This window comes from Zingiber officinale, chromosome 8A (genome assembly GCF_018446385.1).
Source record: "Zingiber officinale cultivar Zhangliang chromosome 8A, Zo_v1.1, whole genome shotgun sequence".
NCBI classification, from domain to species: Eukaryota; Viridiplantae; Streptophyta; class Magnoliopsida; order Zingiberales; family Zingiberaceae; genus Zingiber; species Zingiber officinale.
The window spans coordinates 47,576,716-47,648,346 of NC_056000.1; the positions used below are offsets into that span (position 1 = coordinate 47,576,716).

At 39.6% G+C, this 71,631-nt stretch overlaps 5 protein-coding genes and 1 non-coding gene across 11 annotated transcripts; 4 read left to right on the forward strand and 2 right to left on the reverse strand.

The window, feature by feature from the left end:
* The first annotated feature begins 561 nt into the window (after positions 1 to 561).
* On the forward strand, positions 562 to 1,560 carry LOC122010771 (agamous-like MADS-box protein AGL29). The gene is made up of 2 exons (XM_042567251.1): positions 562 to 597; positions 1,234 to 1,560. Exons 1-2 carry the CDS (start codon positions 562 to 564, stop codon positions 1,558 to 1,560), a joined length of 363 nt encoding a protein of 120 aa, XP_042423185.1.
* A 695-nt stretch (positions 1,561 to 2,255) lies between these two features.
* On the forward strand, positions 2,256 to 4,071 carry LOC122010772 (agamous-like MADS-box protein AGL61). The gene is made up of 2 exons (XM_042567252.1): positions 2,256 to 2,277; positions 3,440 to 4,071. Exons 1-2 carry the CDS (start codon positions 2,256 to 2,258, stop codon positions 4,069 to 4,071), a joined length of 654 nt encoding a protein of 217 aa, XP_042423186.1.
* A 1,385-nt stretch (positions 4,072 to 5,456) lies between these two features.
* TRNAE-CUC lies at positions 5,457 to 5,529 on the reverse strand. The gene has a single exon. It is a non-coding gene; the product is annotated as a tRNA-Glu (tRNA).
* Positions 5,530 to 5,896: 367 nt separating this feature from the next.
* Positions 5,897 to 16,581, forward strand: LOC122008875. 5 transcript variants are annotated; one of them, XM_042564773.1, is made up of 4 exons: positions 5,897 to 6,118; positions 15,810 to 15,881; positions 16,088 to 16,169; positions 16,264 to 16,581. In XM_042564773.1, the coding sequence occupies exons 1-3, from the start codon at positions 5,936 to 5,938 to the stop codon at positions 16,121 to 16,123; spliced, it is 291 nt and encodes a 96-aa protein (XP_042420707.1). In that variant the 5' UTR covers positions 5,897 to 5,935; the 3' UTR covers positions 16,124 to 16,169; positions 16,264 to 16,581. The 5 variants fall into 5 exon arrangements, 4 of the variants coding, with proteins under 4 accessions (XP_042420707.1, XP_042420706.1, XP_042420708.1 ...); XM_042564772.1 differs by having other exon boundaries at positions 16,280 to 16,581; XR_006119417.1 differs by lacking the exon at positions 15,810 to 15,881 and having other exon boundaries at positions 16,280 to 16,581.
* A 15,330-nt stretch (positions 16,582 to 31,911) lies between these two features.
* LOC122010775 (zinc finger protein ZAT2-like) lies at positions 31,912 to 32,913 on the forward strand. The gene has a single exon (XM_042567253.1). It carries the CDS (start codon positions 31,912 to 31,914, stop codon positions 32,911 to 32,913), a length of 1,002 nt encoding a protein of 333 aa, XP_042423187.1.
* Positions 32,914 to 35,361: 2,448 nt separating this feature from the next.
* On the reverse strand, positions 35,362 to 39,328 carry LOC122008877 (ADP,ATP carrier protein 1, mitochondrial-like). 2 transcript variants are annotated; one of them, XM_042564776.1, is made up of 4 exons: positions 39,245 to 39,328; positions 37,170 to 37,664; positions 36,441 to 36,812; positions 35,362 to 35,939 (listed from the first exon to the last, which is right to left on the reverse strand). In XM_042564776.1, exons 2-4 carry the CDS (start codon positions 37,644 to 37,646, stop codon positions 35,643 to 35,645), a joined length of 1,146 nt encoding a protein of 381 aa, XP_042420710.1. In that variant the 5' UTR covers positions 37,647 to 37,664; positions 39,245 to 39,328; the 3' UTR covers positions 35,362 to 35,642. The 2 variants fall into 2 exon arrangements, with proteins under 2 accessions (XP_042420710.1, XP_042420709.1); XM_042564775.1 differs by having other exon boundaries at positions 37,170 to 37,677; positions 39,245 to 39,313.
* Positions 39,329 to 71,631: the final 32,303 nt, after the last annotated feature.

Here is a 71,631-nt window from a genome sequence, read left to right on the forward strand (position 1 = left end):
AGTTTTCTGACAAACACATACCGAGGTATGGGTTGCAGATACGTAGGCGCCTCGGTGGATGTGCAGGAGCTCTTTCACCGCTCTATATAAAGAGCCTCATACTTCGCCGGAGGTACGCGTTCAAGACCTTTGGAGCTACTTCTTCCGCCACCTGCTTACCTGACTTGAGTGTCGGAGGGTCGCCGCCGGGAACCCCTTCCCGGCCCGACTTCTGTGCAGGTTCGCCGGAGCTTCGTGCCACCAGTCGAAGATCTACGTCAGCAGTCGAAGAGCACCCCGTGCCCAGCGTCCGTTGATTCAGCATACGGACAGGATCAATTATTAAATAAAAAAATAAAGTCAGCGATTGATTAAAAAAAAAAATTAAGATTCGTTTTAATTATATATGCGAAATTAGATTGAGAATAGAGAACGACATGAATTTTGAAAGATTTTTTTTAAAGTTTAAGTGAAAATTAAATTTCTGATAAAATAAAATAAAATAACCGATTCCTAATTAATTAGGAATGACCGGTGATAAATTCAAAAAATGATAAAATAAAATAAAATAACTAATTAGGAATGACAGTTGATTGGAAAGCGGCGCTTGAAAAAATGGTAAATTAGAGAAAAATTTTCAATAATGTTAACTTGGCATGTAATCCTTATATCCAAAAAATTTTGTTTTCACTCCCTGTATGTAAAATATTACTTGTTTCAACTCTCTCATACAAATATTGTTACCTAAATTGTCCTTCAGATTTTTCTTCTTAAAGTCCAAAATTGAATCCAAAATTACTTAAATAAATCCAAAATTGAATACAAAAAGTCCAAAAACGAGTATAATTCTTCTTAAAGTCAGCACTTTATATTAAAATCGAGTATATTTCCTATTAAAATTGTTTCTCTTATTTTTTAGGTATAAAAAAAATCTAAAAACAAGTATAATTCCTATTAAATTCAGCACTTTATACTAGAATCCAGCACTCTATTTTCTATCGAAATTAACTCTCATAATTTTCGGTACAAATAGTTTAAAAATGAGTATAATTCCTATTAAATTCAGCACATTAAACTAAAATAGAGTATATTTTGAGGTGAAAAAAAAAATCATACTTAATTTGATAGAAAATATACTAGATTCTAAGTCAATATACTTAATTTAAGAGGATTTATACTGATTTTAGACTTTTTGTACCTAAAAATATCATGGACAATTAGGTAAATATGTTTGACTGGGGAGTGAAAACAAAGATTTTCATAGATGGGGACTCCAAGCGACGTGCCGGTGTGTTCAAGAAGGCCAGCGAGCTCTCTGTTCTCTGCGGCAACGAGATCGCTGTCCTCGCCTTCTCGCCCAACGACAAGCCCTTCTCCTATAGCCACCCCTCCATCGAGTCCATCTTGGAACTGTTTTTCGGCGGTAGTGCCGACGCTGCACCTACTACCCCGCCAAGGCACCCTCTCTCCGCCGTGCTGGTTCAGGCGCTCGCCCGTCAGGAGAAGGAGCTGAGGGAGCGGCTCGAGGCAGGGAGGAGGAGGAAGGCGGCGCTCGAGGAGGCGCTGTGGGGGCCGCAGTGAGGCCCGGTGGACGACCTGTTGGGCACTGATGTGGAGGAGCTCGGGCTGTCGGAGCTCGATCTGCTGCAAAGCGCGCTGGAGTGGGTGTGAGCGGAGGCGGTGAGCAGGGCGAGGCAACTAGCCGTAGAGGCTTCACCGGCGCTGACCGAGGAGGCGAGCAGCGAGGGCTTTGCCTTCTCTTTTGCTCTTGTCACAGTTCCTGCGCCTAGTGGATTTTAGGGTTGATCCGGCGTCGATGCACCTCTTCCCTTCCCGTATTAGGTGACAGTTGGAAAATGAATCGAATGAATTCAATCTTCCTTCTTAATTTTCTTTTCTCTCTAAAATTACCAACTTTATTAACGGATTTTCTTTTATACTAAAAAAAATGTGAATTTGTATGGTTAGATTAATGTGGTGTGGTGTTTAGGAGAGAATCTCCGTTCATTTTTCATTTTATTAAGTAGCCACTAAATTTGGAGATCAGATTGGTCTTTTTTTTAGGTTTTTTTAAGAGAGGATGGTCTGGCTGTTGCGATTTCTTTTTAGCTTCACATTCCTAACTAGGTTATAATTTGAATTGTAATAAACGGCGGAGATTGTTGGCGGTGGATAAGTAGCTGGACTAGTTGACGACGAACAGGGTTGTCTCAGGTAGTCCATCCAACCCAAACTATAACATTGATGAAAGGTCACCCCAACCAATCATGGTAATCATGACCACAATACAATATGACCGTAATTATATTGTGACTAGAGGATCTTGCTCCTAAATTTGATTCTAAATTGAGTTTGAGTAGAAATGTACCATCCAATATGACTTATTTCGTTCCCTCAACTAGTTAAATCATATCGCTAATCATAAATAGCATGGATCGATAAGACATTTCGATACGGATCAAATGATCCAAGCAAATTAGAAGGGGTAAAAGGAAAACGGCACTTGAAATGGATGGGTCAAAATGCAATTAATCTTAGATAGAACTTATAATATAGCAAACAAATGGAACTTTTTGATAATAAATGGGTCCCTACTTACTTGGTCAAAATGCAATTCACTAACTTTTTACATTTTGTCTTTATCTTTTAGCTTCAAAAAACAAAAACAAAAAGTATACAGTTTGCTCAATCGTTAAATACTCAAGTTTAGAGTCCCAAATTGATAAAAAAAAAATTAAAAATGGAATATGTATTAAAAACAAAAGAAAATATTTTGAGGTGGTAAAATATGAAACTAAAAAAAACAATCAATATAAAATTATAATTTTTTTTATTATTGAAAATATTAATTAATTAATATGGGAATGTTATATTTAAAAATAAAATAACCAATTGTATGGAAAATAAAATACCCGATTATATTTATTATTGAAAATAAAATAACCGGAATGACGGATGTAGGGGTGTCAATTCGGGTGGGTTGGATCGGGTTGAGTTTTTTTTTTTTTTAACCCAACCCGAACCCGAGTTCAACCCAAAACACATAAACCGGAACCCGAACCCGACCCATATAACCCGAAAATTTGATTCAAAACGACTTTTTAAGGCTATTTTCCCTATAATTCTTTACTTTTATCTCAATACTCCATCATTATCATACAAATATACAAAAAAACATCTAAATTTTTAAAATAAAATTTGATTTAACCCCAAAAAAATCCATAAAACCCTATATTTAAGTCAACCCGGGTCAACCCGGGTCAACCCGAACCCGACCCGAAAATTTTTTACTCTCCAACCTGAACCCGACCCGAACCCGAAAATGCCCAACCCAAACCTGATTTTTTTCGGATCGATTCGGGTTGGATCGTCGGGTTGGGTTCATTTTTGACACCCCTAGACGGATGTGATAAAATAAAATAAAATAACCGTTAGGAATATACTCTCTATATATACACAGATGCTTCGCCGGCGATTGAAAAAAAAAAAGTGACGGGTGGGAATACGACCACAGAGTCAGAGGATCGAGATGAAAGCTATCCAGAAGGAGGCGGCGCGGCAGGTGAGGCGGCGCGGCAGGTGTGCTTCTCCAAGCGGCGTGCCGGCGTGTTCAAGAAGGCCAGCGAGCTCTCTGTTCTCTGCGGCGCCGAGATCGCTGTCCTCGCCAGCGGCAAGCCCTTCTCCTACGGCCACCCCTCCGTCGAGTCAATCTTGGAACGGTTTTTCGGTGGCAGTGCCGACGCCGCGCCTGCTACCCCGCCGCGGCACCCTCTCTCCGGCGTGCTGGTTCAGACGCTCGGCCGCCAGGAGAAGGAGCTGAGGGAGCGGCTCGAGGAAGGGAGGAGGAGGAAGGCGGCGCTCGAGGAGGCGCTGCGGGGGCCGCAGTGGGGCCCGGTGGGCGACCTGTTGGGCGCTGATGTGGAGGAGCTCGGGCCGCCGGAGCTCGACCTGCTGCAGAGCGCGCTGGAGTGGGTGCGAGCGGAGGCGGTGAGCAGGGCGAGGCAACTGGCCGTAGAGGCTTTACCGGCGCCGACCGGGGAGGCGAGCGGCGAGGGCTTTGCCTTCTCTTCTGCCCCTCCTGGTGGATTTTAGGGTTAGATCCGGCGCGATGGCACCCCTTCCCGTATTAGGGTTCTTGATGTCAGTTTTTATTTTAGGAAAAGGCAAACTGTTTAAAGGAAATTTCCCAGGCCACTTTGACTGAAAAGTATTGAAATATTTCGTCTTTTCATTGTCATGCAGATACCATATGTTGTGATTGATACAAACCGTGTAAATACCTCTAGTAAGAACCATATCGATTTTTATCCCCTAGTAGTTTATTCATTTTAAAATGCAACACTTGAATGGGCTCTTGGCATTTATGTGGTGATTGGTTCAGACCATGCATATTCTTTTAGTTAAAGCCACATGAATTTTTATCTAGTAGTCTGTTTGGTGATGCACTAGCTTGAATGTTTTGTGATGCACCAGCTTGAATGAGCTCTTGACATTAAGCATTGAGTTATCTGTTTGTAATTAACTTACGTAAGTACTTTGTTTTGATACATAGTTGACCAGCAAGCATATTGCTCCAGGAATCTCATATCCACTTCCCACTCCATCGGCAAGTGAAATTTGCATTTCTGAGTATATTCATAAAGAACTTGCTAATGTGGCTACAATTATGGGTCTCCAAAAAGATGATCAAAGAGATTGTAACATTATATGCTCTGAAGTTGTTGAGGACTCACCAGTGTCTGACTCTGTTGTAAGAATTCAATGTGGCAAATCAAAGCAACAGGACCCTGATGGGTATTTTAATGGAACAGAACAGATTTCTAATTTCGGAGATGAGGTGACTGTTGAAGGAAACGCTAGGAGATAAACTAGGTCAGTGGTTACACCTTTAATGTCTGATCATGCTATAGAGCCATCATTTACTAGGAACTTGCTTGATCTTCATAATAAAGTTGGTCATAAAGCAGCTTCACCTGGATTACCTACAGAATGCAATCCACATAGAATAACTAGGTCAAAGCAAAAGGGATCTGAGGAATATCTTAACAGAACAAAACAGATTTCTAATTTTGGAGATGAGGTGACTGTTAAATGCAACTCTAGGAGAATCAAATTACACAGGAGGGTAATTGTTGTAGCAGCAAGAGATGTTTAGAAAGTGCTTCTTTTGAAGAAATACAGAAGATATCTCCCTCTAGATCCATGTTGAATTGTGCAGTAGCAAAGGTTGTCTCAGGCAGTCACTCAGAAGAACTTCATCAAAGGCAAAATCAGTGTGGGAGAGAGGTACTGAAATGTCCTTTCATATTCTCTTTTGGAGCACGCGGTAATGAAAAGGGATTCCGGGTACGGTTATCGGACTAACAAAAACCCGATCCGATAATGTTACAGATTCCTGGTTCACAAATGGGTAAAGTTACGAGACGATGCGTGATTTTATAAGCAAGTTTTTTTTAATGAAACAAAATCATAAAAATTTCCGTTGCCGGGACTCGAACCCGGGTCTCTCGGGTGAGAGCCGAGTATCCTAACCAACTAGACTACAACGGAATGATATTATAAGTCACATATTATGCTATCAAGTTATATTTTTCTTAGGTCCGAAGGAATAATAACAAAATATAATCTTTGAATTCATTTTGACAATAATGAAAACTTAGGGGAAGGTATTTTAAAAAATGCTAGTATTTTTAAAAGCACCCCCTTTTGTTCATAATAAAACCATGGGAAGGCAAAAGAATAATTGACTATATGTTCGTCACGCACCTGCGTAAAAACCATTTGAAGTATTTTGTTAATAATAAAACTACGGGAAGTATTTTGAAAAACGATGCCAAGTTTGGGCCATTTTGAAAAGATTCCTTTTCAAGTGAACTATTGTGATATATACCCGTCCACCATTACCCGAGAAATCGAAGTTAAAGCAAGAAGGCTCAGGGGAGGGAGGGGAAGGGAAATGGCGGAGCCAGGCCAACTCGATCAAGCGTCTCCGGCGTGCAAGGTGGATGCTGATGTATTATTGAATGAGCCGAGGTCGTTCAGGATGGATCGGAGGTCGCCGGAGGCGGCCGCGCTCAGAGACGCCGTCTCCCGCAAGCACCTAGACTTCCTTGGCGCTTACTCCGACGACGTCCTCACGGTACAAGATTCTATAATTTCTCTTAGATATTGTATATACTGTACGTCTGGCAATGGCCTTGCTTTATTATGGAAATTTCCCGGGTAGGGTTTTGTTTTGAGTTGGGGAGTTTTCCCTTGGGTCGGTCGAGTTCTGGGAGAGATGGCAATTGGGATCTTGGGGAATTCGTTCTGAATTATGCTTAGCAGTTAAAAATGGAGATTGTTGCTTTATTTTAATGACTAAATATGGGCAAGCGCGAAGAGAGGCCAAGAATCATCTTAACGCCTGTCCTGTGGGAAACAAACTTTGATTTTGACTATTTCATGATTCCGGAGCAACAAATAGGATAACTTGATACGTTTGGGTTAATGCTCAATCAAACTGGTTGAATTCTTGGATTTCTTTCAGGTAGAGTATACCGCATAAGCTCCTATTTACATCATAATTTTCAAGCAAGCTCTAGAAGATATCATGGTTGGGTTGCGACGGAATTTGTTCTGGACTATTCTCTTCCTATAATATCGGGCCTCATACTTCCTTATAGATCAAATAATCATAGAGTTACTGCCTTTGATGCATAAGTACTCCTTTTCTTCAGTATTTCAAAATTTCTTCTTGGAGCTTCATCATCATCAATCTGACTTTTGTTTTTGAGTTATGATGCGGTGGATAGATAGAATCTGTGTCGTATTTCATTATTGTGCATTGAATAATGGAAATTCTAGTCAAAGGTGGGTAAATAGTAGCACAACAAATAAATAATTGCAGATGAAAGAAAGGTTTGTGTGTGTGGGTGGTTTGAAACAAGCTTCTCATATTGAGACATGAAGATGATAATGAGGTTAGAAACAATGGTAACTGGGAAATATCAGCATATTTTATTAAATTTCTTTTCCATTCTTCTCTTCACGTAGCATAGTGGTCCACTGATTGCTTCCCTCTTCCCTTCTCCAATTATATCGATGCCATTGGTAATCAGAGTCAACAGTTCCACTGATAATTTTCTAAGCATTTACTCTCCATTATCCAATTTATTTTAGTAAAATGAAGCAAATAGTAATTTGTACAAACTCAATTCAACTGCCTTGCTTTATACTGACACAGATATAAGCAAATTGGATTGGGTGATGCCAATCCAATTTTTCTAGATAATTTGAACAATTCATAAAGATCACAAGTTTAAAAAGAACTATTAAAAGAATTAGCAAGGAATGAATAAGGAAAATTACACAGTCAATCAAAATATAGGTTAATTAACAGAATTTGGAACATGCATGATCAATCTTGAGAACGAACATCAGTTTCAACTTGATTCTTAGTAAACAAGTATGGGAGAGAGAGTCTTCATTGTTTGCTTGACTCCCTTCTTGAATTAATCTTATTGCTTGTTCTTAGTATTAAAACTCAAGACTAGCAAAGGTTTAGAGTCCCAAATTGATAAAAAAAAATTAAAATTAAAATTAAAATTGGAATATATATTAAAAACAAAAAAATATTTTGAGGTGGTAAAAGATAAAACTGAAAAAAAAAACAATCAATGTAAAATTATAATTATTTTTATTATTGAAAATATTAATTAATTAATATGGGAATGTTATATTTAATGCTCCAATTATTCGTTTCATCGGATCTGCATTTGTTGCGACACACTAGGCCCCCACCAACTAATGAGCATGTGTTTTTAATATAAAATTATTTAGTTTAAATTAGAATTTTATGCATTTTATTTATAAAAAAATCATTTCTTAATTATTTATTATAACAACAACACTTTATTTTATCTTTTTAAACACTAATCTATCCGGTCTAATTTCTAAGACCCATGGAAGTCTAATCAGTGCACGTAGTCTTGGGGGAAAAAAATAAATATCAATAATTTCAACCTCGATTTTAAAAATCTAATTCACGATTATCTTTGAATTGGAACTGAGAATTTTGTTTTAATTAAAGTTCAATTTTATTCCAAGAGTAAATAACATATAAAAAAATTTGGAATTCAACGGTATCCAATAAATAACGATTTTTTAAAAAATTATTGTCTTTTTCTATTTAACAATAAGTTTATTGAAAATTATTATTAAAAAATTAGTTTTAATCAATCATTTTCTATTAACATTATTTACATAGTAATAAATAATAGTTTTATTAAATTGTTATCGTGCATATTTTGAGATCTAACACAATGATGTTATTTTTAAAAATTAGTTTTTATACACATTTTTTTACACACATCCATATATTTTAACAACTTGTAAACTTAAACTTAATAATTTTAATTTATTTTACTTAATAAATTTAATATTATTAAAAATTTATGATCTTTTAAATCATACACTATGTGAATTACGATAACCATCTTTATACTTATTTTATTTCTTTTTCTATATTTATTTTTCTAAAGTTTTACTCCTTAAACCTAAAACCCATTCACGCCCAAACATTACCGCGCGCCTTCGTCTCCATCACCAAACTATTCCTCTTCCTCTCTTTATTGCCAAAATGTTCACTGCCTTCATCTTCTTAGGAGCCTCGGCTGATCACAAGGTGGGTTGCTCATAAGGCAGGCTACTTGCAGCGGTCGTTCGCTGCTCGACTTGGAGTAGCTATAGGGGAGGAAGAGAATCGTATCCCGGCCATGGTGACCTTTCGATCCAGCATGGATCCTTCTGTCATCTTTCGTTGCATGCTTGTAGTTAGGGATAATGACAATATTGAAAAATAATCTCGAATTGATTTCAATTAATTGAGATTTATTATGTTTGACATCACAATCAAGATCGGCAGTACAATCAATATCGACATGAATCAAGTATTAAAATAATACTTCCAAATTTATTATATTTATTAATGTGCTTATAAATTATATGTCATATTTATTTTTTTCATTATTATTTAGATCATTTGTATAAATAAGTCTATTGGCTTTAGTAAGTATAGATCAAAGAATTATTCTCTATTTTTTTTTTCATCTATTAGTTTTAACATGGTATCAGAATCAAATAATTTCTGACATCGCGTTAGCTATAGTTTTATATTCAGCTTCAGTACTTAAGCGAGAGACTGTAGGTTGCTTCTTTGAAAGCCGAGAAACAAGATTTCACCCAAGAAATATGACATATCCACTAGTAGAATGTTTATCTTCGGGAGATCCAACCCAATTTGCATCACTGTAGCAATTAACTCTCATGAGGACTGACGATATAAAAGAAGATCATGTAGAATAGTGTCTTTGAGATATCGAAGAATTCTCTTAACACTTTTCCAATGGTGTTCAATAGAAGCATGCATAAATTGACAGACACGATTCATAGCAAAAGTAATATCGGGTCGTGTAATTGTGACATATTGTAGGGCACCAACAATACTTCGATAGATCTATGGGTCAGATATTGAAGAGGAGGATGAAGGTGCAGTGAATCCACCTTCAATGATTGGTGCGGAGATAGGATGTGCACCATCTATTTTAGCTTGTTGTAGAAAGTCCAGTAATATATTTGTTCTGAGAAAGAAGGCAATCTTCAGAATATGAGAGAAACTCTATGCCAAGGAAAAAGCGAGCATTGTCAGATCTCGAATATAAAACTCTTGACGAAGAATATGGAGTAAAGTAGTAATGTCGCTTTGATCACTACCAGTTATTAATATATCATCCACATAAATCAGAACAAATATTAAAAATTTCTCATTACATTTGTAGAATAGAGAAGAGTCAGTTTTTGAGCTAGAAAATCCCTAAGTATGAAGCCAGGTAGATAGTTGATGAAACCATGCACGAGGTGCTTGTCGAAGACCATATATAGATTTCTGAAGTTGACACACATGTGTTGGAAGTTACGGGTGGATGAATCCAGGTGGTTGCTCCATATAAATAGTTTATTCAAGGTGTCCATAAAGAAAAGCATTGGAAATATCTAATTGTCGTATCAACCAATTGGAGGTAACAGCTATGGATAGTAGCAATCTGATAGTTGTAATTTTGATGGTTGGACTAAAAGTATCATTGAAGTCAATACATGGTTGTTGATTAAAGATTTTAGCAACAAGACGAGCTTTTTAACATTCAATAGATCCATCTGCACGATACTTAAATCGATAAACTCATTTAGAGTCCACAATATTTATAGATGGAGTACGAGGAACTAAGCTCTATGTTGCATTGCGAAGAAGAGCATCAAATTTTGTTGTCATCACAGCACACCAATTTGTATCTTTGACCTGCTATTTAAAGCTAGAAGGTTCAACAAAATTTGAAGAATCAATAAGAGCACGTGGAAAAGGATAACGAGTAGAAACTGGTTGACATCGTGCATAAATATCGCTTAGAGAAAGCATTCGCTGAGGAGTATCATCATCAGAGCTACTCGAAGATGAGTGGTCAGACGGATGAAAGTCAAAACTAGAGAGTGGATCACCACAGCCGCTGAGTCTACAGGAATATGTGGAGATGGAGTAGAACCTAAGATACCATCCCCCTAAGTACTTTCAATATATCCTGATGAATCAATATGTGGAGATTCTAGTATATTACTTAGTGATATTAGATAGGTGTCTTGATTATATAAAGGAGGATCCGAGGTAGCAACTACAAATGGAAAAAGAGATTCATCAAAAGTAACATACTGAGAAATATATATCCGCTCAGTTGAAATATGGTGGCAACGATACTCATGATGCAAATTACTATAACCAAGGAAACCACATTTTAGAGAGCGAGGGTTTAACTTGTGTTTAAAGTAAGGTCGTAGCCAAGGATAACATGCGTAACCAAAGATATGAAAAAAAGAATAATCTGGAAGACGATTATAAAGTCTTTCCAATAGACACTTGTTTTGAAGTAGTGAGGTGGATAAACGATTGATAAAGTAAACTATGGTTTGGATGACATTATCCTAAAACTTAAGCGGAACTAAGGCAAGATTAAGAAGAGCTAAGGCAGTTTCAATCACATGACGATGTTTCTCTTAGCGGATCCATTTTGTTCAGGAGTATGGGGGCAAGAGATTCGATGGAGGATGCTAGAGGAAGTAAAATGACAATGAAACACTTGATACTCTCCACCCCAATCAGAATGAAGGAAAAGTATTTTACTATCAAAATAACGTTCAACATAATTTTGAAAATGATAAAAAATATCGAAGAGATCAAATTTTCTTTTCATAAGAAAAATCCAAATGGACTTGCTAAAGTTATCAATAAAAATAACATAGTAAAGAAAATCCTAATTAGAAAGAATAGGAGCAGGACCCGATACATCATAGTAAATAATTTTCAAAGGAAAGTTAGAGTTGTGAGTAAAGAATACAAAGGTAGTTTATGAGATTTTGCTTTCATACAAACTTCACATAAATGAGATAATGACGCTAAAGAGTTGGTAAACCAAAACGATTAATAATGTCCTGAACAAGACGTAGAGACTGATGACCAAGGCGTGCATGCCAAGAGAACTTCTCTATGCGTTCTCCAACAAAAGTTTTGAGAGAGGTGGGTTGAAGATGATGAAGACCGTTTTTAGTGTCCCCTTGGAGTAGAATAATTCCTGTCGCGGGATCATTCACAAGACAATGATGAGGATGAAATTCAAAAAATATATTATTATCAAGAGCAAATTGTCGTATGAAAAGTAAATTTTTAGTGATAGAAGGAACATGAAGAGTGTTGCGCATGTGAAAAGTACGACCACATGAATGAAAGGATGTATTTTCAATGTGAGCAATTTGCAAACATGAGTCATTACCTATTTGTACCACATTAGACCCATGATAAGGAGAAGTTTCTGTAAGAATATCATACTCCGATGTAACATGATGAGTCTCTCCAAAATTTGGATGTCATCCTGGGGTTTCAGAAACTGATCACTTTGCATTAGGAGGGATAGAGAGTAAGAATGCTCCAGAATGAGATGATTAAGTACTAGATTGTCAAGATAAGGGGGGGTTGATTTGATGATATAGGTCCTTATTGAAAATTTGAATTATATCTTTTATAATAATTTTGAGTATAATGACCATAATTGAAGTAAATCTGACAGCGTCCTCGACCTCGGCCTCTGAAACATCCAATCTGATTTTGATGACCATGTTGGGGAGGAAACTGATTATGTTGATCAGGTTGTGGAGCTTTGCTAATTATGTGTGCCGATAAAGATAGAGAATCTAACATCCTTTGAGATTGTATTTGTAGAAGCCTTTCATGAGAGGATAACATACCACGAAGAGTTTCGAGTAATACTTGATACATGCGAGTCGTCACATTAGGAACAAAACTATCATATTGAGGACCCAAACCTGCAAGAACATGCATTAATAGTTCTGAATCAGGGACCGGATGTCCAATTGCAGTTAGGTTGTTGGTAATGTTCTTGACTGATTGCATATAATCACTGATAAAGGCATCTCCTTGATGCACAGACTGTAATTGTAGACAAAGTTAGAGAATCCGTGTTTGAGAGTGGGATGCAAAAGAATAATCAAGAGCTTCCCAAATTTGACGAGAGATGTTGAGGCTAATGAGCTTGGGAAGTATAGACGTAATAATTGATGAGATTAACTAAGACAAGACTAATTTATTCTTTTTAAAACCAAATAACATAAGATGAATCATCTTTTTAAGGTAGAGATGAAGTACCATCAATATGACCAAGTAAGTCATGAACATAAAATAAAAGAAGAAATTGTAATTTTTAAAATAATTATTATGGTTAAGTTTAACGGAAAGAAGAACTATATGAAAAGGAAAAAAAAAATATTTTATGATGACTTATGGAAACTGAAAAAGAACATATTGCTCTATTTTTTTTTTAAATTCTGCTCAGCCTTTTTTTTCCAATGTTTTTTCTCTGCTTTTTTTTGTGCTTCTGTTTTTTTTTTTTTGTCGCTTTTTTTTTGGTTTCTTTTTTAGAATAATAGAACGGAAAAGAAAAGAAAAACCAAAGGGGAAGGAAAAAAAAAAAGGAAAAAACTGAACAAGAATTAAAATGAACAAGTAATATTTTTACCTTGTTATAATTGATGTTGTTAAGATTACTCGTCGACGAAAAAAGTTGTTAATGAAAAGAGAAGAAAAGTTGCTGTTGCTGAAGTGAAGTTGCCGTTGTCGATGATGATATCAAATCTAGATGTAGAAATTTTTGTAGTTGTTGTAACAAGAATTTGGAAGAGGAAAGTTGAGAGAAAGAAATCACTCGGCTGCGTCGGGCCTCACTATTGTTCGAGGAGTCTCGACCTCCGATTTGGACACGGTGAGTTCCCAACCAATCTGGTTAGGTATATGAATGAGATACGTTCATTCAGGTTCCCTGAGGTCTTTTGGATGAGGAGGATAGTGATTCGGTAGACCTGCTCATGCGACTTGCATTCTTGCACTAGATACAGGATGGAGACAGAGTCATCTCACCTGCAAGGAAAGTTCTCATAGATTCCCACGGCACAACATAGTTGCCTAGAGGTTCTTGACTTCTTGTCTTCTGATTTGATTCCAGTTTAAAAAAAATAAATTTATGATTTTTTAGCTTGCAAAGAACAATGTGGGAAGATGGAAGAAGATAATTTGGTTACCTTGTTTACTTCAGATTCTCTTGTGCTTTTTGATTGCATCACTGCCATAGCCATTGAAGGGATTCTCACAAATTGCAAGGTATAACAATGTTTATCAAAAAGCAAATAAAACATGACAATGCCTGGACAATTTATTTGACTTAGCAATTTTGATACTTTTCTCTATTTTTTTTAGTAATAAGGATAATGTGCTCTAATTTTTTTTTGTTACATAGGCATATAATTTATGAAAAACACTTTAGTTATGACCATTGGTCTTGACACCATGCATGTGTTAGAAATAATGTACGAAATATATCTAACAAAATTAAAATATACAACATCTAATTAAGAAATAACTGTTTCAATAAAGTAATATATAAAATATATTGAAAATTTGCAGTTTGTCATTATAACTTAATCCGCTTGTTATCTTATACATAGCTTCTAGTTGTAGACTGATTCGGTCCGAAAGCATGAAGCTGTAAAGCTGGGAATATGACGGCTGCACTGATCAGTTGTAGACCTCGCTCTACTCTGCAAAACAAGTAACGTCAGTGCCAAGCCAAGGAAGAGGTACCCGATGTTGACCCTCCGACGCTCAAGTCAGTCACTGGAATGTGGAGAAAAGTGGAGTAACTGTAGAACTATGCACAAACAATAGATAACGCGCACCTTCGCCGGTGATGAACCCCCTTTATATAGAGTCCTGATGGGCGACGTGCACGCTTCTCGAGACATGGACAAGCTCTCCGATATGTCTTATGAAAGGACCTGTCAACAAAGTACCGTTGACAACATACCTTAACAGGGCATGCTCAGTAGAAGTTTCCGCAGTATAATCCGCTTGTCGATCATGCCTTGTGTTAACGACACTACCTCCCAAAAGGATATAGAAAGATACTACAGTGGTCCCGTTGCTTGGCCAAGCGGGGTAGTTGCTTGGTCGGGACTCCGCTTCGTCTACGGCTAGGTCCGGGTAACAGCTCAGCCGGGTGCCCTCCACTATGTCGACCTCAATTGCTATTCTGTGTGATGGCTGTGCGACACATGTCTTCCCCTGTTCGGACAAGCTATATGGTCTCCCTCAATGTCCTACTGCTCCATATCGAGCATCGATTGTCTTATGCATCATCCCAAGCTAGACTGAAGGTCTATTCGGACCTGTCTCCCGTCGATCAGGCCATGACTATCCCGATCAATCGTTGCAATTGTCCTCCGTTCGGTTCTTAACACTTAGGTATTGACCACCTTGACTTTGACCTCCACCCTGGTAGTTGATCACATTCTAGGTAGACCTTCCTCCATCACCGCATCATAGACCATTATTTATTATTCTAATTTTAGGGCATATAAACATTTCTTCTGATAGTAACTTTATTATTTATTATAGGCCAAACAATTTTCATAAGTACTAACCTAACCCCTGTTATTTTTTGCTACAAGTTAACCAAAAAAAAATGTTGAAATTTACTATGATCATGGACTTGTATACAAAAATTCACTATTTTGAACAAGGTTTCATTTATTCTCTAGTAATCCTTGTATCTTGGAGTCACTGTTCTTGATAGTACCTTGTTGTTTACAATGTCAAGACTAGAAAAATATGACTTTCTAGTAATCCTATCACTCAAATTCCCTCTTAAGAAGGACTATGATTTCTTTTATACAGTTTATTATAAAGTATTACAATTTTGATCCAATTCATTATCTATCAATATTTTGATTACAAAATATAATTTTTGTCTTCTTTGTTGCATTAGACAACCAACTGTGTTATTAGATGTATTTTATCTTATCTTGTTTTACTCTCTTATCTTGATTTTGCTTAATGATTGCATGGTTATAATACAAGTAACTCAATTTTATTGGATGATTCCCTTTTGGTTGATACCTCAAGATATCAATATCAAGCTTAGCGAAATGCTGAATCAGGATGTTGTCTCTCTCTCATCCATTTACTTTGTTGATCTTTTTTTCAGATTTATCAAGATGTGAGAAGTATTGTTATGTTATTAGTTTTTCCATTCTACTCATATACATCTGATTAGTTAGTGCAAAATTAAGTGATTATTTTGATGATACTATTTAGCTTGATGGGTTAGCAAATAAAAAAAACTTTTCTTCAGTCTCTCGGAACACAACTGTAACGGTTGATGGACTAGTGAAAATTACAGGTTGAAACTAAAGATGGTTATCTTTTGTCCATTCAACATGTTCATCATGGGGAAAAAAACTTTCTGAGAAAGGTCTGGCCCTCCAGTTTTCCTCCAACATGGTCTTTTCATATATTAATTCAAATAATCCTTTTGACATGGATGTCTTCCAAATTTGAACATTTGTTCATGCTATTTTTATATTATTGTTCTTTTGTCTTCTCATGTGACATGTGAGCAGGGTGGAGTCACATGGTTTATGAATTCATTTAAGTAGTCACTAGGTTTCATCCTTGCAGATAGCGGTTTTGATGTTTGTGTTGGTATGTACGTAACACAAGATGGAGCCATGACCATACTAGTTTATTTGTTCATGAGAAGGTTTCTCTTTTTCTTTTTTCATTTCCTCGATAATACATAGTTATGTTCTCTTATATTCTTTATATCAGAGTCTTTTGATCATAATGTTATGTAGTCCACTATTTTTCTAGGCATTTTGGGATTGGAGTTGGCAAGAATCGACACAGAACAACTAGCAAGCTATGGCAAGTTATAGGTTTTCTAAACTAGTAATCTTTTATTGGTGTTTGTAGTTATCAGATTTAGAATCTTATTTATGGTTTTATATTTTTCATGTCATGTGCTGAAACCAAAGAGGAGTTGAAATGAATTTGCGAAAACTTAAGAGGTTACACCAACAAGACTTTATATCAATATGTTAGGTATATAATTATGATTTCTAATTTGTAATATATTTATTTATTTATTTGAACAAGAGTCCTCAAGTGTATTAGGAAGAATGTCGGGAAGCTAAAAAAATAAAGACTTCAGCAAGTTAAGGAGCAATGAGGGCTACAGGGTCGCCTCTTCATTGACATCTAAGTAAAAAATCTCATGTTGTTATATTGCTCTACCTTTGTTTTATTAGTGTCGATACTTGTCATTATGTTGGTTGTTTATAAAATTTTTTTAGAAGGTTGTAAATATTATTTTCGAATGTTGAAAAATTATATATTAAATTTTATTTTCAAATTTTGTATTTTAAATGATTTATAATACTAGAAAATTTTATATTAAATTTTAATTATTTAATTTAATTTTTAAATGATTTATAATACTAGAAAATTTTATATTAAATTTTAATTATTTTTTTATTTTTGAATCTAAATAATAATAACTTTTTACGGTTTTATATTATAAAATTATTATCTTTACCTTCAACCGTTATCTTTGATAACTCACTTTAACAAACAACATGATCTTTAATAATAGTTTTAAAGGGGTTATGATAATGATAACGGTAAAAAGTTATTGTTATTAAGTTTTCTTCTTATAGTGTCACCTCAGGAGGGGGACTAATGCCTAACCTCTTAACATGACTCCAAAATGTTAAGTCTGTTTACAAGCAATTCTCACGTAAAGTAGTCCAATTCTTTCCGTTTTACATTTTACATATGCCAAACCATTCTCAATCAATCTCATTAGGGATGTAAATGAACCAAACGATTCGCGAGTTATTTGGAGCTCAGTTCGATAAAAAATTTATTCGAGTTCGTTCGTTTATTTTATCGAGCTGAGCTTGAGCTCGATAATTTTATCGAGTCGAGCTCAAGCTTAAGAATATTCGGTTTGTGAGCTCGCGAACATATTCGTTTGTAGGCTCATGAGCTAAAAAACGAACTTTAAATCGAACAAAAAAACGAGTTCTAAAATGAGTCAAAAAATGAGTTCTAAAACGAAGCTTAAAATAAGCTTTAAAACGAGCCAAAAAAATGAGTTATAAAATGAGTCCAAAAATAAGCCTGAGCTCGCTTAACGAATTAGACTCGTTAACTATGATAATCGAGCTAATAACGATCCGAGATCGAACTGTTCACGAACTTGATAATTCTAAATCAAGTCGAGCTCGAGTCTTGTAATAAAAGTTCAATTCGAACTCGAGCCGAACTCGAGCATAATACTGTTCGACTCGATTCGACTCGTTTATCTCTCTAAATCTCATGTCTAAGCAGCACTCACCAACATAAAGAATTTGATTGGCAAGGTGATCCACCTCCGCATTTGCTTCCATATGTGACCATCTTATTTGATATTAAGAAAATATCTTTCTGATTTTAAGTACCAAGTGGCGAAGCTCCCAACAAAGAGTTTAAATCTCTAATTATGTAATTAGTAACTCGAGTCCCAATTTAATTAAAAATTTGACTATTTTAATTTTTAATCGATTTAATGTTTTACAATTCAATTTGTTTAATTTTCATACATACTAAAATTCGATTGATTTTAGGATGTAACACTAAATGTAATAAGAATATATGGCATTTTAGTGCATATGAATATAAAATAAGATTCATATGTAAAAATATAATTTCATTTAAATTTGATTAATTTAAGATTTTATTTTTTGTTAAAATATTAGTTATATCAATGAAATTGATTTATTTTAAAATTTTAAATTTAATTAAATTGATTATATTCGAATCAGTATTTAAATTTTATAATTCCTTACTTTCTTGTCAAATCTAAATTTAATTGAAAGTTGGATTATTTTAATTTTTGATTGATTTAATTGACATTTTATTGATTTGATTCAATTAAATAAAAATAATAATTTATTCAATTTTATTAAATGGTTCAGTTGGTTTAGTTATTAAATTCTCATTTACCTAATTTAGATAGTTTTGTAAATTCATATATATTATAATTTATTCTATATACGCATAAGTTGATTCTGTAAATCTACGAGAGTTAAAATAAATATTTTATAAATCTATTTTTAATTTATTTCTAATATGCATCATATCCTAGCATACAAAATTTACTCTTATGCACAACACTTTTTATATATTCAGATAGTTAATGTAAAAATTTTATGAAAGTAAATTAGTCATCTCTAAAATTAATCACAATCTTCCTTAATTCATCTGATAAATTCAAAATACTATATATATTTAAAATTAATTTATATTCATATTTACTGAGATTCCAATTTTAATTCTATAAATTCTTCATAAGTTCTTTATCACTATACAATAACTTCTATTTAATTTATTTTTATTTTCTTCTTTTGCAGCTCTGTCAAAGTAAAGTAAGATAATACTTAGTTAATTTACTTATTCACCATTATGAATAGCATCATTTAGGGGTGAGTAATTAAAACGTCGGTTAAATTAAATTAATTAATTAAAATTTTCAGTTTTTTTCATAAAAATATTAGATTATTTCGATTAAATTGATTTGGTCACAATTTTAAAAATCTAAATTTGATTAAATTGATTAAATCGAATTTGCCTATGTCTAAACTAAATCTAAAATTTAATTATTTCAATTTTTGATTGTTTTAATAGTTGCTTTATTAATTTGATTTTTTTTTATTTTTTAATAAAAGTTCAATATGTTCGGTTATTATTATTTACTCTTGTCATAATTTACAAGAATTATGGATATTAAAAAAACAAATTTTATTAAAATATTGTCATAAATTAACCCTATGAAAATTTTATATTTTTTAGCAAGAAATTCTCAATTTTGGAAATTAATAGATAATATAATTACATTCTATGTACAAATATGTCCTGAAAAAATCATGTGCATAATTCCATATGCAAAAAGCACCTTTATTTTTAAAATTAGAATTAGATCATCTGATAAATTTAAAATAACTTATATATACACTTTAAAAATTGTCCTCGGATTCATTTTTAATTATCAGTAGCATCATTTAGGACTGAGAATTGTTAAACCGAATTAACTAATTGAAGTTAAAAATTCAGTTTTTTAATTAAAATATTAATTATTTTATTCAAATTGATTCAATCTCAATTTTAAAATTTAAGTTTAGTTAAACTGACTAAATCGAATTGGCTATATATCTGAATTGAAACCAAGAGTTTCAATATCATTTCATAATTTGTAACTCTCTTAGTATTAATTTAATTAAAAATTTAATTATTTTATTTTTTAATTGATTTAATCGATATTTTATTAGTTGAGTTTATTTTATTTTTATTAAAAATTAAAATTAATTTGATAAATTTCAATTTAGACATGTTCAATTATTAATTGATTATTAACTATGATTTGAGTGAATTATGGGCATTAAAAAATATTAAAATATTTTTATAAATGTTTGATTGATGGATTGTTCAATTGATCAACTGATTAATTGACAGTCATTCTCAAGAGCACAAAAAGGTTCTCAATCGATCAGCCGATCGATTGAGCTACTCCCCAATCGATTAGTGGATCGATTGGGCTGGGATTTCTCGCGATGATGCGAGGAATCCAGAATCGATTGGTCAATCAATTCCAAGGTCTTCTGTGATTGCACACAAGGATTTTGGATCGATCAACCAGTTGATCTAGCTGCCCCTAATTGATTAGCTGATCAATTGGGATATGACTGTTGCGTAGATTGTGACTTTTGAACCGTTGGGATTGCTCAGATCTGATGTGGCAATTGATTGGGAGCATGCCCAATCGATTGGGAGCCCTAAAAAGGAAGATATAAAGATAACGACAAGTTTAAACGTGACAACTCTTGACTCCATCTTCTCCATCAATTCTTGGAAGCTTAGGGCTATGGTGTTGCTGCACTTCCAAGCTTACAAGAGGCATTCACAAGCAACAAGAGATCAAGCAAGAAGGTTTTTCATTTGTATTTATGTATTTACTTCTTGTTTTGACTTATATCTTGTTGTTGAGTAGTACGAGGTTTATCCAACTCTGGATTGTTCCGAGAATGAGTGTTTTTTATAGTGGAGGTTGTGCTCGTGTGTGGATCCTTAAATTAATCTCCTTATCTTGAAGTGGATATTAAGTAAATTCTTTGTGTTAGCGTTAAGGAGTTCGCTTTAAGTTTATCCATTGCAACAACATCTACGAAACGAGCAAGCGAGCGAGACTAGCTATTCACCCCCTCCCCCTGAAGCTTCAAAGTGTCTCAACAAGTGGTATCAGAGTAAGACCGCTCTTCACCGGACTCATCGTCGGAAAAGGCAAAGAGCTAGCTATTCCCCCCCCCCCCCCCCCTACCCTCCTTCTCTAGCTTCAAAGTGTCTCAACAAGTGGTATCAAAGCAAGACCGCTCTTCACCGGACTCATCGTCGGAAAAGGCAAATAGCTAGAGGAAGAAGAAGAAGTTGAAACCCTAAATTTCAACAAGCTAAAGTCTATCATCAAAAGGAGCTCAACTTTAAGATGGATTTCCAAAATGTACTTAGATATAACACAATGGTACCTCCACCATTCACATTGATGAGATTTGATCTTTGAAAATCAAGGATCAATAATTTCTTAATGGTGGAGATAAGTAATGGTTTGCTCTAATAGAAGGCTTTCGAGCTCCAACAAATGACAAGGACAAGCTCATCAAGAATAGCAAATGGAGCGAAGAACAAATCAAGAGAAGCGAGGCAAATGACAAAGTGACCAAATTATTGGTCAATCTATTGCCTAGCAACATATTGAGCCAAATTGGGGGATACCAAGATGCCAAAGAGTTTTAGAGCAAATTAAAAAACGTTCATAAAGTCTCCTCCACTGATCCAAGTCAAGAAGAATCCAAAGAGGGAGACTCATTGGATGAAAAAGATTCGGAGGAAGATCCATCCTCAAGAGAGTGTCAAGACAAAGACAAAGGAGTATACTCTTTGTTTGATGTGCTCGAGGATTCGAAAGTTGAGAGGTGCTCAACGTCCGAAGATGAAGAGGAAGAAGCATCCACCTCAAGGATTGAGGGGGTACGTGGAAGATCAATGTTGGATCAAGAAGAGGCATCTAGATCCGAATCAAGAGAAGAAAATGCCAACCCTACAAATGAAGGTATAAAAATTTTAATTGTTAATAATAATAATCATATTTTATGCTTTGAGTGTAGGGAGAAAGGGTATTACAAGAATAAATGCCCTAAGTTGACCAAGAAGAAAGGTAAATTAGCATATAAGGGCGATGAGAAGATCAAGGAGGTTGGCCTCTTGATACGCAAAGACAAGGAGCACATTGTGTGTTTCTCTTGCAATCAAAATGGACATTATCAGAGCTAATATCCAAAGGGGAAGAATCCGACCAAAGTCAAAGGAGAAAGTTTAAGTCGAGGGGGAGCTTCTAAGGGGAAACCCAAGGTATCATTTATTGAATCAATTCCTTTGACCCATGATAAAAAGCATACTAGGTTTAGTTTATATCATTTTAATGCTATTTATCGTGAAGATAGAAAGCATGATAGGGTTAAAGAAAAAGATGTAGTGTATCATGTTAAAACTACCACACCTAAGTCTAGGAAGGTAGGTGATAACTTAAGCAATAACTCTAAGGATTTTAGATACATGCCTAAGAAAAGGAAAACTCAAGGTTCTAATGGACAATCAAAATTTGAGAACTTAAGGAGTGAAAATCAAGTCTTGAGGTCAAGACTTGAAAACTTAGAGAGGACCCTAGAAAAATTGACAATTAGTGTCAAAGGGTCAAAGAAATCAAACCTAAGTCAAAATATGCAAGAACCACCCAATGGTAGGAGAGGTTTGGGTTACAAATCTAAAGCCAAGAAAGATGTATCTTCTTATCATAGAGTTTCATATAGCTATAAGACTAACCCTAGGTCTAGTGGTCAAGTCAAAGTAACAAGAGAAGTTATCCCTAGAGTTAATTTGAAAAAACCAATGTGATTATGGCTTTTAAGAAGCCTAAGAAAGTTACTAAGAAAATCACAAGGGAATCTATTATTAAAGTTGACCTAGAGGAGTCTAGTGTGACCAAGGCTTCTAAGAAGCCTAGAAAAGTCATTAGGAAGGTATCAAGGGAAGTTATCCCTAGTGAATATCTAGAACATCTAAGATACACCAATCAGTTTTAGGTTCCTAAGAGTGTGTTCTCTTCACCCTAGATGAGTTTAGAAAATGTCAACTCCAATTAGAATGGTAGTTAACCTAACCTTGAAAAAATTGGTAATTAGAGGGTATTTTCAAGATAGTTGTACTTCTTGAAAATAAGAAGGTCTAATTGTTTGCTCTTTTGGAAGAGTAAAATGTGTCAAAATTTAAAGATTTGGACTTAATTTAAATTGGTACAAATTAGATAATTCAAAGAAATATCAAGTTGAGATTTTAACATTTTCTTGGGAGAAAAATGGACAACTTAGGTTATTCTTAGTTAAGAAAATGATTTCAGCATAGAAAGACTTAGATATATGATCTAGGTATTTCATTTATGCTAAATCGTCATGCTTTATTTTCCATCATATGCCATGATATCATATTTTACATTCAATAATTGTTATGAAAAATATTACATATCATGTTATATATATATATATATATATATATATATATATATATATATATATATATATATATATATATATATATATACATCAAGTAGCTATAGCATGTTTTTTCTTTTGAAAAATCATTTATTTTGATATATGTAATAAAACATCATGCATTACTTTAATTTATTTTAGTTAAGGACAATGACATTAGTTAACAAATGATATCCTAGGTAGATAATTATATTTTAAATGTCTAAATAGATATGCATAACCCTTAAATTAGAAAAAACCAATATCTACAACTCACAAGGACCATAAGTTACTTGCATGTGTTTTAGTACACATTAAATACAAGTGAGATGCTAGGAGTATGAACAAGACTCAATATGTTGATTTAGTACATCTTTTTGAGTTTTAATTTCATCAAATCACATAGTTTATGTGTTATCCAATCATTAGGAAAGCTAATGTACAAGTCATGTGCATTTAACTTAAGGAACATGGTTGGAAATTGATTTTAAAAATCATTTCAAAATATTTTTAGAAAATCTTGATGAAAGCTATTTTTTGATAGAAATCACCATTGTATAGTTAGACACAAACTAGAGCAAAACATTAAAGTTTTCATTGATTTCATGTTTTGTGTCAATCTTTGAAAAAGAGACATATTTTCTTAGAGAACTATTTTTTCCTGATAGTATATGACTTAAGTAATGTCTACGCAAAATTTTATGATTTTTGGAAAACCATAGAATTATTTAGACATTTCTAAAATTTGGCCAAAAGTTGATTTCAGAAAAATCAAAAACTTAATCGATTAGCTTGGGGAGTTTAATCGATCAACCGATCGATTAAATTGAATTTCCCATGAGTAAAAGCTCTCGGAATCGATCAGTCAATCGATTGACCCTATCTGGGTCTATCAGTTGATTGATTCAGGTACCTTTTTTTGTGAATAGAAGTTCGTTGAATTGATCAATTGATTGATTGAGTGACTTTGATCGATTGAATCCCAACTTCAATCCATTGGAAAGTTGATTTTAGTTGTGTTGGTTTGATTTTAGTCCATTAAGCCACTTGTATTCATATTAATCATTCCTAACCCTATCAAACTTATTTATGAACATTTAAGGGTAATTTTTATGATAAAACAATATTAGAATGATTAAGGAAGACTAAGTTGGAGTTTAGGTAGAGGTTTGCATTCAATATTAATTTTTAAACCTAAAAACTTTAAATTTTGGATTTCCTAAAAGTTTAGGAACTCCAAGTGATTGTTAGTGCAATGACAAAAAGTTAGAGTATGTTTTGAGGGGGAGCTACTCCTTAAATATATGAATTTACTTTCAATGAAACAATAGAAGGTTGTAAACCTTCATTATTGTAAATGCTCTAGGATGAACATTGTATGGTGGAAGTATGCTCCAAGGTTGAGCATTGACAACAAATGAAGAGTATGAAACCTTTATTATGATGTTGTGAACAAGTGATGTTGTAAATAGCATGAGATAACTCTTTAGGAGAAGAGTTTTTTATGTGTGCCAAAAGGAGATAATGTAGGATTTAAGTTAGTAAATCTTCATTTACCCAAAGGAGGAGATCATCCAAAGGGGGAGAATGAAGGAAATCCTCATTCATACTTTGACATGAAGAAGAAGTTGAGGTTATGAGATTAGCTTAACTTAAACGTATTATCAAACATCAAAAAGTAGGAGATTATTGGTACAATTTTCCCTTGTACAAGATTGACTAGGTTGACAAAACTTAAGTTGACTCAAGCTTGAGTTTTGATGTTTGATAATATATGGAGATTGCAAGTACAACTGTCCATATGAGAGATTGACGGTCAAAGGTTGACCAGAAGAGACAAGTAGGTCAAGGTTGATCGGATATTTGACTGAAAAATTCTAACTGGAGGTTAGGCAAAGGCAAGTCCAACGAAAAGGTTGGCAGAAGAAGAAAGTCCAAGTGGGTCAGTGTTGATCGGACACTTGGTGTAGAGAAAGTCGTGGTGAGTGAAGTCAGGTAGTTGGAAAGTCCTATTGAGTGAAGCTAGGCAGTTGAAAAATCCTGGTGAGTGAAACCAAGTGAAAGCCCTAGTGAGTGAAGTTAGGCAGTGAGAAGTCCTGGTGAGTAAAGCCAAAAAGTTAGGTAGTCCTAGTATGTGAAGCTAGACAGGTAGAAATCTTGGTGAGTGAAGTCAGGTGAGAAAGTCCTAGTGTGTGAAGCTAGGCAGATAAAAATCCTGATGAGTGAAGCCAAGTGACAAAGTCCTAGTGAGTGAAGCTAGGTAGTGAAGAAATTCTGGTGAGTGAATCCAGGTGGTAGAAATTCAGTAGGTCAGGGTTGACCGAACATTTGGTGAGTGGGAAGTCCAAGTGGGTCATGGAGGATTGGACACTTGGCATGAGGAGAAAAGTCTAAGTGGGTCAAATGATTGACCATACACTTAATGGTGAAGTGCCAACAAATCAATGTTGACCAAATGCTAGGCACAAGGAAGTTCCAACAAGTTACAATTTATCGAATGTTGGGTAAAGGAACCCTAGACTTGACTTTTAACAAGTTAGGGTTGGTCAATCGATCAGGTAATTGATTGAACCAGGTCTCAATCAATCAGTTGATTTATTGGGAGAGTACTGCTGATAAAGACAACCTAATCGATCAGTTGATCAATTAGGGTTGAGTCAATCAATCTGATCGATTGGTAGCCTTTCTCGCGAGCACAAAAAGGTTCCCAATCGAGCTACTCCCCAATTGATCAGTTGATCGATTGGGTTGGGATTTCTCGCGATGATGCGAGAAATTCGAAATTGATTGGTCAATCGATTCTGAGGTCTTCTGCGATTACACAGAAGGATTTTGGATCGATCATTCAATCAATCCAGCTGCCCCTAATCGATCAGCCGATCGATTGGGATATGACCGTTGCTCAGGTTGCAACTTTTAGATGGCTGAGATTGCTCAGATCTAACGTGGCAATCAATTGTGAGCCCTAGAAACACATATATAAATGTGATGACAAGTTTAAATGCAACAACTCTTTACTCCATCTTCTTTGCCAGTACTTCGAAGTTTAGGGTTGTGGTGTTGCTGCACTTCCAAGCTTACTAGAGGCATTCACAAGCAAACCAAGAAGGTTTTCATTTGTATTTGTGTATGTACTTCTTGTTTCGAGTTGTATCTTGTTGTTGAGATGTACGAGGTTTCTTCACCTCTGGATTGTTCTGAAAAGGAGTGTTTTTGATAGTAGCGGGTGTGCTCTTATATGAATCCTTGGATTAGTCACCTCATCTTGAGGTGTATACCAAATAAATCCTTTGTGTTAGCATTGAGAAGTTCGTTTCAAGTTTATCTGCTGCAACAACTTCTATAAAGCGAGCAAGCGAGTGAGACGAGCTATTCACCCCTCCCCTCCTCAAGCTCCAAAGTGTTCCAACAAAAGTTAACCAGACACTTGATTAGAAAGTTCTGGTGAGTGAAATCAGGCAATTGGAAAGTTCTGGTGAGTGAAGTCAGACAATTGAAAAATCCCGGTGAGTAAAGTCAGGCGAAAAGCCCTACTGAGTGAAGCTAGGCAGTTGAAAAATCTTGATGAGTGAAGTCAGGTGAAAAGTCCTAGTAAGTGAATCTAGGTAGATGAAAAGTTATGGTGAGTGAAGTAAAGTTAAAAGCCCTTGCGAGTGAAGCTAGGCAATGAGGAAGTCCTGATGTATGAAGGCAGACAGTTAAAAATCTAGGTGGGTCAAAGTTGACTGGATGCCTGGTGATTGAAAGTCCAAGTGGGTCAAGGCTGACCGAACACTTGGCACGAAATGATAAGTCCAAGTGGGTCAAAGTTGACCAGATACTTGGCACGAGGAGAAAAGTCTAAGTGGGTCAAAGGATTAACTGGACACTCAGTGAAGAAGTCTCGGCAAGTCATGTTTGATCAGATGCTAGGTAATAAGGAGTCCCAACAAGTCACGATTAACCGGATACTTGGCACGAAAAGAAAAGTCTAAGTGGATCAAAGGATTGACTGGACACTTAGTGAAGAAGTCTCAGCAGGTCATGTTTGATCAGATGCTAGATAATAAGGAATCCCAACAAGTCACGGTTGATTGGATGTTGGGCAAGAAACCTAGGACTCGAGTTAGGAGCTAGGGTTGTTGAATTGATTAGGATAATGATTCAGCATAGCTTAATCGACTAGGATAGTCGATTAAGATTTTTCTGTAATGAAACAAAAAGTGTCGTAATTGATTAGGGTAATTGATTATGACATGCTAAATCGATTAGGGTAATCGATTAAGCATGTTTTTGTGAATGCATAGAGAGGTGTCTAATCAATCAGGCTAATCGATTAGGCACATCTTAAGTGATTCTTGCATGAACAGAAAGTTTCCTAATCGATTAGACTAATTGATTAGGAAGGCTTAATCGATTAGGGTAATCGATTAAGTTTGAAAAACTAGCCTTTTGAAGTAGGTTGTTGACGTTGTAAGCGATTAAGAAAAGGCTTAATCGATTAAGGCGCCAACAGTAACCCTAGAAAAGGGTTTGCTCGACACTATTTCATCAGTGCTCGCGCGATAGATTTCTCACAGCTCAGCACCAGTTCTTGGAGACTTCAAGAGAAGCGTTGCTGCACTTTCAAGTTGATCAAGAGGTGTCTAGCAAGAAGAAAGAAGCTAGGGTTTCATTTGCTATAAATCTTGTAAGATTTCGTATTGTATTAGCTTCTTTTTGTCCTTCTTGTATTTCTCTGTGTGAGCTTGTATGAGACTTCTCCGCCTCCAGATTGTTTCCGAGAAGTAGCTCTTTCATAGTAGATGGATGAGAGAGAGTCGGATCTTTGGATTAGCCACCTCACTTGAGGTGGATACCAAATAAATCAAAGCAATGACATTGCTTCGAGTCTATTTCGCTGCAAATCATCATCGAAGCGAAGCGAGTGAGCTATTCACCACTCCCCCTCCTAGCTCCGAAGTGTCCCGACACCAAAGACTCGAGGTGCTTCAAATAGCCCAACCCAATGCACCTCGGATGACCAGAGTAAGAGCCATTTCTATGGATGACAGCAGCGAGACTTGAGGTGTCTCCGTTCACTCGAAGCGCCTCCGAAGTGAAGAGATATTGTGACACGGATAATAATCGGGAATCCATCTCAGTTAAATCGAGCCGCCCTCAATGAATTGAATCTCTTTCAATGCTGCTAGATTAGTTTGAAGTCGTTGAGTAGAGATAAAATTAAGCTCATTAGAGACACCCCGAATTATCTCGTCAACAAAATGATCATTTCGACAAGTAAACTATAAGCTAGTTGTCGAGAACACACTCATTCTTAATTTCCAAATTACGTTTTTACTAGTCCAATACATTCCACTTTGGGCTTCTCTGCCTTCGACTGTTTTCGAAGAAGGAACTTTTTATTAGTGCATTTCTACTGTCTAAAATTAATAACCGCACATATGGTAACTAAATAAATATTTTGTCTCCTTATTTTCTTTTGCATGTTATTACTTAATTAAGTGTGTATCTTTACTAAGTAAATAGTTAGAAAAGATCTAATTCATCCTAGATGGTGCCACTGATTAGTAGTGAATAAGTGAATTTTAAATTGAATTTGAATTTTTAAAAGTCATCCTGAACCGATTTAACTGTAATAATTAATATTTAAAAATAAATAAATTAATCGAATAGAACTGTTAACTTAGACTAGTTGTTAATTGGAACTTTTAACTCTGATCACACTTTCCCGATAACTGACATCAGATGATATAACTTTTGTGTGATGGTATATCTACACATCCATGAATTAGATCAATCAATGAATGGCTTGAATTTGATTGAGCAGATGTCTCTCTTATTTTTTAAAAAAATTGAATTAGGAAATCAGCTTCAAAATATATATGTGATCATTAAAGATTACATTGATTGTAAAAAATTCAAATTTCAACTTGCTGGCTTTATTTAATTTATTTTTTGAACTATCATGTGTGAAAATTTCACCATATAATAATAAATTTAGTAATTTTCAATAAACTTGCATATTTTAAAAATAGCAGTTCAGTTTTTTTTTTTCCAAAAAAGAAGATATTTTGCTTTAAAAAGTTAGTTTTGACTGATTTAATCGATTTTGTAAAAAGTTCAATTATTTAAAAAAAAAATCAATTACATGTTAATTTGATTCGTTATTGCTTTTAAAATCTCTTATTGATTAAACCGAATAATCTGAATTAATCAAATTTTTTTAAAAAACTAATAAGTAAATTCTATGATGAAATAAAAAGTCCAAAATTTTATGATATTCTACGACAAGATAATTAACTTTATATTATGTATCGGCTATGCCCCAACTGAAACAATACATCTCTAATTTTGTAATTCATGATTCTTTTGTTCCGATTTAATCAAAAAGATTAGTTATAAATTGAATTTTGAAATACATTTCAACAATAAAAAAACGAAGCAAGAGAAAAAAAAAAGTTAAAAATGAAAAATAGATAGAAAACTTTGTACACCAATTTTAGATAGATTAGTTCTGGACAATAAGGAGCCATTAATGAAGAGATCAATAAAGAGTGAGTTGTCAAGTGCACAAATTGAAGGGAAGTTTGTAGGATCTTTTGTGATCATGTTATGATCCTAAATTTATCTTTTTTATGTTTGTGTTGGATACTTAGAAAACATATTATGTAAAATATAAATGATACTGCTAAGATCCATGAATGAAACATAAGTCTATGGCAAATTTCTTTGCCCGATGTGGAAATATTTGGAAATGGAAGTGCATATCTTTTTCTCATGTTTCTATCCGGTTAGATGTACCAGCTCCATTTTCCTACGAAATTCTATTTACTTCTATATAGGTTAGATCCGTCAGGAATTGATCTTTTATCCATTATAATAAATTTATCATCCTTTAAACAACCGGATATGATCTACAATTATATCGATCTCCCTTAGTCGACCTACTCATTTGGATGGATCTTACCCTTTTATTGTCCATGACATTTCATTTTATTTGTTATACTTCATCTTGAATTCATAGTCAATTGTTATTTGATTTTTATTTCTACCATTTATTTAATTATTTAATTATTTCATTATTTTTCATGGGCATGTCTATATCTGCATGCTCTTGACCACATGGATTCTCTTCCCAACATTGTGGAGCATCCTTACTGGATCTTGGAAGTAGATTCTCTTATGTCCATTGGAAATCCACCACAGCTGGAATTAACACCTTCACCCCCCTCAATTTCTTAAAATTCATTTTCCTTCTTCCTCAGAGATCACAAATTTATGCATTTATTTACTATCAAAAATCCCCATAAAGACACAATAAATGGGTGTTAATCCACATATAAAACATTCATTAAGACCCATTAAGTTGAAGACGACTCCTTCACTACTACCACAAACCCACATTGGCACCTACATTAACCAAAATAGTAAGATCACACCTACGAAAAGTCCAATATTATTATAATAAAAACAGGGACGTTTATGAATAAAGGACAAACAAGCTGGTCAGTACAGATGGACTCGTTGTATTAAAGAGCTCGAGGCTTGATGTGGCCTAGCCAGTTGCAGAGTTGTGAAACCTGAACAAACATTAAAATGTAACAGCAGAAAAAAAAAAAAAAGAAGGGTTTTAGGAGAATGCGAAGAAACCAGTCATGAAATGAAATGAAACCCCCTCCTTAATGGTGTGTCATTTACATGAGAATAGTTTGGGTTGGACTTTGTTCTTCGAAAGCCCCCTTTAATTCTTCCTTAATTACTCTGCTTTGGGCTGTGCAATCTTTTGACCAATCTGTGTGCCCAATTTACTATCAGCAGTTCAGTTCACCATTAGTCGATTGTTTTTGTGTGAAAATTAGGGTTTGATAGATAAATAAGGAGAAAGATCATCTACCTCGATCTATGTCGTTGATATATAGAATGTAATAAACCTCATAAAAAAAAAGAGGTTTTTTTTTTGTTTTTCTTTTTGGATTGATTTTTGTTGATAATTAGGAAATTGAAATAGAGAAGAAGTAGGAAGGGAGGGCATTTAAGGGAGGGGAGAGGAGAAATATATGGATAGATTTCCAATTCCATCAAGTCCAGATCTTCACCTTAATGGTAGGAGATCTGTGGATGCGATCGGACGGTTGGGATCGCGCCAGATAAGGCGTTTGATGGGTTTCCAAAACAAGCGGAGCGAGCACGCGAAGCGTAAGTAACGCATTGTGAATGGCGATGAGGAGCAGAAGACTCGCTCCAACGTTGCTCCGCCGACTCAGTCGCCGGCGCCACCGTGGCAGGCTCGAGGCTTCTAACCTATTAAAAGAGTGATTAGGAGGAGCGCCGCCAGCTGAAGCGGTGCTCCCCGGTCGGAGATAAGCTCGATCGGTTCGTCAGGTGAGGGAATGGATTCGCTCCGCCACTTGAGCTCTGCTCCCTCTCTCAAGATCCCTCCTTTTTAGTTTAAAAAGAAAGAAAGCTGGTGTTTGGATTCATCCCCCCTCCCATAAAAAAGCTTCCTTTTTCACTGGAACGTAGCTTGTTGCTCGTTGTCGATCGATTCTGTGGCGAAAGGAGGCTCCTTGAGCCTCGGTTTCAGCTGTCGGAGCTGGGTTTCGGTTTCGCTAGCTGATGTGTTTTTATTGCGCAGTTAATGTTGTTCGAGTTCGTGGCGGTGGCCGGATGTGATCGATTGAGTGAGAAGCTTGGGGTCGGATTCGTTGCGGCTTTTGGAGTTTTTGGAAACTGATCGAGAAAGGTGTTGTTTCGATTTCGCAAGCTGAAAAGCTTCGTGGTGGTTTCAAGTTCTTTGGTTCTTATTTCACGTCTTGATCGATGCTCTCGCGCAGGGGATCGTGGATGGGAGCTGAAGTCATGGAAGGCGGCGATCGATTTGAGGAGAAGAAGCTGATTGTGAACGGGAGTAGTCGTCTCCGGATCCGAATCAAGCCCCCGAGAGAAGAGACGTCGGCGGCAGCGGCGGTGGAGGCGAAACCAGTGGCGGAGCAAGCGGCTGCGATGGAGAGCTCGACCTGCCCCGAGTGCGGGAAGAGCTTCCCTTCCGACAAGGCTCTGTTCGGCCACTTGCGATGCCACCCTGAGCGCGACTACCGAGGCGCTGCGCCGCCACCGGAAGCCAAGAATAAGAAGCGATCGCCGTCGCCATCTCCGCCTCGAGCTCCAGTGAAGTGGACGACCGCGAAGAGGGGTCGAAAAGCGCCCGCCTTTAGAGACCGTGACGGAGGCGGCGATGACCCTGTAGCCGCCATCGCCGCCACGATCTTGATTTACATCTCCGCCGGGAAGAGGCCCCCAAGATCCGATTTTGATGAGCTGGATGAGTACTTAATGGCGGTTTCGAACTGCAAGAGGATCAAAAAGGCGAGGATCAAAGATCTGGAGTTAGCAAGCTCCTCGACGGGCGCTGCAAGAGATCGACGGCCATACGCCTGCACCATATGCTTCAAGACCTTCTCTTCCCACCAAGCTTTGGGCGGACACCGAGCCAGCCACAACAAGGCGGCGAAGACCAGCAACGCCACCAACAACGGCGAGGAACCCGAGAACGAGGCGGCCACCGTCACCGAACACCGGTGCAAGTACTGCAACCTGAGCTTCAATAGCGGGCAAGCGCTCGGCGGCCACCAACGCCGTCATTTCAACGAAGCCGCGGCGCAGCACGGCGCCCATCCAGCCGCCGCATCGTCGCCGACGCCGCCGCCTTGCACGCAATCCAACGTGAGCGCCAGCCGGGGATCTCCGTCGCCGTCGGAGCTCGAGAACGAAGCTGCGCCGGCGAGGCACGGCCTGCTGGAGATCGACCTCAATGAAATCCCTTGCCTCGAATTGGAAGAAAACTGAATCAAAAATCTGATTTTTAATCTCCTGATTAGTTTTAAGCGTAAATTTATACAGCATTTTGATCTTCTCAAGTTCTAATTTATTTTGGTTCTATAAATCCATGCAACACTGTTCCAGACTTTATTCCTTATCGACATCAATGAACATAAAAAAAAAAAGTTTGGAGTCTCCACGATCATCACACCATATCTAATTGCATGCAGAATGAACCTATATTTTTCTGTCTTTTTTTTTTTTTTTTTTTTTGCATCTTTTTGTTCATGAATTGCCATGATAAAAAAACACTGCTAAGCGACAAAATGTTTGTGAGCTATGAATTATGAATCATGGTTAATTTCAGCCGCTTTGGGGCAATATTTAGGGTTCCATGTAATGATATTTTATGGCACACTGATTGTTCTCCTCTTTCATGGGGACTTCTAATGAATATTTAAAGAGTTATTATATGTATTTATTATTATTATTATTTATCTATTATTTTTTACTTGGTCAAATGATTTTTTAGATAAATAGAAGGGTAAAAATAAAAAAAACTCAAAAACAAAATCAAACCACGTCACATTAGAAATTTTATTCTTAGAATATCTCTATCCAACGGTATTATAATTCTGTAATATTTAACTACTACTAGTTTCTATCCATTATGACAATTACACAATTGAATAAAAAAAGTAGATATGTTACTTTAGCGGTCCTTCTAGTGTCGGTCCCATGAATATGGAGGGAGGTTCATACAGGTACACAGGTCATAGGCGCATAGCGGAGTAAACCCCAGGTCGTCAGTTCCTGAAATCCCAGGTCGTCAGTTCCTGAAACCCCAGGTCGTCAATTCCTGAGAATCGACCCCTGACCATTACGCCAGAAATATCATACGTCCATCGTCTGCGCTATGCCTTGAGGCTACACAATTGAATAAAAGATATTATTCGAAGAATAAAATTTTTTATGGAATGTTCTTTTGATTTTTGTTAAAAAAAAGGTGGCATTCTTTTGATGATTTACCTAAAGAGTCCTTTTAACTTTTGCCCTAAATAGAAAACAAGGTGTATATATCATTATGAAAGTTGTATTCTTATATATGTTTTTTATTCCTGTATATCTATTTTAATTTTTATATATATATATATATATATATATATATATATATATATATATATATATATATATATATATATATATAAATTTTAACTTGAAATTTTCTCATATCATTGATATGTCAATATATATAAATTAATTAATTAATGGTTAAGGTTAGTATTAAGGATTTAAGTGCAACTTTTTATCAGTAACAAATAGTAAGTATTTGATTTATTTAAAACTCTTCACTTAGATAAGAATAACATTTTGCAATAGTATTATTATTTTTATTTTTGTACTGAAATTTTAAATGCAAGGTAGACTTTCCTTTTATTCTCTCTTCATATTGAATATCTATTTGTTCTTTCTTGTTTATGTCCAATTTTTATTACTTTTTATCATCATCTTCCTCTTTAATTAGATAGCCATCTAAATTAAGGTGTCAATTGGTGTAGCTAATAAGCATCATAGAAGTTATTCTAGAAGTCTCGAGCTCAAACTATATCCCAAGTCATAAAAAACTTTTTCTATCGATGGATCTTTCTAATCTCCTTGAGTGAATAGAGTTTTCCATTATATGATATATTCTTGAATTGATCCAACTCCAATATGAACTTTCAGTCAATTACTCAAAATTGAGAATTAGTTATTTCTATTAGAATTAACTGGGTTGGACCGACAATGGATGACATACTCGGGTGGAAGCTTCATCATCTTAAGAAGCAAACAATTGAGCTTCTCGATCTCTAATCTATGGTAGAAACAAATCTTATGTATGAGAGGTGGGGTATTTTTTTTTTCTAGCATGGCTAGATCGACCTTTGTTTTGTTTGTTATTAGGTTCCTTAGATTATGAAGCTCTACAACCTTACTAGCTATGCTTTGCATCAATTGATATGATCAAAAAAATCAATATAGACCAGTCACATTTGCCCCCTTCTTCTTCTTCTTCTTCTTCTTCTTCTTCTTCCCTTTGCTAGTCTTCCTCATCCTCTTAATCATTGTCAATCACCACCACCATCATCTTCTTCTTCCTTTGCTAGTCTTCCTCGTCCTCTTAATCATTGTCAATCACCACCATTATCGCCTTTTTCTTTTGCTTATCCCCTCGGATGGATCTAGTGACTAGCGCATGAAGTGTTGCCATCATGAGATCTAAGATTCGAATCTCGACAAAGCCGAGATAAATACCTCTCTTATGTGTTAGTCACTATTCCAAAGGTTAGTAGTCGTCCGTGATTTACCTCCTCCGTGTTAATCCTGGGACGGATTGACGGGGGTGCTGGGGGCGAGCGTACTCGCCCTTTTGCCATCATGTTCAACCAATTACATTTCTAGTTCTCTCTATTAAGGGGCATTTTGAACAAAAGATAAGTAAATCCTTAAGGGTGAAAACAAATTTTATCTGTGCCAAAACCATTTGTTCAGCTTTAATACATAATCTAATCATTTTATTGCATCTTCTCATAAAAATGAGTCAGGAAGACGACATTTCTCGCCATCATCGCAAAGAAACTAAAGCAAAAATGCTCATAGTTAAAAATGTTTTGGAGAACAGAACTCCAAATAATGTAGGGTGATTCTCCAGCTGACTAAAATTATTTGGATTGCAAGATATGTAATGGAAGGGCAAGGCATGTGTTGCGGTGGTTTTATGCGCCACCAGAGCCGTACTTCTTTCCGAAAACAATCAGCTGCAGTTTGTCGTAACCAGCAAGCACACCAGCACCGGCGACGGCACGGAGAATGTTTGCGCCAGCACCCTTGAACAGGGACTTTGCGCCCTCGTTCTTCAATATTTGGGAGAAGGCATCCAAGGAGCTCTTATACTTGACTGCTTCTCCAGAGGTCATCATCATTCTTCTTCTGACTGTGTCAATGGGATATGAAGCAAGGCCGGCACCATTGGTGATGAGCCAACCCAGTGCAAAGCTTGCAAAGAAACTATCCTGCAAAGAGTAGGATACGGTATAAACATCTAGATAGAATTTAAAAACTTGAGTTTGGTCAGGTTGACTTTAAATTATTTTGTTCTTAAATTGCATAGACTTGGTCGAATAAGTCAATTTATGACTTTGAGCTATTGGGACTCTAAAAAAATTTCATATTCGTTTGTTCCAACCAACAATTCTCTTTCAAGGTTCATTGAAATCAACTCGTTTGAACATAGTAGTTCTAAGATTTGTTCCACTTTTGGAAAACTTGGTCATAAATGGACCTCCTACACTTCATTTTGATGCCAAAATCCTGGTTTAATGTCCTATTATAATAGAAAGATAGAGAACAAACACAAAATTTAAACTTTGGTTTTGATAGGGTAGGGTTGAACTTTTAAATTTTCCTAGAAACAGCTACTTGTCTAATTTGCCTTGAAATTAGTAGATTAATCCAAAGGAGAGAATCTAGAATAGGATGATCAAATAGGACTTGCAACTAAGGCGAAGCATTACCTGTAACTTTCCAGTAAGGACGACTGGTTTCAGAGAATCATACATTCCAAAGTAAAGTCCACGGTAGACAATGATACCCACACATGAGATATTAAACCCTCTGTATAGTCCAGCAATGCCATCTGACTGAAAGGTCTTCTTGTAAACATCAACTAGACCATTGAATTGCCTCTCCCCGCCCTTCTTTGCTGCCTTGGAATCGTTTGCCAAACGTGTACGGGCATAGTCCAAGGAGTACACGAAGAACAAAGAAGAGGCACCAGCAGCACCACCGGAAGCAAGATTTCCAGCAAACCATTTCCAGTACCCATCTCTGTCTTTCTTAAAATTGAACATCCTCCTGAAGTAGTCCTTGAAAGCAAAGTTCAGGGCCTGGCAACCATCATATTCTCAGATACGTAGCGACAAAATAATCAGAAACAGTGGCATATTCACATTTTCAAATTTGTATCACTGGTATTAAACATAAACAACACTATCATCAGAATTATATTAGCTTTTATATATCTGAAAACAATATCAGTTTCTGACAGATGGAAACAATATCAATCTAAAAACATGTTCAGGATATAAACAAACTCAGCCTATTAAACAGCCAGAGATTCAGAAAAAAGATTGCAGAACTAAATTTAACAATCTAATGCACTTCATGGTGATGCATAAAATTTTTATATAAATAAGCATACAGGATATAAATTATAGCATGAAGCATAAACACATAGAAATTACCTGAGTGGGAAAGTAACGGATAACATTGGCTGTATTTCCTCTCCATAAAGATAAAGCACCTTCTTCTCTAATTGTTCGGCCAAAGCAATCTGTAATTCCCTTGTAAGGTTCAGAGAGGCGACCAGACTTGATCATCTCATCCTGATTCTGGATCAGCAGCTTCACACGTTCAATGGGAGCTGCAGCAGTTTTAGACACTGCGGCAGAAACTCCCCCCATAAGGAAGTCAATTGCAAAGCCAGCAAGGCCTTTTTCTGAAGGAGCATGGGCAAACACAGGTGAGACAGATGTGATGGCAGGCAATGGTTTCTGAAACCCTCCATTCATGTAATTTGCTGCTGTGAATTGTCGTTCATACAAAAAAGGGTTATACAAGTTGCAGTTGTGGGCCTGTGCATCTTGAGAAAAGCTTGATCTGAGGTGGACTCGACCCACAACTTTATGAACTGCAGTAGGACGATTAATTTGATCCGCCATGTCTTGCCAATGAATGGCCTACATAGCAACACTGCAACAGTCAGCAGATAATTCAATCTTTCAAACAGCATCTCATTATTAAAATGTGCACAAACCATCCATAGTAAAAATAGAGAACAATATAGCATTAGGAATTCAATATTATTTTTAAAAAAAATCAATATTGAGTCGACTCACTTGATAAGAGCTACGTTTTTCAAGCTTATAAGCACCTGAAGTAGCACCAATGAATGCCACTAGAACAAATCTCGGCAGGAAGTGGTATAGATATGAAATTACAAAAGGCTAGTATCCCATCTGATGGTTCATAAGTTTTAGAAATCCAAATGAGATCAGTTCCTCAAAAGTAATCAGGATCTTGTGCACTGTCAGTGTGGTATTTCTTCACTTTGTCACAAATTATATCATCAAATGGTCACATGTGCATGAATATTCATACCATGATACTAGCTGTATTGTTGTACATACATTTCAAAAGAAAACTGCTATATATATAAAAGCCACAAAGATCCATCATACAATCAAATATTCGAACTAGAGATGATACACTAGACAGAACCAAATTACATAAGTTTTTTTCTCCAATTGGAAATGTTTACTAGTTGGCATTAGGAATGCACCTAATTTACATTATTTCAGTTTTCAAGAAAACATGAAACAAAAGAAACATACAGTGTGTGTCTAGTTTTCAGAACATGAATCAAACCTTAAGAAAGAAGGATATAATAGTATGAGTAACTATATTGTGCATAAAACTTATTCCAATAGTAATGACTAAAAACTTCAAATATGCTGTTTAGAAACTAACTGTGTTTTTTCAAGATGATTTTAAAAATAATGCATAGAACAAGGGTTAGTTACTATGACCATCATGAACATCGTGGTACTAAACAAATCTGTCAGACAGGTTTTTAATATATCACATTTTTTTTGTAACAAAATCTAGCACATTGCTGACTTAATTTCGAATGACACTTTTGATGAATATTGCATCATATAGTATATTAATTCAACAATTTAATCATAACTTGTTGATAAAAATATTAACTAAGTAACAGTTGGCAATTCATAAAAATATGAATATATAACATTTATCGTTAGAGAATTTTATGAGGTGTCAAAGTGGCATATGATTCCATGTCCAAAAACAAAAGTGTTTAATATCATAGTTGCAGGTACTTAAAATCCATATGCAGAAGGATCTAATATTTCAAATAAATAAGAAGCAACCAGTAACCATCAGTCGCGACAAAAAGTCTTGCAATAAACTGGATCTAAAACGATTATATCCACACGATTGAAAGGTTATGAACAAGCAATCAACAATTAGATCAACCTTCTACGGATCCAAAGTAGCTGCACCGAGACCAGTCTCGTTCTATGAGAGATAAGATTAAAGATTCCAGGATTCGCACGTGAAAAGCATCACGCAACAAGAACGATCTAAAACGATATCAGATCAAAAAACGGGTGTCTCCAAAGCCAATATAACCACCCAGATCTACGACCAACAACAAATAAGCAAACATACAGTACTTCCACAGATCGAAATCGACGCCGAAGGATTAAGAAAAAAGCAAAAAAGGTCCGATCTTTACCCTTCCGAAGCGCCTGCCCACGCTTCTCCAGGAAAAAGGAGAGGCTTTTTTCTCTTCAGCAACAACAAAGAGGCCGCCGACGACTCGTATATATTTAACGGGCAGAGCAGATCGCTTTAAATTATGCGGGTGTGATCCACCGTTGGATCCCGAACAAATTGATACGGACGGTGGATATTGTAGCCCTTGAAAACTATTTTTCGAAAAAGATTTTTATATGTTGGGTGAGGAGAATGATTCAAAGATCAAGAAGAATTTATAATGAATAAAATAATTTTTTATATTTAAAATTTTAATGTTTTTTAAATATATATAATATTTATTTAGTATTTTTATTTTATAATAATAAAATACAATGAAATTTATTTGAATGAAGATTAAAATATAGTAGGGAATTAAGTTCATTTAATTGTTTTTATATTTTTAAATGGTTAAGAGTTATAAATTTTCATAAAAATAATGAAATGGCTTCTATCCTTAGATTTAAAAGGCATTTTTTAAAATGGATGAAAAATGAAAACAAAGGCTTTGCCTTTCAAATTCTATCACAATCCTAGCTGAAGATTACGTTTGATCAATAATAAAAGTCAACTTTGACCGTAATTCATCCAACCGACACATTATTTGATTTAAATATGCTAATTTTGACCATTTTAAATTGACCAAGTCAAATTTGGCTGTGATAAACGACTAAATTGTCCACAAAATCAATATTATATATATATATATATATATATATATATATACAATTTTGTTATCCTGCGCGACGCCACAATGCACGACTGTGTGCGCCACGCAGGATAACAACTGTTTTTATTTTATTTTTTATTTATGAATTAAAAAATAATTGAAAAAAAAATAAAAAATAAAATATTTTTTAAGAGTTTATTTCTAGGGTTCAGGCTTTGGTTATAGTGTTAAAGTTATTTTTTTTTTTAGATTTTACCTCTAGGGTTTAGGCTTCCCAATTAGGTTATAGTGTTTGGTTTTAAAAAAAATTAAAATAAAATTAATTTAAGCATTTATTGAGTATTGTAATATGTTAAGGGGATATATTAAGGTATTAAAAATTTATATAAGGAAATGTTAAATTTTTTAATTGATCATGTTGTAGACCGATCAGAAGCCTCCCAGACCGATCAGGATATGTCCTAATCGGTTCAGAGGGACAGGCGCGCACAGTCGCGCATCTTAAGTCCCGCAGGATATCACTACTATATATATATATATATATATATATATATATATATATATATATATATATAATATAAATTTTTAAAAATAATTTAAGGATTATTTAATTCAAGAAACATTATATACTAAATTTATTAAAAACAAACTTAACGACTAAGTGGTAAAAGGAATTAGGATTATAAATAAATCGAGTCCAACTTTGAATTTGTTTAAACTTATCAAAGTTGAGTTCAGACCGAATCAAGATGGGGGCGAATAAGCTCAGGGTATAAACAGTTGTCAATCCAGAGTTAGTTTCAAATTTTAAATTCTAATTTGTTTAATTGTTTACAATTTTTATATTTCTTTAAATTATTTGGTCCGTTAGTAGATTTGATATTATAAACTTATCAATTAATACATTCACAAATTATTATTTCATAAATTTTATTCATAAATATTAACCAATTCAACACATATATATTTAAACTTATTTATTTAATTTAATAAAAATATTTAAAATTTCCATTTAATTATATTATAAATACTAAATAAATATAAATAATGATCCAGTGGTAAGATGGAACCCTCCCGGGAGTAGGTCAGAGTGGTCAACGTCCTAGGTAAGCGTCCGAGCGGGCGAACTACCTTCCCGATCAGAAGGAAGAGCAGTCGGGCCAATACTTCGACAGCTCGGTCAAACACCGAGCTTCCGGCGCTCATAAAGCTCAAGCAGGGAGGTACGAAGGCTGAGCGGTCGTCCCGCTCGTCTAAACAGTAGATGCAGCCTTAACCCGACAGACAGGGCTCCCTCGCCCGATGGGGGGAGCCGGATAGCAGAGCATTGGCCGAGCGGATGTTCGGCCCGACCATTGCATCACCCGGAAGGTAGATCGGCCAAGCGGCTCTCCCGCTCGATAGACCGATCAAGCGGCTCTCCCGCTCGGTCCAATAAAAGACAAAAGGAACAGTTGGCGATATCTCCCTAGGGACCAATGTCATCGACCAACAGCATGATCGGCGACATGGTCAGACAGAGAATCGTACAGTGGAAGCTTCCACTATCACGTCAGGGATATGCTCGGGCTGTTAAGGTATGACGTCAGACACGCTTTTCTGATATGTCCCGTGCTCACGCCTCCCGGGAGCCCTATATAAGGACCCCCAGGCTTCGACGGAGATATGTTCACTACTGTAGCTACAGTTACGCTGCTGCTCTTTCTTCTCCACTTCAGTCTTCATTCACTTGTCGTCGTCTGACTTGAGCGTCGGAGGGCCATCGCCGGGGAACTCCTCCCTGGCTCGGCACTAACGACTTGTGGTTGCAGTCTTAGCTTGGCGGAGATCTACATCACCTTCAGTCAACACCCGATCAACGTAAGCGCCACCTTCCCAGCGTCCGTCGACTCACCTTCGGACAGGATCAAATTTGGCGCTGTCTTGTGGGAACGCACCTGAATCCGAGCTGAGGAGATAGAAGAAGCTGGACGTCTCCACACCGTGACGCTCACTCCAGAGGAGCTCGATGCGCTCATTCAAGTGTGGGTGGCAAAGATAGTCGAACAACAGCAACAAAAGGTACTAGCCGATCGTCTGGCGCAGCAAGCGACGTCGGCCTCGGGAGGCCGAGCGGCACATGAAGACCGGCCGGAGCAGCTCTCCATATGGGGATAGAACAAGATGTCGACTGGCACTCCGAGGGAGGTTCCACCACCGCCAATCTCGTTTCACCAGGCGTTATTTCAAACACCCTCAGAAATCGCTCAGGCCAACCAGGACAGGGGTTCTTCTTCGGACGAGGCTCCTGCGCGTGACACAAGGAAGGGCAAAGCGCCCCGAGCTGATTCGTCGCCCGAGCGGATTAACCGACAATTCTCCGAGGCCATCCTGCAGGATCCGCTACCGAGGTACTACGCTCCCTTGGCGATCGGAGAATATAACAGGTCGACCGACCCGGACGACCATCTCGATAAATTTGATAATACCACTACTCTGCATCAGTACACAGATGGAGTCAAGTGTCAAGTGTTCCTCACCACTAGGGATGTAATCGAGCCGAGCCGAGCCGAACTCTTGAATGTTTGAGCTGGGCTCGTTTATAATCGAGCCGAGCTCGAGCTTTATTTAACGAATATATTCATGGTTCACGAGCTTATTCGAGCTTTTATCGAGCCTAAACGAGCTTAATAAATATAAATCATAAATTTAAATATTCATTAAAAACTAAATTATATATTTAGAGAAAATTATAATATTATTATTTAAATTTATAATTTTAGTCTAATAAATAAATTTAATATATTTGTCTATATTTTTCATAAGTAGAGTGTAAAATCTACAAATTCAATAACAAAACTATTATTTTTTTATTTAAAAGTTGCTTAATGAGCTTAACGAACGTGTTCACGAGCTAACGAGCCGAATATTGCGAAGCTTGAGCTTGGTTTGTTTATCTTAACGAGCTTCATTAAACGAGCTTTTATCGAATTGAGCTTCGAATAGCTCGCGAGCAGCTTGGTTCATTTACACCCCTACTCACCACTCTCTCTGGCTCGGTGCAACGGTGGTTTCGGAGTTTGTCGAACGAGTCAATCAGAAGCTTTAAAGACTTCCGAACGGCTTTCCTTCACCACTTCGCGAGCAGCAGACGCTATCAGAAAATAAGCGTCAGCCTGTTCTCCATGAAGCAAGGTCTGAAGGAGACTCTCCGAGCCTATATCCAGCGCTTTAACCAGGTGGCGATGGATATCCTCTCGGTCTCGTCCGAGACCATGATGAACGCGTTCACGCAAGGGCTTGTGGATGGGGATTTCTTCCGATCGCTCGTCAGGAAGCCGCCCCGCGACTATGACCACATGTTGAAGAAGGCCAACGAGTACATAAACGTGGAGGAAGCCCAGGCGGCCAGAAGGAAGGAGGCTCCATCTGAACCATCGGCGCTAACCGAACAACGGTCGCCGCCCAGCCACCAGCCGCCTAGAGGACCACGAACCGAAGGAGCGTGTCCGCACCAGGAAGCAAGGTCGCATGCCATCCAACATGTTACCGTCGAGCGACCAAGACCCAAGAGGAGGTATGGACCCCTTTGTTCTGCTCGTTCCATCAGTCCGCCACTCACAACACCCGCGACTGTCGTGGATTCAACCCGGTCGCCCAACCGACGCTTAGGATTTATCGTCGCTGATCCCCCTCTCCTGACCAGCGACATGAGTATCATCGTTTTGATGGGCGAGAGGAAGCAAGGCGATCCCTGAGGCAGCCTCATCGGAGGAGCGTAGAGCCAGCAAGGTCTGGGTGTGAGCAAAATAGGTCGTCCGCTCGGGAGGAGGAGAACAGGAGCAATGTAGCTCGAGGGGAAATCAACATCATAGCGGGCGGGCCGACCGGCGGGGACTCCAACTGAGTTAGGAAGTCACACGCTCGGCGGTTGAAAATCCATACGGTGGGGTTGCAGTCGGGAGTAGTCCAGCGGACCCGAGATCAGCTTCGGCCCCCTTGACCTCGAAGGAGCTGAAGTGCCGCACGACGACGAACTTATTATTTGAGCGGTAATCGCCAATTATACTATTCATCATATATTCGTTGACACAGGCAGCTCAGTCAACATCATTTTCAAGAAGGCATTCAACCAGCTCCAAATTGACCGAGGCGAGCTGTTGCCAATGACTACCCCTCCATACGGGTTCACCGGCAATGAAGTCTTGCCGGTCGACCAGATCAAGATGGCTATCTCGCTCGGGAGGAACCACTTCGAAGGACAAGGGTCACCAACTTCATCGTAGTAGATGCCCCCTCAGCCTACAATGTCATTTTAGGCTGACCAGCCCTCAATGAATTCCGAGCTGTTGTCTCAACCTTCTGCCAGAAGATTAAGTTCCCGGTAGAAGATCAAGTGGGAGAGGTAAAGGGGGATCAGCTCGCCGCTCGAAGATGCTATGTTGAGATGGTCAAGACTGAGGCAAAGTCCACTCGGAAAACACCTAGGATGGAGGTAAGCACCGTAACCAAGAAGCCCCCTCCTTTGGTTTTTGAGGAAAAAGAAGAAGTACATATACACCCGGGTTGAGCAGAGGCGACGACCTTAATAGCGTCAGACCTGGAGGCCGAGCAGAAGGGTGAACTGATCAGATGCCTTCAGCATAATCATGATGTCTTTGCATGAGCTGCCCGGCATTTCCCCGAACGTTACGCAGCATGAGCTCCACGTCCGACCAGACGCTCAGTCGGTGAAGCAGAGGAAAAGAGACTTCAACGCTGAGTAAAATCTGATTATCCGGGCTGAGATTGAAAAGCTACTGGAGGCCGACGACATACGTGAGGTTCAGTTTCCGAGCTGGCTCGCCAATGTGGTGTTGGTCTCCAAGTCGGGCAATAAATGGAGGGTCTGTATCAACTTCCGGGATCTTAACAAGGCATGCCCAAAGGACTTCTATCCCTTGCCCAGGATAGATCAGATGGTAGACTCCACGGTCGGGTGCGAGCTGATATGCATGTTGGACGCATATCGAGGGTATCATCAAGTACCGCTCGCCCGAGAAGACCAAGAGAAAGTCAGCTTCATCACTGTCGACGATATGTATTGCTATAACGTAATGTCGTTCGACCTGAAGAATGCAGGAGCCACCTACCATAGGCTAATAAACAAAGTATTCCGGCGACAGATCGACAGCAACATGGAGGTGTATGTTGACGACATATTAATTAAATCCCTCCGAGCTGCCGATCTTTGCACAGATATCGAGGAGACCTGCCAGACCCTCCGGGCATACGGAATCAAGTTAAATCCTTAGAAGTGTCTGTTCGGCGTAAAAAGTGGGTGCTTCCTGGGATATATCGTCACCGAGCGGGGCATTGAGGCAACCCCAGCAAGGTAAAAGCACTCCAAGATATGCCACCCCCGAGAAACTTGAAGGAAGTTCAGCGCTTCACCGGGCAGATAACAACCTTATCACGGTTCATCTCCAAGTCATCCGACCGGAGCCTTCCTTTCTTCAAAATTCTGCGCCGAGCCACCAAGTTTCAGTGGGACTAGGAGTGTGACCAGGCCTTCGAGGAACTCAAGGCGTATTTAAACTCGCTACCCGTACTAGCTAAGCCTACTGTCGGTGAATCACTCCGGATCTATCTGTCCTCGACCGAGCACGCTATCGGCTCGGCGCTGGTTCGATCGAACGGTGAAGAACAACCAGTGTACTTCTTAAGTCATATATTAAAGGATGTTGAATCTTGCTACACCGATCTTGAGAAGCTCGCGTTTGCATTGATACTCGCCGCTCGGAGGCTCCGCCCTTCCTCGCTCACACCATCATTGTGATGACCAACAACCCTCTGGGAAAAGTCCTGCTTAACCCTGAAGCCTCCGGTCGATTCATCAAATGGACAACGGAGCTCAGCGAGATCGATATCCAATATCAACCCCGAACGACTATCAAGGCGTAATCCTTGGCGGATTTTGTCATAGAGGTACAAAACCCTGAGCCTGATTCAGTCTGGAAAGTATACGTGGATGGGTCATCCACCCGGCAGGGGTAGTGGGATCAGCATATTGCTTATCTCCCCACAAGATCGGGTGCATTTGTCCGTTCGACTAGAGTACAGGGCAACTAACAACGAAGCCGAGTATGAGGCTCTTATAGCTGGCTTACAAGCCGCTCGGCACGTCGACGCTAGCAGGATTCTTATCCACTCCGATTCTCAATTAGTCGCTCAGCAACTGGTTGGAGCATTCGGGATCAGTAATACGCAACTCAAGTTGTACGCCGAAGCCTTCGAAAAGTTGAAGGCAAACTTTCAGGAGGTAATCATCCAGAAGATCCCCCGAGCAGAAAACCAAGCGGCGAACGTGTTGGTTGCTACTCGGAAAACCTAATGGTTACACTGTACACAAATTTTGTACAAAGATCTGAACCTTTTCCTAGCTACCATGTGTTCTTTTAAATTAAACTTGGATCGCCTGCGGAACTTAACATGTTTGATCTAAAGTTTAATCTATTTATTCTTTTAGGTTTAGACTTGGATCTCCTGCGGAACTTAACACGTTCGATTCAAATCACCTAGGTTATTAATTCCATTAAATATTAATTTCTAAAATTGGCTTCCAGGACTGCATGGCGAGGCACATGACCTTCTTGGATATGGGAACAACCACCACCGCCTAGACAAAACCTTTTAAGGAAAGCTAATATTTAATTTCCTTAAATAACTTTAGGTCAACCAAAAAGAACAATTAAATCACAAGGAAAAGAAAAACAAAGAACACAACATCGAAAACAAATTCGAAATACTAGAATCGCATGCCTCTTGTATTTGATATTTTTTTTTACATGAAGATAAAACTAGTATGATGCGGAAATTAAATACTAGTATACCTTTTCTTTTGCAAGCAAAAACCTCTAGGTCTTCTACCGTATTCCTCTTCTAACCTCGGACGTTGTGTGGGCAACGGTCTTCCGAGATGAGAAACCACCAAAGCACCTTCTTCTCCTCCTTGCAAGATTCGGTCAAATCAAGTGCACCTCCAAGGAAGAAGAGAAACCACCACCAATGCTCCAAGGGATGAAAGCTTTCTCTCCTTCTTCTCCAAGCTAGAAACCGACCACCACTTGATCTCCAAGATGAAGGAAGTTTCAGCCACAAGGATGGAGAGAAGAGAAAGGATGAGGCCGGCCACACCAAGGAAGAAAAGAGGGAGAAAATAATAGAGGTTGTTCACCTTGAAGGCTCCCAAAACCCCCTCTTTTATAATCCTTAGCTTTGGCAAATAAGGAAATTTAATTACAATAAAATTTCCTTAACTTTCCTTGACATGAATTAATTAAGAAAAATTAAACAAAATTTCCTATTCCTTCATGTCATGGTCGGCCACATCATTAAGAGCAAACAAGGATATTTCAATCAATAATTAAAATTCCTTATTTGTCTTTGAAAATTTTAAAAAATAAAATTTCCTGATCCGGCGGTAAGAACAGGGACCCACCTCTGGGGGATGTCAACGCCACATGGAAGTCAAAGGGTCGAACGGCAGACCGGAGAAGGGGAGACCGGTCGGCCGAACGGGGTCTCATCAGAGTCAAAGGCACCTGGCGAGGAGGCAGTTCTGACGCTCATGGAACAGGGTCGACTGGCCGATCGGGGAGCCCGCTCGGCCAGGCAGAAAACAACAATACTGTGAACAGTCAGTAGAGCACGCGATCAGGAAACTCCCGAGCGGACCAGTATCGTAGACCGGTCGGACGTAAGGAGACGGCCGACCGACCGGACGCTCGGCATAGAAACAGAAGATACAAAAGGACAAGGGAAACATCTTTCTCTGACAGCGGGCATGTTCTACGACCAGGTCATAGTCAGAATCTTACGACAGAGGGATCCGCTGTCCCATCAGAGACGTGCTCAGACTGTAGCAGTATGATGTCAGGTAAGCTCCTCTGACAAGCACATACTACGGTATGGGAAAGGACACGTGTACACCTTGGTGGGTGTGCACTCGCTTCTCCATATCCCTATATAAAGGGTCTCACACTTCGCCTGAGGTACGTTTTTTTCCGATTCTTGGAGCCACCCCTTTGTTGTCCACTTGACTGACTTGAGCGTCGGAGGATCATCGCCGGGAACCCCTTCCCGGCCTGATTTCTTTGCAGGTTCGCCGGAGGTCCGTACGACCGGTCGGGGATCTACGTCAGCAACGCGGAGAGCGCCACGTGCCCAGCGTCCGTTGATTCAGCGTTCGGACAAGATCAATTTGGCGCCGTCTGTGGGAATGCTCCTGCATCCGATCGGAAGCAATGGACGAAGCTGGACGACCGCACTCGGTGATGTTGGTTGCTACTCGGAAAACCTATAGGTTCCATTGTACAAAAATTTTGTACAAAGGTCTGAACCTTTTCCTAGCTACCATGTGTTCTTTTAAATTAAATTTTGGATTGCCTGCGGAACTTAACACGTTTGATCCAAAACTTAATCTATTTGTTCTTTTAGGTTTTGACTTGGATCTCCTGCGGAACTTAACACGTTCGACCCAAGTCTCCTTAAGTTATTAATTCCATTAAATATTAATTTCCATAAAAGGTTCCCAGTACTGACGTGGCGAGGCACATGGCCTTCTTGGATATGGGAGCAACCACCACCGACTAGACAAAACCTTTAATAGAAAGCTAATATTTAATTTCCTAAAATAACTTTAGGTTAACCATGTTGGTGCAATATCCCTCAGGTCAAGGTTGACCTGGGTAACCAAGCTGAGTCTTGGTTTGGGTTTAGATGTTTGACAATAAGATATTGATTGAAGAAGAGTCAAGTAGGTCAAGGTTGACTGGATACTTGACTGGGAAGTCCTAACTGGGATGTTAGGCAAAATGAAAGTCCTGGTGAGTGAAGCCAGGCAGAAGAAAAGTCCTGGTGAGTGAAGCCAGGCAGAAGGAAGTCCTGGTGAGTGAAGCCAGGCAGAAGGAAGTCCTAGTGAGTGAAGCTAGGCAGATGGAAATCCTGGTGAGTGAAGCCAGGTGAAAGTCCTAGTGAGTGAAGCTAGGCAGATGGAAAACCCTGGTGAGTGAAGCCAGGTGAAAGTCCTAGTGAGTGAAGCTAGGCAGATGAAAGTCCTAGTGAGTGAAGCTAGGCAGATGGAAGTCCTAGTGAGTGAAGCTAGGCAGATGAAAATCCAGATGGATCAAGGATGATCGGACATCTGGTGTTGGGAAGTCCAAGTAGGTCAAAGGATTGACTGGATACTTGGCATGAAAGAAAAGTCCAAGTAGGTCAAAGGGATTGACCGGATACTTGGCACAGAGAAAAGTCCAAGTGGGTCAAAGGGATTGACCGGACACTTGGTAAGGGAGTCCTAGCAGGTCAAGGGAGTGACTAGATGCTAGGCATGACATACCAACAGGTCAAGGTTGACCGAATGTTGGTTAGGGATGTTTGGGACTTGGTTTTGGACAAAAACCAAGTGCTGGATCGATCCGTGGATCGATCCAGGATCTGGATCGATCAGTGGATCGATCCAGACCTGTCCCAGCGAACAGAAAGCTTCTGGATCGATCCGTGGATCGATCCAGATGTCCCAATCGATCAGTGGATCGATTGGGACGCGGCTGCTTCGCGCGATAAGCGCTGGATCGATCCGTGGATCGATCCAGGCGCGTTTCCAGAGCACAGAGGCACTCTGGATCGATCCGTGGATCGATCCAAAGCCTCCCCGATCAATTGGGAACATTCGAATCGATCGGGATCCGACCGTTGGCGTCGTTTATAGCTGCAGGCGTTCGATGGCTGCGGTAAGAACTTCACCGATTCATTCTAGATTCATCACAGCTCCTCCCCAGCACTCTCTAAGCTCCTCACCGCCAGTTCTTGAAGGTTCTTGGAGGTTCATCCAAGTCAAGAGGCGAGTTGCAACGAGAAGAAGAAGAAGCTAGGGTTTTTACTGCATCTCTTGTAAGCTTTTGCTTATTCTTTACTACCCTTTCTTCTACTTGTATTGAGAGTCTTGTAGGGCTTCTCCGCCTTCGGTAGTTACCGAAAAGGAGTGTTTATTAGTGGAGGTGTGTGTGTGTGCGTGGATCCTTGGACTAGTCACCTCTTGTGAGGTGGATACCAAGTAAAATCCTATTGTTAGCATTGTTGTAGTTTGTTTCTTTGTATTCCGCTGCGCATCACTTGAAGAAACAAGCAACGAAGCTCGACGAGCACACGCGAAGCTATTCACCCCCCTCTAGCTACTTTTCGGTCCTAACAAACCAAAGAGAACAATCAAATCACAAGGAAAAGAAAGAAACAAAAGAACACAACTTCGAAAAAACATATTCGAAATACTAGAACGTAAATCTCTTGTATTTGGTATTATTTCCATAAATAACTAGCATGATGCGGAAATAGAAATTACTAGTTATACCTTGTAGAAAAAACCTCTTGATCTTCTACCGTATTCCTCTTCTAACCTCGGACGTTGTGTGGGCAACGATCTTCCAAGATGAGAAACCACCAACCACCTTCTTCTCCTCCAAGCAAGGTTCGGCCACAAAAGAAAAGCTTTACCAAGGAGAAAAACCAAAATACTAACCAAGCTCCAAGAGATGCTAGCTTTTTCTCCTTCTTCTTCTTCTTCTCCGAGTAGTATCCGGCCACCACAAGAACTCCAAGGGAGAGGGAGAGGTTCGGCCACCACAAGAGGAAGAGAAGGAGATGATGGCCGGCCACACCAAGGAACAAAAGAGGGAGAGGAATAATAGATGTTGTGTCTTGTGAAGGCACCCTCACCCCTTCTTTTATATTCCTTGGCCTAGGCAAATTAGGAAATTTAATTACAATAAATTTTCCTTAATTTCCTTGACATGATTTAATTGAGAAAAATAAAACAAAATTTCCCAATTAACTTGAGATGGCCGGCCACATCATTGGAAAACAAAGAGGACAAGTTTTAATCAACAATTAAAACTTCCTAATTTGTTTCCGGAAATTTTAAAAATAAAATTTCTCTTTAAAATCTCTTCATGGTTGATAAAGGAAATTTCTATAATTTTAATTTTATCAACATGTGAATAATTTTAAAGAAAAATAAAACATCTCTCCAATCTACAAATAAGGAAAGAGATCTAATCTCTTTCTTTAATCTTTGTAGATCTTTTACAAGAGAGATATTTTAATTTTAATTCTCTTTAAAATATATCTTCCACATAATAATAAAAATTAAAATTAAATTTCTTTTAATTTTATTTGGCCGGCCCTACTAGCTTGGGTTCAAGCTAGGGCCGGCCACCCAATCTAGGCCGGCCCTAGCTTGGTTCCCAAGCTAGCTTGGCCGGCCCCTATCGTGGGTATAGAAGGTGGGTATAGGTGGGTATAGAACTCTATAAATAAGAGGCTACGATAGGGACCGAGAGGAGGAATTGGTTTTGGTCTCCGATAAAATTAAGCATCCCGTGTTCGCCCAACACATAACTTAATTTTATCAATGATAATTCATTCCACTAGAGAACTATCATTGAACTACCGCACCAATCCCAAATTACATTTTGGGCTCCTTCTTATTATGAGTGTGTTAGTCTCCCGTGTTTAAGATATCGAATGTCCACTAATTAAGTGAGTTATTGACAACTCATTTAATTAATATCTAAGTCCAAGAGTAGTACCACTCAACCTTATTGTCATGGGACTAAGTCCACCTGCAGGTTTAACATGACAATCTTTATGAGCTCCTCTTGAGGACATTATCAACCTAGTATCACTAGGACACGGCTTCCTTCTATAATCAACAACACACACTATGAGTGATACCATTTCCCAATTTATCGGGTTTATTGATTCATCGAACTAAATCTCACCCATTGATAAATTAAAGAAATAAATATCAAACATATGTGCTTGTTATTATATTAGGATTAAGAGCACACACTTCCATAATAACTGAGGTCTTTGTTCCTTTATAAAGTCAGTATAAAAGGAACGACCTCAAATGGTCCTACTCAATACACTCTGAGTGTACTAGTGTAATTATATAGTCAAGATAAACTAATACCTAATTACACTACGACCTTCTAATGGTTTGTTCCTTTCCATTCTGGTCGTGAGCTACTGTTTATAATTTATAAGGTACTGATAACATCATCTTCTGTATGTGACACCACATACTATGTTATCTACAATATAAATTAAATGAACAACTACAAACAAATGTAGATAATTAGACCAAATGTGATTCTTTATTCATAATGAATGTTTACAAAGCTTAGGCTTTCAGTATACACTCCAACAGGTGATGCTCTCGACAGAAGAACTAGACGCTCTGATCGAAACACGAGCAGCTAAGCTTGTGGAACAAAGGCAAAAGTCGCAAGCCGAGCGGATTGAGCAGCAAGCAACATCAGCATCAAGAGGCCGAGCGGAAGTACCGCAAGCCACGGTTCCATTTCATCGGGCCCTATTCCGCACGCCTCCTGAAGCCGCAGCAGTTAATCGTGACCGGGGATCTTCATCAGATGAAGTGCCAATACGAGACAACAGAAAAGGCAAGGCCCCCCAAGCGGATGCCTCCCCCGAGCGGATCAACCGTCAATTCTCAGAGGTCATCCTGCGGGACCCTCTGCCAAAGCACTATGTGCCCCCGGCGATCGGTGAATACAACAGAACCACCGACCCGGACGATCATTTGGGTAAGTTCGACAACACAGCTACCCTTCATCAATACACAGATGGAGTGAAGTGTCGGGTTTTCCTTACCACCCTATCGGGATCGGCTCAACGGTGGTTTCGGAGGTTGCCGGACGGATCCATCGCAAGTTTCAAAGACTTCCGCACGGCCTTCCTCCACCATTTTGCAAGCAGTCGGTGCTACCAGAAGACTAGCGTCAGCTTATTCGCCATCAAGCAAGAGCCCAGAGAGTTGCTCAGAGCTTATATCCAGCGATTTAACCAGGTGGCCATGGACATTCCAACGGTCACCTCCAAGACAATGATGAATGCATTTACGCAAGGCCTCTTGGACGGGGACTTCTTCCGCTCGCTCATTCGGAAGCCGCCCCGAGACTACGACCATATGCTGCACCGGGCCAACGAATACATCAATGTGGAGGAAGCTCAAGCAGCCCGAAGGAAGGAAACTCCAACCGAGCGGGCTCCCATTGCCGAGCGGAAGCCGCACACGGCTCATCAGCCACCCAGAGGACCGCGAGCTGAAGCAGCTCGCCCCCTGCAACTTGTAAGATCCTACGCCATTCAAGAAGTGTCTGTCGAGCGGCCCAAGCCTAAAAAGAAATGGACGCCTATGTTCTGCTCATTCCACCGGACGGACACGCACAATACAAGATATTGTCGAAGCCATCCCTTGATCGCTCACCCTGTTCCCAGGAGTGGTGGCCGTCGATCGCCATCATCCGACAGGCGACAACGCCCTCGTGAAGCCGATCGGATGATATCTGATAGCCGACAAAGACAGACTCTCGAGCGGCACCATACGCTGAGGCGTGAGGATAATCCCCGGAGGTATAGGGAGCAGCCTAGGCCGTCGGCTCGGGAAGAAGAAAATAGAAACAACACCTCCCAAGGCGAAATCAACATTATTGCTGGCGGGCCGACCGGAGGCGACTCCAACAGGGCAAGTGTTGGTTGCTACTCGGAAAGCCTAGAGGTTCCACTGTACAAAAATTTTGTACAAAGATCTGAACCTTTTCCTAGCTACCATGTGTTCTTTTAAATTAAATTTTGGATCGCCTGCGGAACTTAACACATTTGATCCAAAACTTAATCTATTCGTTCTTTTAGGTTTTGACTTGGGTCTCCTGCGGAACTTAACACGTTCGACCCAAATCACCTTAAGTTATTAATTCCATTAAATATTAATTTCCATAATTGGTTCCCAGTACTGACGTGGCGAGGCACACGACCTTCTTGGATATGGGAGCAACCACCACCGACTAGACAAAACCTTTTATGGAAAGCTAATATTTAATTTCCTAAAATAACTTTAGGTTAACCGAAAAGAACAATCAAATCACAAGGAAAAGAAAAACAAAAGAACACAACATCGAAAAACATATTCGAAATTCTAGAATCGTAAGCCTCTTGTATTTGGTATTATTTCCATAAATAACTAGCATGATGCGGAAAGAAAAATTACTAGTTATACCTTGTAGAAAAACCTATTGATCTTCTACCGTATTCCTCTTCTAACCTCGGACATTGTGTGGGCAACGATCTTCTGAGATGAGAAACCACCAAGAATCTTCTTCTCCTCCTAGCTAGGTTCGGCCAAAACAAGAAAGCTCCACCAAGGAAGAAGAAAAACACCAACCAAGCTCTAAGAGATGCAAGCTTCCTCTCCTTCTTCTTCTTCTTCTCCAAGTAGTATCCGGCCTCCACAAGACCTCCAAGCAATAGAGAGTTTTGGCCACCACAAAGAGGAAGAAGAGAAGAGATGATGGCCGGCCACAACACCAAGGAAAAGAGGGAGAGAAAACAATAGAGGTTGTGTCTCATGAAAGCACCCTCACCCCTTCTTTTATATTCCTTGGCCTAGGCAAATTAGGAAATTTAATTACAATAAAATTTCCTCAATTTCCTTGACATGATTTAATTTAGAAAAATAAAACAAATTTTCCAAATTAAAGTTCAATGGCCGGCCACATCATTGGAGAGCAAATTGGACAAGTTTTAATCAACAATTAAAACTTCCTAATTTGTTTCCGGAAATTTTAAAAATAAAATTTCTCTTTAAAAATCTCTTCATGGTTGATAAAAGGAAATTTCTATAATTTTAATTTTATCAACATGTGGATAATTTTTAAAGAGAAAATAAAATAACTCTCCAATCTACAAATAAGGAAAGAGATTTAATCTCTTTCTTTAATCTTTTGTAGATCTTTTACAAGAGAGATATTTTAATTTTAATTCTCTTTAATAAATTATTTCTTCCACATAATAAAAACTAAAATTAAAATCCCTTTTAAATTTAATTTGGCCGGCCCCCACTAGCTTGGGTTCAAGCTAGGGTCGGCCACCCAATTTTATACCTAGGCCGGCCCTATCTTGTTCCCCTATTGTGTGGGTATAGAAGGTGGGTATAGGTGGGTATAGAACTCTATAAATAAGAGGCTACGATAGGGACCAAGAGGAGGAATTGGTTTTGGTCTCCCGATAAAATTAAGCATCCCGTGTTCGCCCCGAACACACAACTTAATTTTATCAATAATAATTCATTCCACTAAAGAACTATTATTGAACTACCGCACCAATCCCAAATTACATTTTTGGGCTCCTTCTTATTATGAGTGTGTTAGTCTCCCTGTGTTTAAGATAACAAATGTCCACTAATTAAGTAAGTTACTGATAACTCACTTAATTAATATCTAGCTCCAAGAGTAGTACCACTCAACTTCATCGTCATGTCGGACTAAGTCCACCTGCAGGGTTTAACATGACAATCCTTATGAGCTCCTCTTGGGGACATTCTCAACCTAGATCACTAGGACACAGCTTCCTTCTATAATCAACTACACACACTATACGTGATATCATTTCCCAACTTATCGGGCTTATTGATTCATCGAACTAAATCTCACCCATTGATAAATTAAAGAAATAAATATCAAATATATGTGCTTGTTATTATATTAGGATTAAGAGCACACACTTCCATAATAACTGAGGTCTTTGTTCCTTTATAAAGTCAGTATAAAAAGAACGACCTCAAATGGTCCTACTCAATACACTCTAAGTGTACTAGTGTAATTATATAGTTAAGATAAACTAACACCTAATTACACTACGACCTTCCAATGGTTTGTTCCTTTCCATCTTAGTCGTGAGCTACTGTTTATAATTTATAAGGAACCGATAACATGATCTTCTGTGTGTGACACCACACACCATGTTATCTACAATATAAATTAATTGAGCAACTACATTTATCATAAATGTAGACATTTGACCAATGTGATTCTTATTTCTAGATAAATGTTTATACCAAAAGCTAGGCTTTTAGTATACACTCTAACAATCTCCCACTTATACTAAAAGACTAAGTTGCTATATCTGCTGCCATACATCCGATTCCTAACCCTTCAACATGTCCATCAAAAGCTCTTGCCTTAAGGACCTCGGTGGAAGGATCTATAGGTCATCACCTGATGCAATCTAGGTAGCAACAACTTCTCCTCGTTTATACGATTTCTCGTATTGGGTGGTACTTGCGCTCTATTGTGTTTACTTGCCTTTATAGACTTATGGTTTCTTCGAGTTTGCTACTGCACCAATATTATTACAATAAATTGTAATAATCTTTGGACAAACTAGAAATCATATCTAAGTCTATCTTGAGGTTATTGAGTCATTCAGCTTTTATGGCTACCTCAGAGGCTTGCCATATACTAAGCTTCTATGGTGGAGTCCAGAAAAACACCTATGCTTATCACTCTTCCATAGTTATGACTTTACCTCCTAAAGTAAACACAAAACCCCGAGGTCGACTTATTATTGTCCCTATCCGATTGGAAGTCAAAATCCATGCAACCCACAAGGACTAAATTAACTGCCTTGTAAGCTAGCATATAATCTCTAGTGCCTCTAAGGTACTACAATATATGCTTTACTGCAGTCCACTGTCCTTGTCTAGGGTTACTTTGATATCTGCTAACTATGCCCTTGGCAAAACATATTTCTGATCTTGTACATAGCATACATTAGGCTTCCAACAGCCATAGCATAAAGAACTGCCTTTATTTCCTTTATCTCCTTTGATGTCTACAGAGACATATCTTTAGATAAAGTTACTCCATCCTGAAAAGGTAAGAAACCTTTCTTGGAGTTTTGTATGCTTAAAATGAGCAAGGATTTTTCCGATGTATGAAGCTTGGGATAAGTAAAATATTCTTTTCTTGCTATCCCTTATTACTTTGATCTCAAGAATATATACATTCTCCCAAGTCCTTTATATCGAATTGTTTGGACAACCATACTCTTACTTCTGACAACATTTTGATATTGTTTCCAACTACCAAAAATATTATCTAAGTATAGTACAAGAAATACCACCACGTTTCCATCATATCTTTTGTATACACAAGACTTATCCGGTTACTAAATCCATAGATCTGAATTACTTTGATAAACCGGATGTTCCAAGACCTTGAAGCTTTGCCTCAGTCCATAGACTGATTGAGCTTACACAAGATGCTCTTAGCCCTTTGCAATGAACCCTTCTGGTTGCTTTATATGGATGCTTTCTTCAAAACTTCCATTAAGGAATGTTGTCTTGACATCCTCTTGCCAAATAGATAAAAGAATCCGGATAGACTTAAGCATGACTACCAGTGAAAAAGTTTCCTTTTTCATCAAGCCTTGCTTTGAAAGTTACTACCTTCCTGTCTATCCCTCTTTTCCTATTATAGACCTTTTTATACCCAACGGCTTTTACACCATTTGGTGATTCTACAAGCTTCCAGATTTTATTAGAATACATATATTCTAATTCTTTTATTCATTACTCTTTGCCAAGATGCTGCATCTTTATCTTGGAGTGCTTCATCATATGACCGGAGATCAGGTTCATGCCCTCCAGGGATCGAGTCCAAAAACTCTTCCAGAACATGAACCTATTTAGGTTGCATAACAACCCTCCCACTACAATAAGACACTTTCTGTAATTGTGTATCAATTTGTGATACATGTTGCAGTTTTCTTGTGGTATCTCATCTTGTACAGTTGGTACTAGGTTAGACATGTCCTTTATTATTTCCTTAAGAACAAATTTACTTATGAGCACGTGGTTCATTATATAGTCCTTTTCTAAAAAATCAGTCATTGATGCTAACAATGACCTTCTGATTTTTAAGACTATAAACTTACTTTTGTTTATCTAGGATAACTTACAAACAAGTGAACTCCTATCCAACTTATCATTGTCTCTCTTTAATATATGTGCTGGATTACCCGAATCCGAATATGCTTCAAAATAGGTTTTCACCTATTCAGCAATTCTATATGAGTAGAGAGTTCTAACTTGGAAGGTACTATGTTCACTTTCGTTATCAGAGTTTATCCTTAAAACAAATTTGGTAATTTTCTAAATAACTCATCATCTATCTAATTATTTCATAAGAGTCCTTTACCTTCTTTCTACTACACCATTCTGTTGGGGTGTACCAGGTGCAGTTAGTTGGGATTGAATCCCTACTTTTGATAAGTGACTCCTAAATTCTCCCAAGAGGTACTTGCCACTACGATCTTACCATAGTGACAATTACTTTAACATTTCTCCGCATCAGCCTTGTACTCTTTGAACTAATCAAAGTACTTAGTCTTGCAGTACATTAAGTAAATTTATTTGTATCTTGAATAGTTGTCTATAAAATAGATGAAATATTCAATACTACCTCTTGTTTGGATAGTCATAGGATAATAATCAATGACTACCTCCGTACCCTTGGACTTAAAAGCTTCTTGGTTATTTTCCTTCCAAGTAAGACTCGCAGGTTGGAAAGATTTCCACTACTAATGAACCCAAAAGTTCATTAGCTACCAATGAATCCTACTTAAGTTAATATAACCTAGCCTTAGTGTCAAAGATATAATTGGTTCATTTTCGAAGGTTGCTTTCTCTTAAGTTAGAAGATGTGTTATTAATTTCCATTTGTTGCATCATGGGAGTTATTGGATTATAAATTGTCAACCAATCATACCAGAATAGATAACTTGCCTATTTTTCTTGATAACAACTTTGTTATCAAAATAGACACAATATCTATTCAATAATAGTTTAGAAACTGAAATCAGGTTCTTTCTAAACTTAGTATGTAAAGACAATTCCTAATCATCCAAATTTTATTCCTATTAGAGAATAAACCTCTCCCACTGCAACAGCTGCTACTTTTGCAGTAGTGCCCATGTGGACGGTGTTTTTTTATTTTCATTTAGTTGTCGGGTATCCTGGAACCCTGCAATGAATTGCAGACATGATCAGTGGCTCCCATATCTACACACCAGGTACCGATAGATAACTCCACTAAACATGTATCAACTAATGAATAAAATACACCTATATTGTTCTTAGTTCTAAGAGGACAGTCTACCTTAATGTCCAAATTCTATTTCCAATCAATTATAATTGGGACCACTAAGTCTATCCTAAAGTATATCAGCTAGGGATTGACCATCTTCCTAAGAATCACAAAAATATTTGGTTAAGATCAACTCCTTAAAATCTCCATGAATTTTGTATATACAAAATCGAAGAGGAGATTTTATTCATTAATTTTATTATCTCGTCAACTTTACTTTATGACGAATAAAATTAATAGTTGGTCTGTCTTTGATCAAATATTTGGTCAAAACTCTTTGAATTTAAAATAACATTGATTCCTCAAACAATATTATTTAAATTCACCAACACCTCAAACACCGTGAATTTTGCATGCCACGTTAGTGTGGACGTATACAAAATTTAAACATTTGTAAGAGGAGGGTTTTACCCATTAATTATCTTGTCAATAAATCTTTATGACAAATAAAATTACCTCAAACACCGTGAATTTTGTATGCCACGTTAGTGTGGACGTATACAAAATCAAACATTTGTAAGAGGGGTTTTTAATTTTATTATCTTGTCAACCTTTTTATTTGACAAATTAATAGTTGGTTTTCTTCGGTCACACAAATAATAGCAGTGACTCCGATGGGGAGGATACTATTAGACATGCCTAAGTGTATACCATTACTTGACACTAAGTCCATTAATAAGATTATGCTTTTCCGTTGGGGAAGATCACACGCTCTTAATTAACTTCCTATAGTCATCCAAAATTGGAAGTCTGTTCTAGTGATCCACAAACAAGCTCATCCGTTATGGAGGAAGGCACTCAGAGCCAACGCGCAAGCTTGTTTGCATCACTTACAAACCAGTAATGGAGACCATGGGATTTATTTAAAAATCCCTCTCCCACTTAGTTATTTATAAACGAGGAATTTTTAACTATACTAGTCTATGTATACTAACATGCACACACAGTACAATATAAAAGCAATAAATAGAAAATCTAATTTTCAACTATTATGGCTTTTATCTATTGTTGTCCTCCGTGTATCATCAACCCTAGCTGCTGTCATCTTTGGCCACTGCCATCTAGTTGTCGCATCCATCTTGCTCCTTGTTCCGTTGCGCCTCTGGTCCTCAAAAAGTTCCACGCCTTGCAAGATTCGATTCGCGACATATATAGAATTTTTACATTTTTCGATCCTATATTCCTCGAAGGAATGTACATGTATCTAGATCAAAAAATAAAATCCTAATAAAACTAAATACAGCTCCTGCTGTATTTTATAATACAATCATGCACACACAATAAAATGCCCTTGACATGTCCAAAGGTCCAATCACACACATAATAACTATAAGCCATAATAGTTGGATCCTGCATCCACAAAGTTAGCACATCCTACTATTAACCTACCTAAATTATGTATGACATGTGCATAATTAAACTAATACCAAATACACAGAGGCAAAACCCTAGCTCTGATACCAATTGATGGTTGCTACTCGGAAAGCCTAGAGGTTCCACTGTACAAAAATTTTGTACAAAAGGTCTGAACCTTTTCCTAGCTACCATGTGTTCTTTTAAATTAAATTTTGGATCGCCTGCGGAACTTAACACGTTTGATCCAAAACTTAATCTATTCGTTCTTTTAGGTTTTGACTTGGGTCTCCTGCGGAACTTAACACGTTCGACCCAAATCACCTTAAGTTATTAATTCCATTAAATATTAATTTCCATAATTGGTTCCCAGTACTGACGTGGCGAGGCACACGACCTTCTTGGATATGGGAGCAACCACCACCGACTAGACAAAACCTTTTATGGAAAGCTAATATTTAATTTCCTAAAATAACTTTAGGTTAACCGAAAAGAACAATCAAATCACAAGGAAAAGAAAAAACAAAAGAACACAACATCGAAAAACATATTCGAAATTCTAGAATCGTAAGCCTCTTGTATTTGGTATTATTTCCATAAATAACTAGCATGATGCGGAAAGAAAAATTACTAGTTATACCTTGTAGAAAAACCTCTTGATCTTCTACCGTATTCCTCTTCTAACCTCGGACGTTGTGTGGGCAACGATCTTCCGAGATGAGAAACCACCAAGCACCTTCTTCTCCTCCTAGCTAGGTTCGGCCAAAACAAGAAAGCTCCACCAAGGAAGAAGAAAAACACCAACCAAACTCTAAGAGATGCAAGCTTCCTCTCCTTCTTCTTCTTCTTCTCCAAGTAGTATCCGGCCTCCACAAGACCTCCAAGCAATAGAGAGTTTCGGCCACCACAAAGAGGAAGAAGAGAAGAGATGATGGCCGGCCACAACACCAAGGAAAAGAGAGAAAACAATAGAAGTTGTGTCTCATGAAGGCACCCTCACCCCTTCTTTTATATTCCTTGGCCTAGGCAAATTAGGAAATTTAATTACAATAAAATTTCCTCAATTTCCTTGACATGATTTAATTTAGAAAAATAAAACAAATTTTCCAAATTAAAGTTCAATGGCCGGCCACATCATTGGAGAGCAAATTGGACAAGTTTTAATCAACAATTAAAACTTCCTAATTTGTTTCCGGAAATTTTAAAAATAAAATCTCTTCATGGTTGATAAAAGGAAATTTCTATAATTTTAATTTTATCAACATGTGGATAATTTTAAAGAGAAAATAAAATAACTCTCCAATCTAAAATAAGGAAAGAGATTTAATCTCTTTCTTTAATCTTTGTAGATCTTTTACAAGAGATATTTTAATTTTAATTCTCTTTAATAAATTATTTCTTCCACATAATAAAAACTAAAATTAAAATCCCTTTTTAATTTAATTTGGCCGGCCCCACTAGCTTGGGTTCAAGCTAGGCCAGCCACCCAATATTATACCTAGGCCCCAAGCTAGCTTGGCCGACCCCTTATTTGTGGGTATAGAAGGTGGGTATAGAACTCTATAAATAAGAGGCTACGATAGGGACCGAGAGGAGGAATTGGTTTTGGTCTCGATAAAATTAAGCATCCGTGTTCGCCCAACTTAATTTTATCAATAATAATTCATTCCACTAAAGAACTATTATTGAACTACCGCACCAATCCCAAATTATATTTTGGGCTCCTTCTTATTATGAGTGTGTTAGTCTCACGTGTTTAAGATAACAATGTCCACTAATTAAGTAAGTTCTTGACAACTCACTTAATTAATATCTAGCTCAAGAGTAGTACCACTCAACTTCATCGTCATGTCAAGTCCACTGCGGGGTTTAACATGACAATCTTATGAGCTCCTCTTGGGGACATTCTCAACCTAGATCACTAGGACAGGTTTCCTTCTATAATCAACAACACACACTATCACGTGATATCATTTCCCAACTTATCGGCTTATTGATTCATCGAACTAAATCTCACCCATTGATAAATTGAAGAAATAAATATCAAATATATGTGCTTGTTATTATATTAGGATTAAGAGCACACACTTCCATAATAACTGAGGTCTTTGTTCCTTTATAAAGTCAGTATAAAAAGAACGACCTCAAATGGTCCTACTCAATACACTCTAAGTGTACTAGTGTAATTATATAGTTAAGATAAACTAACACCTAATTACACTACGACCTTCCAATGGTTTGTTCCTTTCCATCTTAGTCGTGAGCTACTGTTTATAATTTATAAGGAACTGATAACATGATCTTCTGTGTGTGACACCACACACCATGTTATCTACAATATAAATTAATTGAGCAACTACATTTATCATAAATGTAGACATTTGACCAATGTGATTCTTATTTCTAGATAAATGTTTATACCAAAAGCTAGGCTTTTAGTATACACTCTAACAGCAAGGAAGGCGAGCGTCAGACAGCTGCAGATCCATGCGGTCGGCTGCAGCCAGGAAAGGGCGATCGGACCCGAAATCAGCTTCGGGCCCCGGGATTTGGAGGGAGTCGAAGTGCCACATGACAACGCTCTCCTCATCAAAGCCGTAATAGCCAACTACACTATTCATAGCGTTTTCATTGATACAGGAAGCTCGGTCAACATCATATTCAAAAAGGCCTTCGACCAATTACAAATTGATCGAGCTGAGCTGCTGCCCATGACAACCCCCCTCTATGGGTTTACGGGCAACGAAGTTTTGCCGGTCGGACAAGTCCGATTGGCCATTTCACTAGGAGAAGAGCCGCTCAGAAGAACGTGGACAGCAAATTTCATCGTGGTCGACCCTCCCTCAGCATACAACGTCATTTTGGGGCGATCGGCGCAAAGCGAGTTCCGAGCGGCCGTCTCCACCTTCCACCAGAAAATCAAGTTCCCGGTGGAAGAGAAAGTTGGAGAAGTACGAGGAGACCAGCTAGCAGCTCGGCGATGCTACGTCGAGATGGTCCGAGCTGAAGCCAATTCCACTCGGAAAGCGCCCCGAATCGAGGTAAATGTCATAACCGAGAAATCACCCTCTTTGGTGTATGAAGAAAAAGAGGAAGTGCAGATTCACCCGACCCGACCGGAGACCACCACTTTCATTGCGGCCGATCTGGAGGCGAGCCAAAAAGACTAAGTGATCAAATGCCTCCAGCGAAACGGTGATGTCTTCGTCTGGTCGACACATGAGCTGCCCGGAATTTCGCCGAGTATAGCGCAGCATCAGCTCCACGTTCGACCGGACGCTCGGCCGGTGAAGCAAAGAAAAAGGGATTTCAGCGCTGAGCAGAATGCCATCATCCGAGCGGAGGTTGAGAAGCTCCTGGAAACCGGCCATATACGCGAGGTCCAGTTTCCGAGTTGGCTGGCGAACGTAGTATTAGTCTCCAAGCCGGGCAACAAGTGGAGAGTGTGCATAGATTTTCGGGATCTCAACAAAGCATGCCCGAAGGATTTTTATCCTTTGCCTCGGATCGATCAACTGGTGGACTCCACAGCCGGTTGCGAGTTGATATGCATGCTTGACGCTTATCAAGGATACCATCAATTACCGCTCGCCCGAGAAGATCAAGAGAAAGTTAGCTTCGTTACAGCTGACGGCATGTACTGCTACAATGTGATGCCGTTCGGACTGAAGAACGCGGGAGCAACTTACCAACGATTGATGAACAAAGTGTTCAGGGAGCAGATCGGAAGAAATTTGGAAGTATACGTGGATGATATTCTCATCAAGTCCGTCCGAGCGGTCGATCTCTTTAAAAACATGGTGAAGACTTTCTGAACGCTGAGGAAGTATGGAGTTAAGCTCAACCCTCAGAAGTGTCTGTTCGGAGCAAAGGGCGGGTGTTTCTTGGGCTACATAGTGACCGAGCGGGGCATCGAGGCGAATCCCAGCAAGGTGAAAGCTCTACAAGATATGCCGCCCCCAAGAAATTTGAGAGAAGTTCAGTGCTTGACCGGTCGGATAACAGCATTATCCAGATTCATCTCGAAGACGGCCGATCGGAGTCTCCCGTTTTTCAAAATTTTGCGCAAGGCCACCAAGTTTCATTGGGGTGAAGAATGCGACCGGGTATTCGAAGAGCTGAAGGCATATCTGAACTCTCTGCCTGTGCTAGCCAAGCCAGCTGTGGGTGAGCCACTCTGTATTTACTTATCTTCGACTAAGCACGCAGTCGGCTCGGCATTAGTAAGGGCGAGCGGAGAAGAACCCGTGTATTTCTTAAGTCATATTTTAAAGGACGCAGAATCTCACTACACTGCGCTCGAGAAGCTAGCTTTTGCTTTGGTCCTCGCCGCTCGGCGCCTCCGTCCCTATTTCTTGGCCCATACTATCATCGTCCGGACAAATTACCCATTGGGGAGAGTGCTGTTGAATCAAGAAGCGTCCGGACGACTCATTAAATGGACCACGGAGTTGAGTGAATTTGATATTCAGTATCAACCCCGCTCGGCGATTAAGGCGCAGTCCTTAGCAGATTTTGTCACCGAAGTACAAAAGCCAGAACCCAAAGCCATGTGGAAAATATTTGTGGATGGATCATCTACTCGGATCGGAAGCGGTATTGGGGTATTATTGCTCTCTCCACAAGAAGAACGAATGCATCTGTCCGTTCGGCTGGATTACAGAGCCACAAACAACGAAGCGGAATATGAGGCCCTTACAGCCGGCTTACAGGCCGCCCGGCATGTGGGGGCCGGTCGGATGACGCTGCATTCAGACTCTCAGTTGGCCGCTCAACAGCTCTCTGGCACTTTTGAGATTAACAACGCTCGGCTCAAACTCTACGCTGAAGCTTTCGAAAAGCTCAAGGCCAATTTCAGAGAAGTCATTATCCAGAAGATACCCCGAGCGGAAAACTAGGCGGCAGATGAGTTAGCCAAACTTGCCAGTTCAATAACGCCGGTCGTTATCCAGCAGCCAATTGAGCGAGTATCTTTGGTGGCACACGTCGACCGGATGGAGGGCCTCGAGTTTCTGGGCGATTGGAGGACAACCATCATGGAGTTTCTCCGCTCGGGTGCTACACCGTCCGATCGGGATGAAGCCCAGCTGTTAAGAAGGAGAGTCGGTCGGTTCACACTTATTGGAGACCAACTCTACAAGAAGGCTTTCTCTCGTCCGCTTTTAAAATGTGTGAGCTCGGAAGACGCGGCGTACATCCTCCAAGAAGTGCATCAAGGATCGTGCGGAGGGCATCCGGGCGGACGATCGTTAGCTAAGAAGATCCTGTTGGCCGAATACTTCTGGCCAACCTTGCATGCAGATGCCGCTCGGACCTTCGCGATGTGCCTTTCCTGCCATAAGTATCACAACTTCTCCCACCGACCGGCGGAGGAAATGAAAGCAGCTACCGTCTCATGTCCGTTCGATCAATGAGGGATGGATATTATGGGTCCATTTCCTATGGCGACCGGTCAACGGAAGTTTCTACTGGTGGCTGTCGACTATTTTCCCAAATGGGTGGAGGCCGAGCCACTGGCCAGGATCACCAAGCAGATGGTCAAAAAGTTTATATGGCAACACATAATCTGCCGGTTCGGCATCCCCCGTCAACTTGTTTCCGATAACGGGCGACAGTTTGCAGGAAAGTTGCTCGAAGATTGGTGCAAAAGCTACGGCATCGAACAACACTTCACGTCCGTGGCATATCCCCAAAGCAATGGTTAAGCCGAAGTAGCCATCCGAGAAATTCTTCGCATTCTGCGTGCTCGGCTCGACCATTTGGGAGGAAGCTGGGTGGATGAAGCGTCAGACGTCTTATGGGCCATCCGAATGACCCCAAAGGAAGGAACGGGCGTCACTCCTTTCCATTTGGTGTATGGCAGCGAAGCGGTTATTCCGGTCGAAGTCGGCATCGAGTCCATCCGGATCCAGAATTATGATGATGATAACGCCGAGCGGAGGAACATGGAGCTGGATTTGGTCGATGAAGAGCGAGCCAAGGCGTCCGTCCGGCTGATGGCGTACCGGCAACGGATGAAGCAAAACTACAACCGACGCGTAATCCCCAGAGCATTCCAGGTTGGCGACCTTGTCTGGAAGAAAGTAAAGTCGGTCGGCGACATTGGCAAGCTGGAGGCTCCTTGGGCGGGCCCCTTCAAAGTCATCGAGAAGCTCCGCCTGGGTGCTTATTATTTGGAGGATGAAGACGGACGGCGGCTGGACCGACCATGGAGCGCGAATCATCTCCAGCCGTACCGAGCTGGATGAGAGGTGTGCTAAATGTAATTTTATGTATGTTGTGAGTCGTCCATATCCTTGTAATGCAGGAAGCAAAATGATAAAAGGATGGCAAATAGCCTCGCCGAACGGCAGTGTCAAAATTAGCCTTAATGGCCGTCGAGCTCCGACGTTAAAAATCGAGAGACGAACCGGCGTCTATAAACCCTCCGGCCGGAAGATCGTCGAGCTCCGACGTTAAAAATCGAGAGACGAGCCGGCGTCTATAAACCCCCCGAGCGGAAGACCGTCGAGCTCCGACGTTAAAAATCGAGAGAGGCGTACAACCCCGGGAAGACCGCCGAGCTCAGGCGTTAAAATCGAGAGGCAGACGTCTATAAACCCTCCGGTCGGAAGACCGTCGAGCTCCGACGTTAAAGACGAGCCGGCGTCTATAAACCCCGAGCGAAGACCGTCGAGCTCCGGCGTTAAAAATCGAGGCAGGCAGCCTATAAACCCAGGCGGAGACCGTCGAGCTCGACGTTAAAATCGAGAGACCGTCTATAAACCCTCCGGGAAGACCGTCGAGCTCGACGTTAAAAATCGAGAGGCGAGTCGGCGTCATACCCGGCGGAAGACCGTCGAGCTCCGGCGTTAAAAATCGAGAGCGAACCTGCGTCTATAAACCCTCCGCCTGGAAGACCGCCAAGCTCCGGCGTTAAAAATTGAGAGCCGGCGTTTATAAACCCCGAGCGGAAGACCGTCGAGCTCCGACGTTAAAAATCGAGAGACGAGCCGGCGTCTATAAATCTTCCGAGCGGAAGACCGTCGAGCTCTGACGTTAAAAATCGAGAGACGAGCCGGCGTCTATAAATCTTCCGAGCGGAAGACCGTCGAGCTCCGACGTTAAAAATCGAGAGACGAGCCGGCGTCTATAAACCCCCCGAGCGGAAGACGGTCGAGCTCCGACGTTAAAAATCGAGAGACGAACCAGCGTCTATAAACCCTCCGGCCGGAAGACCGTCGAGCTCCGACGTTAAAAATCGAGAGACGAGCCGGCGTCTATAAATCTTCCGAGCGGAAGACCGTCGAGCTCCGACGTTAAAAATCGAGAGACGAGCCGACGTCTATAAATCTTCCGAGCGGAAGACCGTCGAGCTCCGACGTTAAATATCAAGTCGCGTTGACTAAGACAATAAAGTCGACTGAGGGATCGTTTTGCCGAGCGGCCAAGTAACCAAAGATACTTGGCGAACAGCTTGCGAAAAATTCCATTTGTGAAAAAGTATACCTTCAGCCGAGCAAACTAGTCACGCGAAATACTTCGTAAAAACCCCTTTCGAACACAAGAAAGGTGGGATGAAGGGAGAACTACGAGGAGAAGCAGGCGAATATAAACGGTAGTTAGCGAGCCGAGCGGACAACACGCATATGGATTAGCAAAGGGAAAGGCAGCGTTATAGAAAATAAGGCCGAACGACCTAGTTACAAAAAGTGATAGTTTTTTAGCCGGGCGGCTGGATTACATATAAACTACTCCAAATAATCATAAAGCGTCGTCGGGATGTCGTTGAGAAGTGTCGCCTGGTCCTTAGCCGGGATGACTGCGGACTCGGGAAGTTGCCCCTTGGACTTCAAGTATTCCGTCGTGGCATTCATGGCAAGCTCGAAGGCCATGTACATCCGCTCGCAGACCTTCTCCGAAAATTCGGCCGAACGGATGTATTTCTGTTGCAGGGCAGCGACCCGGCTTGGTTCGGCCTCCTGGTATTCTTTAAAGGCCGCTCGGGAAGCATCGGCAGCTGCCTTGTGTTCTTGTAAAGCCGCCTCGAACTTTGCCACCTCGTCCGTTCGGGCAACCTTCTCGTTAGCCAATTGGTCCGTCAGCTCTTTAACTTTCTGCTCCAAGCCCCGAGCCTCGACATTCTTTTTCTCCAGATCGGAGATAGTCGTGTTCTTCCGAGTGGTGGCTAGGCTTATCTTTTGGTCGAGCGTCTTGACTCGCTGCTCGAGCTCACCCAAGGTATGGGCCTGATCGGCCGTCTTCTTCTGCTCGGCCGCCAGCAAAGCTTGAGCCTTCTTCAGCTCCTTCTGCAACTCGACATACGAGGGGGCCTTGAGAGCCGGACGGACCGCTTGCAGCCTTCAGTTGTCTCAATTCCTCGTCCACCATCGCCAGACGGTTGGAGACAGCTATCTCCTCCACCCATCTCTGACGAAAAAGAAAGAAAATAGAAGTTGTTAGTGGCCGATCGGAAGGAATGCATACAAAACTTGGAAGAAAACGAACTTACCCCCGTGGCCTCTTGCATATGGCTGTTAGCCAAATTGCGGAGAGGGATCATCGCGACGCGCGCCCGAGCGTCGGCCCACATCTCGGCTAGGGGCCCCTTCAGGGTGATTGTGTGCTCAGGCGCGGTTGGGCGATCGGCCTCGGGTAGCAATTCTTCAGTCGGAAGGTGAAGTGTAACCCGGACAGTGCGGCCATGACCGGGGGTTGTCCGAGCGGATGATGGGAGAGGATCGGAGGCCGGCGCCGAAAACAGGGATAAAATGGTTGAACGTTGGACTTGACGGGGAGCAGGCGGAAGGACGCTAACTAGAACGACCTCAAGAGGGTCCGCCGGCGCGTCCAACTGAGAAGGGCCCGGTCGGAGGAAATAGTCTCGACCTCTGGAGCCTTGCCGCGAGCGGTTGCAATAACCCGCTCGGATGGTTGGACCGCAGACGTGGCTGATCGGAGGGGAGTCTCCACTCGACGCCTCTTTTGTCCAGGTTGATCCTCTTCTCGAGTGGAACCTTCCTCATGGACAGTTGGTCCTCCGCTAGGGGTGGCTCCGCTTGCCACGTTCTGATGAGAGGCCTGAGCGGCCGACTCTTCATGAGTCCCACTCTCCCCTTCATGCGAGCCGACCGGTTGGATGCCGAGCGTCTCCATTTCTATGGCTGTCGCGGCTTCGAGCGCCGCCGCCTTCTTTTTCAGAATTCCAGCCATCATCGACTCCATGACAATGTTTGCTGCAAAGGAAAAAGGAGGAAATCAGTTAGCAATCAAAGCAAATGCACAAGTAAAATTCTTAACGAAGCCGCTCGGAAGGGGGGTTCTGATCAGACTCAAGCCGAATATGTATATAACCCCTTCTGGGAGGAATTTGTTGATGTCGAACCGCAAACCGGCAAGCATATTGGTAGCGTGTAGATAATCCGGCCGAGTCTTGAAACTTTTGAGCTCTAGGGAGGTTGGTGGTCCGATCTGTCACTTCGTCAGGAAGGGGGCCCACTCGGGCAAGTGGAGGTAGAAATAAAATTCTTTCCAATGCTTATTGGAAGAAGGAAGTTTATTGAAGAAAACTAGACCGGGCCGACCCTGGAACATATATGTACCCAGCTCAGACTGTTTAGGGTAATAAAAATAATAGAAAACCTCCGGTCGGAGGGGGATATTATGGATTTTGAACAGGACAACGACGCCGCATAAAAGGCGGAAAGTATTGGGGACTAGGCTTCCGAGCGGAATGCTGAAAAAGTTGCAGACGTCAACGATGAAAGGATGAATGGGAAATCGTAGACCGACTGTGAACTGATCGCGGAAAACACAAAAGGCTCCGCGCGGCAGTTTATGAGGCCGAGCGGAGGGACCGGGTAAAATGACTTCGAAATCAGAAGGGATGTCAAAATTTTCTATCAAAAGATCGGCATCGCGCCGATCGAAGCGCGACTCCATGGTAGTATACCATGGGCTGAGGGCTTGGTCGTGTGGTTGGGAAGAGCTAGCCATGGTCGGAGTGGATGAAGTCAAAAAAGGCGAAGAAAGAAAGTGGATAAAAGGAAGAAGATGGCAACGAAACAGTACTTCACGGGCGAAAACTTGAGAAAGAAATGCAAAGAAAACGCTAGAACCAAAGAGAGAAAGAAGAAGAACCTTACAACGAAGAGGAGGATCGAGGGAAGAGCACCGGAGATCGTCGGAAACAGAAGCGCAAGATCGCCGGAAGTCTGGAACGCAAGAGGAATCGGGAGGCACGCGACAGCAGATGTGAGGCGAAGGAAAGAAAACAAAGCTTTTATAGGGTGGAGCCCGAGCGGCCTCCACCGTTGGATCCAAGTCGCGAGAATCGGAGCACGCATCGCGCCGTTCATTTTGAACCGCCTCGATCCCATCAGAACACCAAGCCGCCGCCGTACAATGACGGCAGCATCGCCACGTGGCATTCAACCACTGGAACGCATTTAATGAGCGCGTGCTAGACCTTAATGATGGAGATTGGCGGAAAATTCGAAGAGATGCTGAGTAACGGTGGCGTTAACTGGTGTTTTGGTTGCCCCTGGTTTCCGAGCGGATGGTAGTTGCAGCACGCCGCTCGGCCCAACTGATGGTCCAGTCAGTCGGACTAATTGCCTCCTTTGACTAGACTTGAAGGGGAGGCAAGTGATCCGGCGGTAAGAACAGGGACCCACCTCTGGGGGAAGTCAGCGCCACATGGAAGTCAAAGGGTCGAACGGCCAACCGGAGAAGGGGAGGCCGGTCGGCCGAACGGGGTCTCATCAGAGTCAAAGGCACCTGGCGAGGAGGCAGGGTTCCGACGCTCATGGAACAGGGTCGACTGGCCGATCGGGGAGCCCGCTCGGCCAGGCAGAAAACAGCAATACTGTGAACAGTCAGTAGAGCACGCGATCAGGAAACTCCCGAGCGGACCAGTATCGTAGACCGGGCGGACATAAGGAGACGCCCGACCGGCCGGACGCTCGGCATAGAAACAGAAGATACAAAAGGACAAGGGAAACATCTTTCTCTGACAGCGGGCATGTTCTACGACCAGGCCATACTCAGAATCTTACGACAGAGGGATCCGCTGTCCCATCAGAGACGTGCTCAGACTGTAGCAGTATGGTGTCAGGTAAGCTCCTCTGACAAGCCCATACTACGGTATGGGAAAGGACACGTGTACACCTTGGTGGGTGTGCACTCGCTTCTCCACAGCCCTATATAAAGGGTCTCACACTTCGCCTGAGGTACGTTTTTTTCCGATTCTTGGAGCCACCCCTTTATTGTCCACTTGCCTGACTTGAGCATCGGAGGATCGTCGCCGGGAACCCCTTCCCGGCCCGATTTCTTTGCAGG

What these genes read in the sequence shown, in the direction of transcription:
- LOC122010771 (XM_042567251.1), top strand. Translation starts at nt 562, where the DNA reads ATGACAGTTGATTGGAAAGCGGCGCTTGAAAAAATG. An exon ending in AAGCGGCGCTTGAAAAAATG is followed by an intron (nt 598 to 1,233) that starts GTAAATTAGAGA and finishes GTGAAAACAAAG; the next exon opens with ATTTTCATAGATGGGGACTC.
- LOC122010772 (XM_042567252.1), top strand. Translation starts at nt 2,256, where the DNA reads ATGACCACAATACAATATGACC. An exon ending in GACCACAATACAATATGACC is followed by an intron (nt 2,278 to 3,439) that starts GTAATTATATTG and finishes ATATATACACAG; the next exon opens with ATGCTTCGCCGGCGATTGAA.
- LOC122008875 (XM_042564771.1), top strand. Translation starts at nt 5,936, where the DNA reads ATGGCGGAGCCAGGCCAACTCGATCAAGCGTCTCCGGCGTGCAAGGTG. An exon ending in ACTCCGACGACGTCCTCACG is followed by an intron (nt 6,119 to 15,809) that starts GTACAAGATTCT and finishes TGAAAATTACAG; the next exon opens with GTTGAAACTAAAGATGGTTA.
- LOC122010775 (XM_042567253.1), top strand. Translation starts at nt 31,912, where the DNA reads ATGGGAGCTGAAGTCATGGAAGGCGGCGATCGATTTGAGGAGAAGAAG.
- LOC122008877 (XM_042564776.1), bottom strand. Translation starts at nt 37,646, where the DNA reads ATGGCGGATCAAATTAATCGTCCTACTGCAGTTCATAAAGTTGTGGGT. An exon ending in TCCGTTACTTTCCCACTCAG is followed by an intron (nt 36,813 to 37,169) that starts GTAATTTCTATG and finishes GATGGTTGCCAG; the next exon opens with GCCCTGAACTTTGCTTTCAA. An exon ending in TCCTTACTGGAAAGTTACAG is followed by an intron (nt 35,940 to 36,440) that starts GTAATGCTTCGC and finishes TACTCTTTGCAG; the next exon opens with GATAGTTTCTTTGCAAGCTT.